The 67,703-nt window shown below is 40.1% G+C and overlaps 3 protein-coding genes and 1 pseudogene across 3 annotated transcripts; 3 read left to right on the forward strand and 1 right to left on the reverse strand.

Annotated features, from left to right (window-relative positions):
- The first annotated feature begins 18,077 nt into the window (after window positions 1-18,077).
- On the forward strand, window positions 18,078-19,019 carry LOC114212840 (olfactory receptor 1J4-like). Its single transcript, XM_028107854.1, has one exon. The coding sequence runs from the start codon at window positions 18,078-18,080 to the stop codon at window positions 19,017-19,019; it is 942 nt and encodes a 313-aa protein (XP_027963655.1).
- Window positions 19,020-28,659: 9,640 nt separating this feature from the next.
- On the forward strand, window positions 28,660-33,301 carry LOC114212842 (olfactory receptor 1J4-like; annotated as a pseudogene).
- Window positions 33,302-39,300: 5,999 nt separating this feature from the next.
- On the forward strand, window positions 39,301-40,256 carry LOC114212901 (olfactory receptor 1J21-like). Its single transcript, XM_028107922.2, is given in 2 exon segments — window positions 39,301-39,934; window positions 39,937-40,256. Coding segments are annotated over 2 exon segments (939 nt in total). The 5' UTR covers window positions 39,301-39,315.
- A 5,523-nt stretch (window positions 40,257-45,779) lies between these two features.
- Window positions 45,780-46,721, reverse strand: LOC114212839 (olfactory receptor 1J1-like). The gene has a single exon (XM_028107853.1). The coding sequence runs from the start codon at window positions 46,719-46,721 to the stop codon at window positions 45,780-45,782; it is 942 nt and encodes a 313-aa protein (XP_027963654.1).
- Window positions 46,722-67,703: the final 20,982 nt, after the last annotated feature.

Consider the following 67,703-nt stretch of genomic DNA (forward strand, 5'->3'; position numbering starts at 1 on the left):
CCCCCCATCCACCTACCCTCCAGCAAACCTGTTTGTTTCCTAACGTTAAGACTTGTCTCTTATGGTTTGTCTCCCTCTCTGTTTTCTTTCTTTTTTTTTTTTAAGGTTTTATTTATTTATTTGACAGAGAGAGACAGCAAGAGAGGGAACACAAGCAGGGGGAGTAGGAGAGGGAGAAGCAGGCTTCCTGCAGAGCAGGGAGCCCGTGCGGGGCTCGATACCAGGACGCTGGGATCATGACCTGAGCCGAAGGCAGATGCTTAACAACTGAGCCACCCAGGCACCCCACCTCTCTGTTTTCATCTTATTTTATTTTCCCTTCCTTTCCTCTAGGTTCATCCCTTTTGTCTCTTAAATTCCACATATGAGTGAAATCATATGATATTTGTCTTTTCTCTGACTGACTTATTTTGCTTAGCATTTCGGCTTCCTTTTCCATAATCTTTATGGGTCTTTTGATGAATTATATATCTTAATGTAGTCATTATATATTAAGATTATATATCTTAGGGGCGCCTGGGTGGCTCAGTACATTAAGCGTGTGCCTTTAGCTCAGGTCATGATCCTTGAGTCCCAGGATTGAGCTCCGCATCGGGCTCCCTGCTCAGCAGAGAGCCTGCTTCTCCCCCTGCCCCTCACCCTGCTCGTCCTCTCTCTCTCACTCATTCTCAAATAAATAAATAAAATCTTTAAAAAAATGTTGTATATCTTAATGTTGTCATATGTATTATATTTTTTTCCTATGTGGCTAACTTCATATCTGATTTAAGAAATTTTTATTTCCCAAAATAAACTGAAGATATTCCCCTAAGTTTTTATCTTAAAAAGATTCTTCTTTGGGATACCTGGGTGGCTCAGTCAGTTAAGCATCAGATTCTTGATATCAGTTCAGGTCATGATTTCTGTGCTGAGAGAGATTCTCTCTCTTCCTCTCCCTCTGCCCCTCCCACCCCGCTCATGTGCTCTCTTTCTTTCTCTCTCTCTCTTAAAAATAAAAAAGATTCTTGTTTTTCTTTTAATATGTGCATCTAAAGTCCAGTTGGGTTCACTTTTGGTGTATGTTTTAAGGTACAGACACAAAATTAATTTTCTTCTGTATGGGTAGCCAATAGGTAAATATTACAACAATTTATTAAAAAGTCCATCTTTCTCTGGTTGATCAAGTTTGCAACATAACAAACGTCTCTGTAGTCTATCTGGGTAAATCTGTTTTTAATTTTTTGTGCTAGGGCTCACTTATCACAGCACAGATAATCAAGATTCATTGTACAGCAGTTAGGCACAAGAATGTGGTAAAAATATTAGGTCAGGATAAATGGTCTACATAAACGCTGCATCTCAAAGGTAGATGGGGTAATTCCTATGTATAAAATTCATAAAATATTTTTAGGATATTTAAATAAAAGATACTATTATAAAATATTACTTTGATCTTTATCATTGCTCAAATGTATTGCCTTATTAAAGAGTACAATTTATAACTGACAGTACTAATTTTCCAAACAATAAATCATTTCCATGAAAATTGCGTGGTACTGAGGGGCACAGATTCTTTTAATTCTTGAGTCTGTAGTGAGTACAAAATACTCGTAGTCTTTAGTATAGTGCATTTTGTCACTTTACAGGTTTACCCTAATTAGGGCTTGTTTAAATGATGTTGCTAAAGTCAGAGAGTAATAGTTAAGAACGTAAATTAAAAATTAAAACAGGGGGCGGAGCAAGATGGCGGAGGAGTAGGAGACCTGGATGTTGTCTGGTCTTAGGAATTCAGCTGGATAGGGATCAAACCATTCTGAACACCTACGAACTCAACAGGAGATCAAAGAAAAGAATAGCAGCAATTCTCTGAACAGAAAAGCGACCACTTTCTCGAAGGTAGGACGTGTGGAGAAGTGAATCCGAGGCGATATTCGGGAGGATAGACGGTGGGGGAGGGGGCCTCCGTCGGCCGCTTCTGGCAAGTGCTAGAGCCGCAGAGCACAAAGTAGGAACTTTTGGGAAGTCGGATCCGCTGAAGGACGTCGCTCCAGTGGCTAAGCAGGGGGTGGAACCCTCGCGGGACAGTGTGGTCTCAGAACCCTCGGGGTCACAGAAAGACCGGGGGTGCCTGAGTGCGCCAGAGCTCCCAGGTATGGAAGCGGGGAAACCGGCTGCAGAGACGGAGCTGAGGCGCGGGCTCTCAGCTCCGGGTTGCCATAAACTGTGATCGGCGGCCCAGTCGGGCCACTGCTCCTCCAGCAGGGACCCAAAAAGCGGCAGAGCCGGGGAGACCCCCCTTCCTCCCCCGGGAGGAGCAGCGCGGGAGCACACCGCAGGGATCTGCTGGGTTTGGAGACTCCACACGGGGTCGGGTGCCAGAGATAGAAACTCTCGGTCACAGGCCGGGTGAGCACGGAGTGCGGCCGGAGACCGGGGAGACGGGAGTAACTGCTTTGCTCTGGGGGCACACTGAGGAGCGGGACCACGAGTTCTCAGCTCCTCTGGGCGGAGATTGGGAGGCCACCATTTTTGCCCTGGTCCTCCAAAGCTGTACCGAGAGCTTGCAGGGAACAAAAGCTCCCGAGAGCAAACCCGAGCAGATTGCGTAGCCCGGACCGACAGGGGCGGGGCAATTCCGCCTCCAGCAAAGACATTTGGGAACCACGGCAACAGGCCCCTCCCCCAGAAGATCAGCATGAACAGCCAGCCAAGACCAAGTTTACCGATCAATGAGAACGGCAGAACTCCAGCGCTAGGGGAATACTGCACATAGAATTCATGGCTTTTTTACCATGATTCATTAGTCTTTCAAAGTTAATTTTTAAACTTTTTTTTAATTTTTCTTTTTCCCTTTTTCAACCAACATCTTATCAATCCCTTTTTAAAAAATTTTTTTTTTATTTTTCATTTTTAGAGTCATATTCTATCCCTTCATAGTAGTTACCCTTATTTTTGGCAGATATATATATATATATAAAGTTGTTCTCTCTTTAAAATTTTGAGATACATTTTCTTCTAACAGATGAAAATATACCCTAAATCTCTAGTGTATGGCTTTGTTCTAGTCTCCTGCCTGATCACATTCTCTCCCTCCCGCTTTTTTTTTTCTTTCTTTCTTTCCTTTTTTTAAATCCTCTTCTTTCTTTTTTCAAACATCTTCTTATCAATTCCTTTTTTAAAATTTTTTATAATTTTCATCTTTACAGTCATATTCCATCCCTTCATTGTATCAACCCTTATTTTGTACATATATGTCTTTCTTTCTTTAAAATTTTAGGAGGCACTTTCTTCTAACACACTAAAATACACACCAAATCTAGTGTGTGACACTGATCTATGCACCAGCCTGATCATATTTGATCATATTCTGTTCTTTTTTTTGTTGTTCTGTTTTTGTTTGTTTTTATCTTATTTTTTCTCTTTCTTTTTTCTTTCTTTCCCTTTCTTTTCCCCTGGTTTCAGGTCTTTTCTGATTTGATTAGAGTATATTTTCTGGGGATGTTGTTAATCTGTTAGCATTTTGTTCTCTCATTCATCTATTCTCCTCTGGACAAAAATGACAAGACGAAAAAAATCACCTCAACAAAAAGAGCAAGAGGTAGTACCGTCTGCCAGGGACCTACTCAATACGGATATTAGTGCGATGTCGGACCTAGAGTTCAGAATCATGACTTTAAAGATACTAGCTGGGCTTGAAGAAGCGTGGAAGTTATTAGAGAAACCCTTTCTGGAGAAATAAAAGAACTAAAATCTAACCAAGTCTAAATCAAAAAGGCTATTGATGAGGTGCAATAAAAAATGGGGGCACTAACTGCTAGGATAAATGAGGCAGAAGAGAGAATCAGCGATATAGAAGACCAAATGATGGAAAATAAAGAGGCTGAGAAAAAGAGAGAGAAACAACTACAGGATCACGAGGGCAGAATTCGAGGGATAAGCGATACGATAAGATGAAACAACATTAGAATAATTGGGATCCCAGAAGAAGAAGAAAGAGAGAGGGGCAGAAGGTATATTGGAGCAAATAATAGCAGAGAACTTCCCTAATGTGGGGAAGGAAACAGGCATCAAAATCCAGGAGGCACAGAGAACCCCTCTCAAAATCAATAAAAATAGGTCAACACCCTGACATCTAAGAGTAAAACTTACAAGTCTCAGAGACAAAGAGAAAATCCTGAAAGCAGCTCTGGAGAAGAGATATGTAACCTACAATGGTAGAAACATTAGATTGGCAACAGACCTATCCACAGAGACCTGGCAGGCCGGAAAGGACTGGCATGATACCTTCAGAGCACTAAACGAGAAAAATATGCACCCAAGAATACTATATCCAGCTAGGCTGTCATTGAAAATAGAAGGAGAGATAAAAATCTTCCAGGACAAAAACAAACTAAAGGAATTTGTAAACACGAAACCAGCTCTACAAGAAATATTGAAAGGGGTCCTCTAAGCAAAGAGAGAGCCTAAAAGAGACATGGACCAGAAAGGAATACAGACAATATAGAGTAACAGTCACCTTACAGGCAATACAATGGCACTAAATTCATATCTTTCAATAGTGACCCTGAATGTAAATGGGCTAAATGCCCCAATCAAAAGACACAGGCTATCAGATTGGATTAAAAAACAAGACCCATCGATATGCTGTCTGCAAGAGACTCATTTTAGACCCAAAGACACCCCCACATTGAAAGTGAGGGGGTGGAAAACCATTTACCATACTAATGGACACCAAAAGAAAGCTGGGGTGGCAATCCTTCTATCAGACAAATTAGATTTTAAAACAAAGACTGTAATAAGAGATGAGGAAGGACAGTATATCCTACTTAAAGGGTCTATCCAACAAGAAGATCTAACAATTGTAAATATCTATGCCCCTAACATGGGAGCAGCCAATCATATAAGGCAATTAATAACAAAAGCGAAGAAACACATTGAAAAAAATACAATAATACTGGGGGACTTTAACGCCCCCCTGACAGAAATGGACAGATCATCTAAGCAAAAGATCAACAAGGAAATAAAGACTTTAAATGACACACTGGACCAAATGGCCTTCACAGACATATTCAGAACATTCCATCCCAAAGCAACGGAATACACATTCTTCTCTAGTGCCCATGGAACATTCTCCAGAATTGATCACATCCTAGATCACAAATCAGGTCTCAACTGGTACCAAAAGATTGGGGTTATTCCCTGCATATTTTCAGACCACAATGCTTTGAAACTAGAACTCAATCACAAGAGGAAAGTCGGAAAGAACTCAAATACATGGAGGCTAAAGAGCATCCTATTAAAGAATGAATGGGTCAACCAGGAAATTAAAGAAGAATTAAAAAAATTCATGGAAACCAATGAAAATGAAAACACAACTGTTCAAAATCTTTGGGATACAGCAAAGGCAGTCCTGAGAGGAAAGTATATAGCAATACAAGCCTTTCTCAAGAAACAAGAAAGGTCTCAAATACACAACCTAACTCTACACCTAAAAGAGCTAGAGAAAGAACAGCAAATAAAGCCTAAACCCAGCAGGAGAAGAGAAATAAAGATCAGAGCAGAAATCAATGAACTAGAAACCAAAAGAACAGTAGAACAGACCAACAAAACTAGGAGCTGGTTCTTTGAAAGAATTAACAAGATTGATAAACCCCTGGCCAGACTTATCAAAAAGAAAAGTGAAAGGACCCAAATCCACAAAATCATGAATGAAAGAGGAGAGATCACAACCAACACCAAAGAAATACAAACAATTCTAAGAACATATTATGAGCAACTCTATGCCAGCAAATTAGATAACCTGGAAGAAAGGGGTGCATTCCTAGAGATGTATCAACTACCAAAATTGAACCAGGAAGAAACAGAAAACCTGAAGAGACCTATAACCACTAAGGAAATTGAAGCAGTCATCAAAAATCTCCCAAAAACAAAAGCCCAGGGCCAGATGGCTTCCCAGGGGAATTCTACCAAACATTTAAAGAAGAATTAATACCTATTCTCCTGAAACTGTTCCAAAAAATAGAAACGGAAGGAAAACTTACAAACTCATTTTATGAGGCCAGCATTACCTTGATCCCCAAACCAGACAAAGACCCCATCAAAAAGGAGAATTACAGACCAATAACCTTGATGAACATGGATGCAAAAATTCTCACCAAAATGCTAGCCAATAGGATCCAACAGTACATTAAAAGGATTATTCACCACGACCAAGTGGGATTTATCCCTGGGCTGCAAGGCTGGTTCAACATCCGCAAATCAATCAACGTGATACAATACATTAACAAAAGAAAGAACAAGAATCATATGATCCTCTCAATAGATGCAGAAAAAGCATTTGACAAAGTACAGCATCCTTTCTTGATCAAAACTCTTCAGAGTAGAGGGATAGAGGGTACCTACCTCAATATCATAAAAGCCATCTATAAAAAACTTACAGTGAATATCATTCTCAATGGGGAAAAACTGAGAGCTTTCCCTCTAAGGTCAGGAACGCGGCAGGGATGTCCACTCTCACCACTGCTATTCAACATAGTATTAGAAGTCCTAGCCACAGCAATCAGACAACAAAAAGAAATCAAAGGCATCCGAATCGGCAAGGAGGAAGTCAAACTCTCACTCTTTGCAGATGATATGATACTGTATGTGGAAAACCCAAAAGACTCCACCCCAAAACTGCTAGAACTCATACAGGAATTCAGTCAAGTAGCAGGATATAAAATCAATGCACAGAAATCAGTGGCATTCCTATACACCAACAACAAGGCAGAAGAGAGAGAAATTAAGGAGTCGATCCCATTTACAATTGCACCCAAAACCATAAGATACCTAGGAATAAATCTAACCAAAGAGGCAAAGGATCTCTACTCAAAAAACTATAAAATATTCATGAAAAAAATTGAGGAAGACACAAAGAAAGGGAAAAACGTTCCATGCTCATGGATTGGAAGAACAAACATTGTGAAGTTGTCAATGCTACCTAGAGCAATCTACACATTCAATGCAATCCCCATCAAAATACCATCCACTTTTTTCAAAGAAATGGAACAAATCATCCTAAAATTTGTATGGAACCAGAAAAGACCCCAAATAGCCAGAGGAATGTTGAAAAAGAAAAGCAAAGCTGGCGGTATCACAATTCCGGACTTCCAGCTCTATCACAAAGCTGTCATCATCAAGACAGTATGGTACTGGCACAAAAACAGACACATAGATCAATGGAACAGAATCGAGAGCCCAGAAATGGACCCTCAACTCTATGGTCAACTCATCTTTGACAAAGCAGGAAAGAATGTCCAATGGCAAAAAGACAGTCTCTTCAACAAATGGTGTTGGGAAAATTGGACAGCCACATGCAGAAGAATGAAACTGGACCATTTCCTTATACCACACACAAAAATAGACTCCAAATGGTTGAAAGACCTAGATGTGAAACAGGAGCCCATCAAAATCCTAAAGGAGAACACAGGCAGCAACCTCTTCGACCTCAGCCACAGCAACTTCTTCCTAGAAACATCGCCGAAGGCAAGAGAAGGAAGGGCAAAAATGAACAATTGGGATTTCATCAAGATAAAAAGCTTTTGCACAGCTAAAGAAACAGTCAACAAAACCAAAAGACAACCGAGAGAATGGGAGAAAATATTTGCAAATGACATATCAGATAAAGGGCTAGTATCCGAAATGTATAAAGAACTTATCAAACTCAACACCCAAAGAATAAATAATCTAATCAAGAAACGGGCAGAAGACAGAGCAGACATTTTTCCAAAGAAGACATCCAAATGGCCAACAGACACATGAAAAAGTGCTCAACATCGCTCGGCATCAGGGAAATCCAAATCAAAACCTCAATGAGATACCACCTCACACCCGTCAGAATGGCTAAAATTAACAAGTCAGGGAACGACAGATGTTGGCGGGGATGTGGAGAAAGGGGAACCCTCCTACACAGTTGGTGGGAATGCGAGCTGGTGCAACCACTCTGGAAAACAGTATGGCGGTTCCTCAAACAGTTGAAAATAGAGCTACCATAGGATCCAGCAATTGCACTACTGGGTATTTACCCCAAAGATACAAATGTAGGGATCCGAAGGGGTACGTGCACCCCGATGTTTATAGCAGCAATGTCCACAATAGCCAAACTGTGGAAAGAGCCAAGATGTCCATCGACAGATGAATGAATAAAGAAGAAGTGGTATATATACAGAATGGAATATTATGCAGTCATTAAAAGGAATGAGATCTTGCCATTTGCAACGAAGTGGATGGAACTGGAGGGTGTTATGCTGAGTGAATAAGTCAATCAGAGAAAGACATGTATCATATGACCTCACTGATATGAGGAATTCTTAATCTCAGGAAACAAACTGAGGGTTGCTGGACTGGTGGGGTGTGGGAGGGAGAGGGTGGCTGGGTGATAGACATTAGAGAGGGTATGTGCTATGGTGAGTGCTGTGAATTGTGCAAGACTGTTGAATCACAGATCTGTACCTCTGAAACAAATAATGCAATATATGTTAAGAAAAAAAAAAGATAGCAGGAGGGGAAGAATGAAGGGGGGGAAATCGGAAGTGGAGATGAACCATGAGAGATGATGGACTCTGAAAAACAAACTGAGGGTTCTAGAGGGGAGGGGGGTAGGGGGATGGGTTAGCCTGGTGATGGGTATTAAAGAGGGCCCGTTCTGCGTGGAGCACTGGGTATTATGCACAAAGAATGAATCACGGAATACTACATTAAAAACTAATGATGTAATGTATGGTGATTAACATAACAATAAAAAAGTAAAAAAATTAAAACATATAAATTGTAAAAAACATTTTAATTTTGAAAAGAATTGAATGCACTGTGATGAACTGAACCTTTTATTAAGAGCATCTTTAAATAGTCCCTAAAATTCAGAATAATGTTATCAGTCAAATCTAGAAGGAGAAAAAAATCCATCCTTTCTCCATTCCACTGTAATATTGTCTTTGTTATGGATCAAGTGACTGAATATAAGTTATCTTGACTCTTTTTTCTTCTTGAATTTCCATTTGATTTTTAGATTTTGCTTGACAATTACAAAACAAAACTATTAATGCTTTATTTATAATGCTATTGAAAACATAAAACAGCTTAGAACTGACATTTTAAAAATATTGAATCTCTAATCTGGGACCATATGTATATATCTTCAATTACTTTTGTCTTCTTATTTTCTTTCAACACATTTTGTAGTTTTAAGATAGAGGACTTACACGTCTTTCATTCACCTTTTCCCTAGATATTTTATATTTGTGTGCAATTTAAAAATGTAATAATTTAAATTTCATATTCAATTTCTTCTACAATATAGAAACATAGTTGACTTTTCTAAGTCAAAGTCAATATATAACTGTACTGAATTCACTATTCTTATAATCTGTATATTGTGGGCTGCCTGGGGGTCTCAGTCGTTAACCGTCTGCCTTCAGCTCAGGTCATGATCCCAGGGTCCTGGGATTGAGCCCCACATCAGGCTCCCTGCTCCGTGGGAGGCCTGCTTCTCCCTCTCCCACTCCCCCTGTTTGTGTTCCCTCTCTCGCTGTGTCTCTCTCTGTCAAATAATAAATAAAATCTTTAAAAAAATAAAAAAATAATAATTTGTATATTGTTTTGGATATTTTAGGTAAGCCACAAAATTATCAGTGAATAGTAATTGAAGTCTACCCTCTTAATATTTATACTCTCTAACTCATTGTACTGGTTAAAGCTTCTGGTATAATCTTTTCTTTTCGCAACTTTATATAATAAAATTCAGCTTAATGATTTTTTTTTATTTTTTTTTAAAGATTTTATTTATTTATTCATGAGAGACAGAGGGAGAGAGAGAGAGAGAAGGGGAGGGAGAAGCAGGCTCCCAAGGAGCAGGGAGCCGGATGCGGGACTCGATCCCAGGACCCTGGGATCATGACCTGAGCCGAAGGCAGACGCTTAACCATCTGAGCCACACAGGCGCCCTCAGCTCAATGATTTTTAATAAATTTAATGAGTTGTAACCTAGATGAAACTGATTAATTCCCAGAAACATACAACCTACAAAGATTGAATGATAAAAGAAATAGAAACTTTGAAGAGACCAATAACAAGGAGATTGAGGGGCACCTGGGTGGCTCAGTCAGTTAAGTGTCTACCTTTGGCTCGAGTCATGATCCCAGGGTCCTGGGATCTAGCCCGTTGGGCTCTCTACTCAGAAGGGAGTCTGCTTCTCCCTCTTCCTCTGCCTGCTGCTCCCCCTGCTTGTGCTCTCTCTCTCTATGCCTGTCAAATAAATAAATAAAATCTTTTAAAAAAATAAGGAGATTGAATCAGTGATCATAAACCTCCCAGTAAAGAAGAGCCCAGGACTAGATGGTCTCACTGGTGAATTCTATCAAATATTTAAAGAAAAATTAGCACCAACTCTTCTTAAAATCTTCCAAAAATTAAGAGGGAACACTTCAAAACTCATTTTAGGAGGCCAGCATTACCCTGGTACCAAAGCCAGCCAAAACCACTGCATGAAAAGAAATCTAAAAGCCAGTATCTTCTGCACAGTGAAGGAAACAATCAACAAAACTAAAAGGCAACCCACAGAATGGGAGGAGGTATTTACAAATGACATATCTGATAAAGGGTTAGTATCCAAAATATATAAACAACTTATACAACTCAACACCCCCAAACAAATAACCAATTAAAAAATGGGCAGAAGACATGAACCAACATTTCTCTAAAGAAGACATCCAGATGGCCAGTAGGCACGTGAAAAGATACACATCACTCACCCTCAGGAAAATGCAAATCAAAACTACAATGAGATATCATCCTACACCTGTCAGAATGACTAATATCAAAAACACAAGAAACAAGGGTTAAGGATATGGAGATAAAGGGACCCTCATGCACTATAGGTGGGAATGCAAATGGGGTCCAGCCACTGTGGAAAGCAGTATGGAGGTTCCTTAAAAAGTTTAAAATAGAACTACCCTATGATCCAGTAATCACACTACTCGGTATCTACCCCCCCCAAAAAAAAACACTAATTCAAAGGGATACAAGCATGCCTATGTTTAAAGCAGCATTATTTATAATAGCCAAATTATAGAAAGAGCCCGTGTCCATTGATAGATAAATAGATAAAGAAGAGGTCATACACACACACACACACACACACACACACACACACACACACACACACACTGGAATATTATTCAGCCATAGAAAGAATGAAATCTTGCCATTTGCAATGTCATGGGTGGAGCTAGAGAGTATAATGCTAAGGAAATAAATCAATCAGAGAAAGACAAATACCATATGATTTCACTCATATGTGGAATTTAAGAAACAAAACAAATGAGCAAAGGAAAAAAAAGAGAGAGAGAGAGAAACCAAGAAAAAGAGTCTTAACTATAGAGAACAAACTGATGGTTATCAGATGGGAGGTGGGTGGGGAATGGCTGAAATGTGTGATGAGGATTAAGGAGCACACTTGTCGTGACGAGCACTGGGTGATGTATAGAATTGTTGAATCACTATATCATATACCTGAAACTACTATAATACTGTATATTAACTATACTGGAATTAAAATAAAAAATAAAGACAATATCTTGATGAACATAGATGCAAAAATCCTGAACAAAATCCCAAATTCAACAGCTCATTAAAAGGATCATACGCCATGTCCAAGTGGGATTTATCCCTGGGATGCAAAGATGGTTCAATATATGCAAATCAATTAATGCAATATACCACATTAACAGAATAGAGAAGAAAAACCACAAATTATTTCAATTGTTGTAGGAAAAACATTTGGCAAAATTCAACATCCTTTCATGATAAAAACGCTCAACAAACTAGGAATAGAAGGAATTCACTTCAACATAACTATATGTTGGCTAATTGAACATAAAAAATAAAATTTAATTTAAAAAATAAAGTTTTTAAAAATTAATTAGTTAATTTATTTGAGAGAGAGAACAAGTGGGGGGAAGGGGCAGATGGAGAGGGAGGAGCAGACTCCCTGCTGAGCAAGGAAACCCAATGTGGGGCTCAATCCCAGGACTCCAGGATCAGGACCTAAGCGGAAGGCAGATGCTTAACCAACTGAGCCACCCAGGCGCCCCTCAACATAATAAAGTTTATATATAAGCCCACAGCTAATATCATACTTAACAGTGAAAAGCTGAAAGATTTTCTTCTAAGATCACTAACAAGACAGGAATGCCCATTCTGGCCACTGCTATTTAACATAGTACTAGAAGACCTAGTCAGAGCAATTAGAGGTGATGTTTGTAACTATAGAGGTGTGTTAGTTAACTCAAAGGAGAACAAAGTGGGAGGTATTTCACTCCCTGATTTAAAAACTAACTGTAAAGCAACAATCATCAAGAAAGTGTAGCACTGGCATAATGATAGACATATAGAACAATGCAACAGAATTGAGGGACCAGAAATAAATCTCAAAGGGAACAAACCTTACTTTTGTGATCAACTGGTTTCTGAAATGGGTGTAAAGGCAGTTCAAGGCAATTCAATGGGGGAGGGATGATCTTTCCAACAAATGGAGCTAAAGAAATCAGATATCTTCAATGCAAAACCTTCAACTTAGATCCTTACTTCATACCACACACAAAAGATAACTCAAAATGGGTCATATACCAAATTATTAAGAACTATAAGGCATTTAGAAAAAAATAGGAGAAAATATGTGTTTCCTTGGGTTAGGCAAAGATTGCTTAGATGATCCATAAAAGAAAAAATAAGAAATTGGATTTCATCAAAGTTCAAAACTTCTGCTCCAAGAGAGACACCATTAAGAAAATGAAAAGAAAGATACAGATTATGAGAAAATATTTGAAAATTATATGTATTTATATAAGGGTCTAGTCTCCACCTGGAATAGATAGAAAACTCCATACACAAATATCCCATGCTGTAACACATGTGCTGTCAAGACAGGAAGAAGAGCAGTGCATATACAGTGAGACATGGCCATCAGAGAACAGGTTTTGAGTAAATAAAGAGTTCACCTGGCTTCCATGCTGTACAGGGTACAAGACAGCTCTAGGCCAACTCCTCCCTGCCTTCTCCTCAAATTTACCCTCCTCCTTGGCCCTGGCATCCTGGTACTGCTGGTACTCAGACACCAGGTCATTCATGCTGCTCTTGGCCTCGGTGAGCTCCATTTCATCCATGCCCTCACCTGTGTACCAGTGCAGGAAGGCCTTGCACCTGAACATGACCATGAACTGCTCCGAAACAGGCATTTGAACAGCTCCTGGATGGTGGTGCTGCTGCCCATGAAGGTGGCAGACATTTTTGGCTCCTGGGACTGAATGTCACAGACAGCTACTTGCACATTGTTGGGATCCACATTCACTCTTTTCCATGTGGACATCTAGTTTCTTTCTTTTTTTAAATTTTTTTTAAAGATTTTATTTATTTGACAGAGAAAGACACAGCGAGAGAGGGAACACAAGCAGGGGGAGTGGGAGAGGGAGAAACAGGCTTCCCACGGAGCAGGGAGCCCAATGTGGGCCTTGATCCCAGGACCCTGGGATCATGACCTGAGCCGAAGGCAGACGCTTAATGACTGAGCCACCCAGGTGCCCCGGATATCCAGTTTCTCAACACCATTTATTGAAGACTATCCTTTACTCATTGTGTATACACTTGGTTCCCTTGTTAAGACTTAGCTGATGGCCTATGCATGGTTTTATCTCTGGGTTCTATATTCTGTTCCATGGTCTATACATTTTCATGCCAATAATATATTGCATTGATTACTAAGATCTGTATTATAGTTTGAAGTCCAAAAGTGTGATGCCTTGGGGTGCCTGGGTGTCTCAGTTGGTTAAGTGTCTGCCTTCAGCTCAGGTCATGATCCCACAGTCCTGGGATCAAGGCCCCTGTTGGGCTCCCTGTGAGTAGGGAGGCTGCTTCTCCCTCTCCTCCCTGCTCGTGGTCTTTCTTGCTGTCTCTGTCTCTCTCAAATAAATAAATAAAATCATTTTTAAAAAAGGTGTGATGCCTCTTTGTTCAATTTTTTCAAGATTGCTTTGGCTTTTGTGGGTCTTTTGTGGTTCTCTAAGAATGGAAAGAATGGTGGTAGTGAAATATGTACTCTAATACAGTTTGGGGGGTCAGTGGTGGGGGAGTCTACAAGGCGAGTACTACTCTATCTGGGCCTTTCTATGATCTATGTAGAGACAGATTCCATTGCTGGGTTCTTCAGGTGAAGGGTGTTCATGGCCTCTCCAGTTTCTCATGACCAGGCAGAGGGGAGGCCAACATGTCACTGACATTAGGGACACTTTCTCCTGGGACCCTTGTGGTTCAGCCCCTTTTGGCCCCTGCACGAGATCCATCTCAAGAGGGAGGCAAGAAATTGGGCAATTAGTTCTGTTGACTTCTTCTCTAACCAGAAGCTTGGGGTTGTGTTCCTCTGGGTCTTTGTCTTACTGGTAATTGTGAATCTTCCTGCTCATTGTTCGAGTGCTTGTGAACAGGCACGGAAGGTGCTAAAGACCCTCAGGCCTTGGAAGCATAAGAGAGGAATATTCAGGTAGCAGCCTGGACCAGCAAGAACTGCCATAGATCAGAGCAAGGTGGGGAACCATCACTAGACCTAGATCCGTGCATTTATGTGAGGACTAGGAGACAGTGTATTTACGTTGCTTGTTTTTAGAGGCTGACTTGCACACTGACCTCTATGATGCCGTTAGCCACATGTGGCCATAAAATTAAAATTAATTAAAGTTAATTGAAATAAAAATTTTAGTTCCTTAGTTGCAGTAGCTCTATTTCAAGTCCTCAGTAGTCACGTGGGGCTAGTGCTGCTATAGGTGGACAGTGTAGATATAGAGCATTTCCATCACTGTAGAAAATCCTATTGTATAGTGCTGATAATAGATCATGGAAAGCTAGAAATCTCCGCCAATGCATATACGTGTGCTTGTGTGTGTTTGTGTGGGTGTGTGTATGTTGCTTCTTTTTAGGTTAATTGTATGTTGTGTTAGACTACATGTGATTCTTACTGTGTGTAGTGAGGTTTTGTGTGTGTGGTTTGTGAGTTGCCCAGATGACTGGATGTGGTGTTTGCATGATTTTTAAACAGCTTTCCTGAGGTGTAATTGATAGAAAAAAACTACAAAATTAATGTATGCAATTTAATGAGTTTGGACATATGCATATACATTTGAAGCTATCACCACAATCAAGGTACATATCCATCAACTCCAAAAATTTCCTTGTGTCCCTGTTTTTTCCTGGATAAAAACACTTAAAATGAGATCTACTTTTTAAATGAATTTTTAAGTGCACAACAAAGTACTGTGGACTACAGGCACTATGCTGTAGGGCAGGCCTCTAGAACTAATTCATTTAAGTACTGAAACTGTATCATTTGAATAACAGCTATACCTTTTCCCCTCCTCCCCCTGGTAGCTACTACTTATTCTGTTTCTATGAGTTTGACTCTTTTAGATACCTCATAAAAGTGGAATCATATAATATTTGTCCTTCTGGAAGTGGCTTATTTCACTTAGCATAATGTGCTCCAGTTTCATCCATGTTGTCACAAACGGAAGGATTTCCTTCTTTTCTAAGGCAGAATAATATTCTGTTGTATGTATATACCACATTTTCTTTACCCACTCTTCTGTTGATGGACATTTGGGTTGTTCCCAAAACTTCACTATTGTGAATAGTACAGCAATGAGCATGGCAGTGCTTTTGATATCCCTTTGAGATCTTTATTTCAATCCTTTCTAAAGGTATATACCCAGAAGTGGGATGCAAGATCATGTGGTAGTTCTATTTTCAATATTTTGGGGAAACTCCATACTGTTTTCCATAGCAGCTGACCACTTTATATTCCCACCAACAGCATTAGAAGGGTTCCTTCTGCATGTTTTTTTTTTTAAGTTTTGTGTGACAAAATGTTTCATTTTAAAGATGAATGTAAGTTCTATAGTTTCAACTGGAGATGAGTACAGATAAGAGAGGGCCAAAGTACAGCACCTTGGTTTCTGTGTTACTCTGCATGTCTGTTTTTGTGTGTGTGATGTGTATGCACTTGACTGGGGGAAAGAGCCCTGCAGCCTGACTCCTCTCTTGTCTCAGCTATAGACATAACTGGAAGCTCCAAGGAAAGTCCTCTTTATGCAAAGTTGATGGAAATTTGTCCATGTGGTTTGAAGGCTACTGAACTTCTCCGGGGCCCCCAATTTTCTTCATGATTCCAGGGTCTTGGGATCAAGTCCCACATTGGGCTCCCTGCTCAGCAGGGAGCCGGCTTCTCCCTCTCCTTCTGCCTGCCACTCCCCCTGCTTGTGCTCTCTCTTTCTCTCTGTGTCAAATAAAGAAATAAAATATTTAAAAAAAAAAGATTTGTAAAAAGATTTATTTATTTATTTTGGAGAGACAGACAGAGAGAGAGAATGAATGCAAGCTGGGGGAGAGGCAGAGGGAGAGGGAGAGAGGATCCCAAGCACACTCCTTGCTGAGCTCAGAGCGTGACACAGGGCTCCATCCCAGGACCCTGATATCATGACTTGAGCTGAAACCAAGAGTCGGATGCTTAACTGAGTGTGCCATCCAGGTGCTCCAAAGATTTTATTTTTAAGTAATGTATATACCACCCTTACCAGCATAGGGCTTGAACTCAAAACCCTGAGATCAAGAGTGGCATGTTCCACTGACTGAGCCAGCCAGGCACCCCTTGAGACAGTAATTTATTAACTCTTATTGATATATTTTCTAACTTAAAACATTTTTATTGTGGTGAAATATATAACATAAAATTTGACATTTAAGTAATTTTTAAGTGTACAGTTCCATGACATTAAGTACATTCACACCATCACCACCATCTACTTCCAGAACTTTTATTATCTTCCCAAGCTGAAACTGTATACATTGAACAATAACTTCTCATTTCCCTTCCCTCTAACTGCTGGCCACCACCATTCTACTTTTTGTATCTATGAATTTGACTATTCTAGGATCTCATGTAAGTGGAATCATACAGTATTTATGATTTGGTGACTGGCTTATTTTACTCAGCATAATGTCTTCAAGGTTCATCCACATTGTAGCATGTGTCAGGATTTCCTTCTTTCCATTCCACTGTATGTATATACCACATTTTGTTTATCCATTCATTTGTCAAAGGACACAGGTTTTTTCCATCTTTTGGTTGTTATGAATAATGCTGCTTTTAACATGGGTGTAAAAATATCTGTTTAAGAACCTGATTTCAATTATCTGGATATATACCCAGAAGTGGAACTTCTGGGTTATATGGTAACTCTATGTTTAATTTTTTGAGGAACTGCCATAGTGTTTTTCATTGTGACTGCACCATTTTACATTCCCACCAGGGATGCACAAGTGTTCCAATTTCTTCACATCCTCACCAACACTTGTTTCCTTCCTTCCTTCCTTCCTTCCTTCCTTCCTTCCTTCCTTCCTTCCTTCCTTCTCTTTTTTTTGGGTAATAGTCATTCTAATGGTGTGAAGGGAGTTTATGTTTGAGGACTTATTCTGTACATGTAATGTTTCTTTAATCTTCTCAGTGCTATAAGTGGCAAGCATGCATATGTGTGTGAGAAAGACAGGCAGGCAGGCAGGCAGACAGAGAGGGCAAGCAACAATCAGGATAAGCAAGAACCAGACACAAGCTCATAAGCAGTCTGGCTGCAGAGGCATGCTCTTCATCAGGACTGTGAGGTTGTTCACTGGAATGTGGACTCCCCAGAGGAAGCAACTATGTCTTATCTATGAATTTCTCCCTAGTGCCTACCACAGTGTCTCTATACATGTAAAAAAACAACACCAAAAAAGAATGAGCTGTTCCTGATTCCCACTGAAGAGTTTGAGGTCACATTCTTTCTCCAAGTGACTGTGTTGGGGTACAAACAAATCTCATTGCATCCCTCCCACCAGACTGGATGAGTGCAAGGCAATCCTTGTCTGCACGCTGACATAGTCACTTGGAGAAATATGTGACCACACAGTAATTGCTATGCTTAGTATTTCTAAGTGCCTGATGTTTCCCATTTCTATTTATTCCCCCAGGAGAGAAAAGCAGCATGAGTCTGGAGAACCAGAGCAGCGTGTCCCAGTTCCTCCTCCTGGGGCTCCCGATCCAGCCAGAGCAGCAGGGCGTGTTCTTCACCCTGTTCCTGGGCGTGTACCTGACCACGGTGCTGGGGAACCTGCTCATCATCCTGCTCATCAGGCTGGACTCTCGCCTCCACACCCCCATGTACTTCTTCCTCAGCCACTTGGCCTTCACTGACGTTTCCTTTTCATCTGTCACTGTCCCAGAGATGCTGAGGAATATGCAGACTAAGCACTTACACATTTCCTATCCAGGATGTATTTCACAGATGTATTTTTATATACTCTTTGGTTGTGTTGATAATCTCCTTCTTGCAGTGATGGCATATGACAGGTATGTGGCCATTTGTCACCCTCTACACTACACCACCATCATGAAGGAGGATCTGTGTGTGTTGCTGGTGGCTGGATCCTGGATTCTCTCCTGTGGCAGTGCCCTCTTGCACACCCTCCTCCTGACTCAGGTGTCTTTCTGTGATGACAACATCATTCCCCACTTTTTCTGTAGCCTCCCCATCCTGCTCAAGCTGTCCTGCTCCAATACCTCTCTTAATGAGCTGGTCATATTTACTGCAGGGGCTGCGGTTGTCATTTTTCCATTGAGTGGTATCCTGTTCTCTTATGGCCGCATTGGGGCCTCTATTCTGAAGGTTCCCTCTACCAAAGGTATCTGCAAAGCCCTGTCCACCTGTGGCTCCCACCTTTCTGTGGTTTCTCTATTCTATGGAACAATTATGGCACTGTACTTTTCCTCCTCATCAAGCAACTCTAATGACAAAGATATGATTGCCTCACTGATGTATACAGTGGTCACCCCTGTGTTGAACCCCTTCATCTACAGCCTAAAGAACAGAGACATGAAATTGGCTCTGGGGATTCTTTTCAGAAACAATATCCTTTTCACCAAGTGAGAATCACCTAATTGTGTTATTTCACCCACTGACCTTGTCAGAGATGCTTTCTTGAAAAATTGTGTGTTCACTACCATGTCTCCTGCATCCTCCCAGCTGCCCTTTAAATGGGCAGTTATGTTATAGGACCTGACCCATTTCAATTTGGTCATCCCTAGCTTTTAATTATAACCCACAGTTTCTATCTATTGAAGTAAATGAGATATAAATCAGCTCCTTATTTCCTGTTTCTTGTCCATTATTTTTCAAAGCTACAAATATTCAGTAAAGTTTCTAATGTTAAGTTTTAGAAAGTCCAGAATGCCTACCTTCTTAATGCAGTAGCTAGATAATAAAGTGTTTTTGATGGCTTGCTAAAACTTAAATAAACTTAAATTTGATTTTGCCTATGACAAGAAATTAATAGGGGAGCACAGCAGAGTCCATCAAGTTATCTAATTTCTCCATTCTGGGAAGATTGTAATCTGCTTTAAGTTGGATTTTTGTAGTGAGAATAGCTTCTATCTGCCTGATTAATTTTAATTTGGGGAAATGAGTATTGTCTTGTTCCCAAACTGAGAATTTCTACCTCTAAGAAGGAAAAGATAAATACGTGAATTCATAACTCATGCACACAAAAATATTTACCATGACTATAAACTAGGCAATTTTCCAAGCTCTGCACATGCAAGTTAAAAAAGGAAAAGACCCCCAAACTGATCCCCATGTAGAGTTTACATTCCAGCATTCCTTTTTTTTTTAAAGATTATTTAGGCAACGTGATGCCCCCCACTTTGTTTTTCTTTTTCATCATTCTCTTGGTGATTTGGGGTCTTTTCTGGTTCCACACAAATTTCAGGATTGTTTGTTCCAGCTCTTTGAAAAATGCCAATGGTATTTTAATAGGGATGGCATTAAAAGTGTAAATTGCTCTCTGCAGGATAGACATTTTAACAATGTTTATTCTTTCAATCCATGAGCATGGAATGTTTTTCCATCTTTTTGTGTCTTCCTCAATTTCTTTCATAAGTGTTCTGTAGTTTCTAGAGTATAGATCCTTTACCTCTTTGGTTAGGTTTATTCCTAGGTATCTTACAGTTTTTGTTGCTATTGTGAATGGAATTGATTCCTTAATTTCTCTTTCTACAGTTACAATGTTAGTGTATAGAAAAGCAACTGATTTCTGTGCATTGATTTTATATCCTGCCACATTGCTGAACTGCTGTATGAGTTCTAGTAATTTGGGGGTAGAGTCTTTTGGGTTTTCCACATCAAGTCTCATGTCATCTGTGAAGAGAGAGAGTTTGACTTCTTTGCCAATTTGGATGCCTTTTATTTCTTTTTGTTGTCTGATTGCTGAGGCTAGGACTTCTAGCACTATGTTGAACAACAGTGGTGAAAGTGGGCATCCCTGTCGTATTCCTGACCTTAAGGAAAAAGCTCTCAGCTTTTCCCCATTGATAATGATATTCACTGTGGGCTTTTCATAGACGGTTTTTATGATATTGAGGAATGCTCCATCTATCCCTATACTCTGAAGAATTTTAATCAGGAAAGGATGCTGTATTTTGTCAAATGCTTTTTCTGCATCAATTGAGAGGATCATATGATTCTTTTCTTTTATTAATGTGCTCTATCATGCTGATTGATTTGCAAATGTTGAACCACCCTTGCATCCCAGGAATAAATCCCACTTGGTCGTGGTGAATAATCCTTTTAATGTACTGTTGGATCCTATTAGCTAGGATCTTGTTGAGTACTTTGGCATCCATGTTCATCAGGGATATTGGTCTCTAATTCTCCTTTTTGATGGGGTTCTTTGCCTGGTTTTGGGATCAGGGTAATGCTGGCCTCATAGAAGGAATTTGGAAGTTTTCCTTCTGTTTCTATTTTTTGAAACAGCTTCAAAAAACAGGTATTACTTCTTCTTGAAATGTTTGGTAGAATTCCCCTGGGAAGCCATCTGTCCCTGGACTTTTGTTTTTTGGGAGGTTTTTGATTATTGCTTCAATTTCGTTACTGGTTATTGGTCTATTCAGATTATCTATTGAAACTGGACCATTCCCTTATACTATACACAAAGATAAACTCAAAATGGATGAAAGGACTCAATGTGAGACAGGAATACATCAAAATCCTAGAGGGGAACATATGCAGTAACCTCTGTGGCATCGGCCACAGTAACTTCTTTCAAGACACATTTCCAAAGGCAAGGGAAACAAAAGAAAAAATGAACTTCTGGGACTTCATCAAGATAAAAAGCTCCTGGGGGCGCCTGGGTGGCTCAGTCATTAAGCGTCTGCCTTCGGCTCAGGTTCATGATCCCAGGGTCCTGGGATCGAGCCCCACATTGGGCTTCCTGCTTGGCAGAAGCCTGCTTCTCCCTCTCCCACTCCCCCTGCTTGTGTTCCCTCTCTCGCTGTGTCTTTCTCTGTCAAATAAATAAAATCTTTAAAAAAATAAATAAATAAAAAGCTTCTGCACAGCAAAGGAAACAGTCAACAAAACAAAGAAGCAACCCACGGAATGGGAGAAGATATTTGCAAATGACATTACAGATAAAGGGCTGATATCCAAGATCTATAAAGAACTTCACAAGCTCAACACTCAAAAAACAAATAACCCAGTCAAAAAAATGGGCAGAAGACATGAACAGACACATCTCCAAAGAAGACCTACAAATGGCTAACGGACATGAAAAAACGCTCAACATCATTAGCCATCAGTGAAATACAAATCAAAACCACAATGAGATACCACCTTACACCAGTCAGAATGGCAAAAATTAACAAAATAGGAACAACAAATGTTGAAGTTGTGGAGAAAGGGGAACACTCTTACACTGTTGGTGGGAATGCAAGCTGGTACAGCCACTCTGGAAAACAGTATGGAGGTTCCTCAAGATGTTAAAAATAGAGCTACCCTAGGACCCAGCAATTGCACTACTAGGTATTTACCCCAAAGATACAGATGTAGTGAAAAGAAGGGCCACGTGCACCCCAATGTTCGTAGCAGGGATGTCCCCAGTAGCCCAACTGTGGAAGGAGCTGAGATGCCCTTCAACAGATGAATGGATAAAGAAGATGTGGTACAGTGTGTGGGGGAGAAGATGGCAGAGGAGTAGGGGACCCTATTCCAATCGGTCCCTGGAACTGAGCTGGATATCTCCCAGAGCACTCTGAACACCCACAAAATCAGCCTGAGATGTAAGAAGATATATCTGGATCTCTACAGATAGAATATCGCAGGTGGTTGGTTTCGAGGTATGAAGCAGGGAGCCCTGATTCTGTGGGCAGATATCGGAAGATAAACAGAAGGGGGAGGGAGCCCTTGGGATCCTGCACCAGGGGTGAGTGAAAGCCTCCTGTGCTGGGGACAGGGCACAGACTCTCAGACCAGTAGCAGCGGGGAAAGGACTTTAGGGCAGCCCGCTTGACAGAAACCCAGAGCGGCGGGCCATGCTTGCGAACTGGGGGAAGCTGGTGGTTTTAAAAGCACAAAGGGCAGAGATGTGCCCCATGACCTGACCTGGAGGGGAGGACTGGGCGCCCTGCTGAGGGCCACACAACCCAGGAAGCTGCAGTTTATAGCAGCACAGATGGAAACGGAAATAGTGTGGCCTGGAGAGCTCACTGAAGAACAGACTGCGATCTCTCTGCTCTGAGGCAGAGGGTTGGAAACGATCTTTTCTGCTCTGACTCTCAGGAGAGACACGGAAAGCCACCAGGGAAAGCCACCAGAGAACAAAAGCCCCCCAAAACTGGTTTTCACTGAGCCCATACCCCCCCAACAGGGGGTAGAGCAACTCTGTCCAAACAGGGTTGCCTGAGTAACAGCGCAGCAGGTCCCCCCCCCATCCCCCCGCCAGAAGACAGGCTGGGAGAACAAGAGGCCGACAACCCTAAGGTCGGTGCATCTTGCTTGGGCTGTGGCCAATAATCTGGACTCTGTACATTCCCTCAACCACCCCTTAACAGAATGACTAGGAGGAGGAACTCCCAAAATAGGAAAGACTCAGAGACTGTGACTTCTGCCGCAAATTTACAAAAGGATACAGATATAACCAAGATGTCAGAAATGGACTTCAGGGTAACAGTTAAGAAGACGATAGCTAGAATGGAGAAATTGATTAATGGCAACATAGAGTCTCTAAGGGAAGAAATGAAAGCTGAATTGGCAGAATTTAAAAATGCGATCAAAGATCCAATCTAATCTAGATAATCTAACAGCTAGGGTAAGCGAGGCAGAAGAACAAATTAGTGATCTAGAAGACCAATTGATAGAAAAGAAGGAAAAAGAGGAGGCCAGGGAGAAAAAACTCAAAATCCATAAAAAGAGAATTAGAGAAATAAGTGACACCATGAAACGTTCCAATGTCAGATTATTGGGATCCCTGAAGGGGTGGAGAGAGAGAGAGGACTAGAAGATATATTTGAGCAAGTCGTAGCTGAGAACTTCCCTAATCTGGGGAATGAAACAAACATTTGTGTTCTAGAGGCAGATTAAGGAAAACAGGCCAATGCCCTGGCATGTAATAGTAAAACTCGCAAATCTTAGAACCAAGGAAACCATCTTAAGGGCAGTTAGGGGGAAGAGATCCTTACGTACAGAGGGAGGAACATCAGAATAATGTCAGACCTATCCACAGAGACCTGGCAAGCCAGAAAGGCCTGGCAAGACATTCAGGGTACTAAATGAGAAGAACATGCAGCCAAAAATACTTTATCCAGCAAGGCTGTCATTTAGAATGGATGGACAGATGCAGAGCTTCCAAGATCGACAGAAACTGAAAGAATATGTGAACACTAAGCCAGCCCTGCAAGAAATATTAAGGGGGGTTCTATAAAAAGAGACAGCCCCTAAGAGTGATATAGAACAGAAATTTGCAGAGACAATCTATAGAAACAAGGACTTCACAGGCAACATGATGACAATAAATTCATATCTTTCAATAATCACTCCCAACGTGAATGGCCTAAATGCTCCCATAAAATGGGACAGAGTGCAGATTGGATAAAAAGACAGGACCCATCCATATGCTGTCTATAAGAGACTCATTTTGAACCTAAAGATACATCCAGACGGAAAGTGAAGGGATGGAGATCCATCTTCCATGCCAGCGGACCTCAAAAGAAAGCTGGGGTAGCAATTCTTATATCAGACAAATTAGATTTTAAGCTAAAGACTGTAGTTAGAGACACAGAAGGACACTATATCATTCTTAAAGGGTCTATCCAACAAGATCTAACAATTGTAAATATCTATGCCCCCAACATGGGAGCAGCCATCTACATAAGCCAACTGTTAACCAAAATAAAGAGTCATATTGATAACAATACGTTAATTGTAGGAGACCTCAATACTCCACTCTCAGCAACAGACAGATCATTTGAGCAGCAAATCAACAAAGAAACAAGAGCTTTGAATGACACACTGGACCAGATGTACCTCATAGATATATACAGAACATTCCAACCCAGAACAACAGAATACTCATTTTTCTCGAGCGCACATGGAACTTTCTCCAGAATAGACCACATACTGGGTCACAAATCAGGTCTCAACCGATACCAAAATTTTAAGATTATTCCCTGCATATTCTCAGACCACAATGCTTTAAAACTGGAACTCAATCACAAGAAAAAATTTGGAAGAAATTCAAACACTTGGTAGCTAAAAGACCACTCTGCTCAAGAATGTTTGGGTCAACCAGGAAATCAAAGAAGAACTTAAAAAATTCATGGAAACCAATGAGAATGAAAACACATTAGTCCAAAACCTTTGGGATACTGCAAAGGTGGTCCTAAGGGGGAAATACATAGCCATCCAAGCCTCACTCAAAAAAAAAAAAAATAGAAAAATCCCGAATTCACCAACTAACTTTACACCTTAAAGAACTAGAGAAAAAGCAAAAAACGATGCCTAAGCCATACATTAGAAGAGAAATAATTAAGATTAGAGCAGAGATCAATGAATTAGAAACCAGAAACACAGATTAGATCAACGAAACTAGAAGTTGGTTCTTTGAAAGTATTAATAAGATCAATAAACTGACTTATCCAAAAGAAAAGAGAAAGGACCCAAATTAATGAAAGTATGAATGAAAGGGGAAAGATCACGACTAACACCAAGGAAATAGAAACAATATTAGAAATTATTGTCAACAACTATATGCCAATAAACTGAGCAATCTGGACAAGATGAATGCCTTCCTGGAAACCTATAAACTGCCAAGACTGAAACAGGAAGAAATTGACAACCTGAATAGGCCAATAACCAGTAACGAGATTGAAGCAGTGATCAAAAACCTCCCAAGAAACAAAGAGTCCAGGGCCTGATGGATTCTCTGGGGAATTCTACCAAACATTCAAAGAAGAAATAATACCTATTCTCCTGAAGCTGTTTCAAAAAATCGAAACAGAAGGAAAGCTTCCAGACTCATTCTATGAGGCCAGCATTACCTTAATCCCCAAACCAGGCAAAGACCCCATCAAAAAGGAGAGTTTCAGAGCAATATCCCTGATGAATATGGATTCCAAAATCCTCAACAAAATCCTAGCTAATAGGATCTAACAATACATTAAAAGGATCATCCACCACGGACCAAGTGGGATTTATCCCCGGGATGCGAGGGTGGTTCAACATTCGCAAATCAATCAGTGTGATAGAACACATTAATAAGAGGAGAGAGAAGAACCATATGGTCCTCTCAATTGATGCAGAAAAAGCATTTGACAAAATACAGCATCCTTTCCTGACTAAAACTCTTCAGAGTATAGGGATAGAGGGAACATTCCCCAAGTTCATAAAATCCATCTATGAAAAACCCACAGCGAGTATCATCCTCAACTGGGAAAAGCTGAGAGCCTTTCCCTTAACACGTCAAGGATGCCCACTCTTGCCACCATTGTTCAACATAGTACTAGAAGTCCTAGCAATAGCAATCAGCCAACAAAAAGAAATAAAATGTATTCAAATTGGCAAAGAAGAACTCAAACATAATTAGTTTTTGATGTAGTGCTCAACAATTCATTAGTTGCGTAAAACACCCAATGCTCCTGTTTTGTACTAGTCTCAGCCTCAATACCCAATGTTGTGGTTGAAATGGCCGTTGTGGTTTTTGTTTTGATTGAAAGATGGCTTTCAGCAGCAACCATCAGGAATCTTTGAAAAATAGAGCTTTACTACTTACAAAGACCTGGAAATCACATAGCACATGTGGGGCCACACAGTGAGGTCATAGGTAGTGAAAAAGAGCACATGCCTGGGGTTCTACTTTTACTGTGGTTAAGAGTGGGGGTCTAGAGTTTTGAGGGCCTGCTCCTTATTGGTGAATTTAAAACATAAGAGCAGAAATTTAAAATACAAAGAAAAGACAAGTTGCCCACGTGGTCTATTATAGAAATCAACCAAGATGTTTTTTTTTTAAATAGAGAACTTATGGTCCTTCATTTTCCAAAAATATAGGTACTGAATAGCCATATTTCTTACACAACTAAAGACATATCTCTGTATGTTATTTTTTTCCTATTTCTCTCATTCATGCCCTTCAAAACAAAACAAAACAAACATGAAATCAAAGAAACCTCTGTGGGGAGAGGAGGCGTAGTTGTTTATCTGGTCGTGTAGTTGGCAATGTAGTTATTCAAGACAGCCTATGCTTCTTTGAAATTGATGCCTCAACAAAGCTTAAGTCAGGCACTTGCATTACAACAAACAAACAAAACACAGAAAACAAACAACTGTCAGGGCTTATATTCCAGCCCCTCTACTTCCCATGGAAAGAGTAAATTCTCTCTCTAGTGAAAAGATTTTCAGAAAATCTACTCTTGAGAGCAGTTTACTATGCATTATCTATGTGACACTGTGCAAGTGATTTCCCTACTCGTTAATAAAATGAAAGAAAAAAAAACCTCCCTGTCTTCTCTATTTCCCAGGCACAAAATAAACATTGATGGACTGAGTGAAACTGAAGAAATATCAAAGTATTTTACAAACTAAAGGGCTGTCGGAATCATTGGCCACAGTTATCTGAGCAGGACCCCTTCAAATCCTGAAATAATATTTTTTAAGATTCTGGGTGTTATATACAACTAATGAATCATTGAACACTACATCAAAAACTAATGATGTACTATACAGTGGCTAACTGAACATAAAAAAAAAATCCTGGCTCTTTTGTCTAATTGAAGAGAGGGAGAAACAGCAGGGTTATAGAAGCAGAGATTCTAATAAATTAAAAAAAAACACACACATGAGAGAGAATTGTGACTATAGCAGTTACTATGTGATCATGCTGGTTTTTCAACCCTCCTGAGTATGTGTGTAGTGAAGTTATGATAACACATACCTTGTAGGACTGTGAAAAAAATTTAATAAGACAATCGTGCAAAAACAGATTTGTCTGACACAGTGTTCATTAAGTATCAATTATTCTCAGCGTAAAGATCTAGGAAGATACTAGGAAATAGTGATGGTAAATCAGGTAACTGTGAATTCCAACAGACACCTCCAGTCCTTCAGTATTTCCCAGATCCCAGATCCCAGGTCTCAGGTCTCAGACACCTTCCTGCCCATGAATACCGAGACCTGAGCCAGCTTCAAGCACCAGACACAGAGGGAGAGAGATGGAGAACTGAAGTGAGATTTATTTCTTGGCAAAAAAGATGAACATGCACTAAGTCAAGTTCCAGCAGGAAATTTACCCCCAGTGATAGGAAATGAACTCAGGAACTCCTCTGAGAGTGTGAGCACTCAGACAGGTTAACCCAAGTTTTAGATCAGCTACTTGGTCCTTCGTGCTGACCATCTCATTCTGTTGTTTCATAAAATCCTTGAATTTGATCCTGGTTTTATTTGGATACTTATCCTGTTATAAAAATAATCACTAAAACTTTGTGTGTTTATTGTATGCAGGACTGTACTTGGATACTAATGTGTATGGAATTAGAATTCTCTTATTAACTTCTACAAATGTGTGATATTGGTATCTTTACATAACAGAAGCATCACATGAGGCCAAGACAGATTTAGCTCCACAAGTCATACAGCTAGCAAGTGGTGGAACCGGAATCTCAACAGGAACCCTCTGAATGTAGACCCATACCTTCAGTCTGTCCTCTGTCAGGTGTTCTCTCAAGGGTCAGCATCCTGGGGGAAGATGGCTCGGGTGTCCCATTTATTCTTATATTTCTAGTTAGTAGTACCATGCCAGGAACATAGTTGGTTAAAAACAAATAAGAATGATTTTGCTCTTGGGGCACCTGCGTGGCTCGGTTGGTTAAGCATCTGACTCTTGATTTCAGCTTAGATCATGATCTCAGGGTTGTAGGATGGAGCCCTGTGTCAGGTTCCACGCTGGATGTGGAGCCTGCTTGAGATTCTATCTCCCTCTCTCTCTGACCCTCTCTCTCTATCCCTCCCCTCCCTCCCCCTCTCTAAAAAAAATGATTTTTTCTGGTTTCCACTAAAAGGAATCATGTTGGGCATTGAGGGTCGGTCTTGTGCTTTGGCGACACTAGGGGATGACAGAAAGTCAGGCAGGTTTTTTGTTGTTGTTGTTTTTTTAGGACAAAATAAGAAACCCCATTGTGTCTATTAACAACTTCCAAAGTCTCTGACATTTCCCTATTCCTTCACTGCCAGTACACAAAAGAGGAGCATGAGGCTGGAGAACCAGAGCAGCGTGTCCCAGTTCCTCCTCCTGGGGCTCCCCATCCAGCCAGAGCATCAGGGTGTTCTTTGCCCTGTTCCTGGGCATGTACCTGGCCACGGTGCTAGGGAAGCTGCTCATCACCCTGCTCATGAGGCTGGATTCTCGCCTCCACACCCTCATGTACTTCTTCCTCAGCCACTTGGCCCTCCCTGATGTTTCCTTTTCATCTGTCACCATCCCTAAGATGCTGATAAACATGCATACTTGGGATCAATCCATCCCCTATGCAGGGTGTGTGACACAGATGTATTTTTTCATATTTTTTGGCTGTATTGATAATCTCCTTCTTGCAGTGATGGCATTTGACAGGTATGTGGCCATCTGCCATCCTCTATACTACACTACCATCATGCAAGAAAACTATGTATCTCACTAGTGGCTGTGTCCTGGTTATTCTCGTGTAGCAGTGCAATGTCTCACACTCTCAGCCTGGCCCGGCTGTCCTTCTGCGCTGGTAACACTATCCCACATTTCTTTTTTTTTTTTAATTTTTTATTGTTATGTTAATCACCATACATTACATCATTAGTTCTTGATGTAGTGTTCCATGATTCATTGTTTGTGCATAACACCCAGTGCTCCACACAGACTGTGCCCTCTTTAATATCCATCACCAGGCTAACCCATCCCCCCACCCCCCTCCCCTCTAGAACCCTCAGTTTGTTTTTCAGAGTCCATCGTCTCTCATGGTTCATCTCCCCCTCCGACTTACTCCCCTTCGTTCTTCCCCTCCTGCTATCTTCTTCTTTTTCTTTTTTCTTAACATATGTTGCATTATTTGTTTCAGAAGTACAGATCTGTGATTCAACAGTCTTGCACAATTCACAGCGCTCACCATAGCACATACCCTCCCCAATGTCTATCACCCAGCGACCACATCCCTCCCACCCCTCACCACTCCAGCAACACTCAGTTTGTTTCCTGAGATTAAGAATTCCTCATATCAGTGAGGTCATATGATACATGTCTTTCTCTGAATGACTTATTTCACTCAGCATAACACCCTCCAGTTCCATCCACAACGTTGCAAATGGCAAGATCTCATTCCTTTTGATGGCTGCATAAGATTCCATTGTGTATATATACCACTTCTTCTTTATCCATTCATCTGTCGATGGACATCTTGGCTCTTTCCACAGTTTGGCTATTGTGGATATTGCTGCTATAAACATTGGGGTAGACGTACCCCTTCGGATCCCTACATTTGTATCTTTGGAGTAAATACCCAGTAATGCAATTGCTGGATCATATGGTAGCTCTATTTTCAACTGTTTGAGGAAGCTCCATACTGTTTTCCAGAGGGGTTGCACCAGCTTGCATTCCCACCAACAGTGTAGGAGGGTTCCCCTTTCTCTGCATCCTCGCCAACATCTGTCGTTTCCTGACTTGTTAATTTTAGCCATTCTGACGGGTGTGAGGTGGTATCTCATTGAGGTTTTGATTTGGATTTCCCTGATGCTGAGTGATGTTGAGCACTTTTTCATGTGTCTGTTGGCCATTTGGATGTCTTCTTTGGAAAAATGTCTGTTCATGTCTTCTGCCCATTTCTGGATTGGATCATTTGTTCTTTGGGTGTTGAGTTGGATAAGTGCTTTATAGATTTTGGATATTAGCCCTTTATCTGATATGTCATTTGCAAATATTTTCTCCCATTCTGTCGGTTGTCTTTTGGTTTTGTGGACTGTTTCTTTTGCTGTGCAAAAGCTTTTTATCTTGATGAAATCCCAATTGTTCATTTTTGCCCTGGCTTCCCTTGCCTTTGGCAATGTTTCTCGGAAGAAGTTGCTGCGGTTGAGGTCAAAGAGGTTGCTGCCTGTGTTCTCCTTTAGGATTTGGATGGACTCCTGTCTCACGTTTAGGTCTTTCAACCATTTGGAGTCTATTTTTGTGTGTGGTGTAAGGAAATGGTCCAGTTTCATTCTTCTGCATGTGGCTGTCCCATTTTCCCAACACCATTTGTTGAAGAGACTGTCTTTTTGCCATTGGACATTCTTTCCTGCTTTGTCAAAGATGAGTTGACCATAGAGTTGAGGGTCCATTTCTGGGCTCTCGATTCTGTTCCATTGATCGATGTGTCTGTTTTTGTGCCAGTACCATACTGTCTTGATGATGACAGCTTTGTAATAGAGCTGGAAGTCCGGAATTGTGATGCCGCCAGCTTTGCTTTTCCTTTTCAAGATTCCCCTGGCTATTCGGGGTCTCTTCTGGTTCCATACAAATTTTAGGATGATTTGTTCCATTTCTTTGAAAAAAGTGAATGGTATTTTGATGGGGATTGCTTTGAATGTGTAGATTGCTCTAGGTAGCATTGACATCTTCACAATGTTTGTTCTTCCAGTCCATGAGCATGGAACGTTTTTCCCTTTCTTTGTGTCTTCCTCAATTTCTTTCATGAGTATTTTATAGTTGTCTGAGTACAGATCCTTTGCCTCTTTGGTTAGATTTATTCCTAGGTATCTTATGGTTTTGGGCGCAATTGTAAATGGGATCGACTCCTTGATTTTTCTCTCTTCTGTCTTGTTGTTGGTGTATAGGAATGCCACTGATTTCTGTGCATTGATTTTATATCCTGCTACTTTACTGAATTCCTTTATGAGTTCTAGCAGTTTTGGGGTGGAGTCTTTTGGGTTTTCCACATACAGTATCATATCATCTGCAGAGAGTGAGAGTTTGACTTCCTCTTTGCCGATCTGGATGCCTTTGATTTCTTTTTGTTGTCTGATTGCTGTGGCTAGGACTTCTAATACTATGTTGAATAGCAATGGTGATAGTGGACATCCCTGCCGCGTTCCTGACCTTAGGGGAAAAGCTCTCAGCTTTTCCCCATTGAGAATGATATTCGCTGTAGGTTTTTCACAGATGGCTTTATGATATTGAGGTAGGTACCCTCTATCCCTCTACACTGAAGAGTTTTGATCAAGGAAGGATGCTGTAGTTTGTCAAATGCTTTTTCTGCATCTATTGAGAGGATCATATGATTCTTGTTCTTTCTTTTGTTAATGTATTGTATCACGTTGATTGATTTGTGGATGTTGAACCAACCTTGCAGCCCAGGGATAAATCCCACTTGGTCATGGTGAATAGTCCTTTTAATGTACTGTTGGATCCTATTGGCTACTATTTTGGTGAGAATTTTTGCATCCATGTTCATCAAGGATATTGGTCTGTAATTCTCCTTTTTGATGGGGTCTTTGTCTGGTTTGGGGATCAAGGTAATGGTGGCCTCATAAAATGAGTTTGGAAGTTTTCCTTCCGTTTCTATTTTTTGGAACAGTTTCGGGAGAATAGGTATTAATTCTTCTTTAAATGTCTGGTAGAATTCCCCTGGGAAGCCATCTGGCCCTGGGCTTTTGTTTGTTGGGAGATTTTTGATGACTGCCTCAATTTCCTTAGTGGTTATAGGTCTGTTCAGGTTTTCTATTTCTTCCTGGTTCAATTTTGGTAGTTGATACATCTCTAGGAATGCACCTATTTCTTCCAGGTTATCTAATTTGCTGGCATAGAGTTGCTCATAATATGTTCTTAGAATTGTTTGTATTTCTTTGGTGTTGGTTGTGATCTCTCCTCTTTCATTCATGATTTTGTTGATTTGGGTCATTTCTCTTTTCTTTTGATAAGTCTGGCCAGGGGTTTATCAATCTTGTTAATTCTTTCAAAGAACCAGCTCCTAGTTTCGTTGGTCTGTTCTACTGTTCTTTTGGTTTCTATTCCATTGATTTCTGCTCTGAACTTTATTATTTCTCTTCTCCTGCTGGGTTTAGGCTTTATTTGCTGTTCTTTCTCCAACTCTTTTAGGTGTAGAGTTAGGTTGTGTATTTGAGACCTTTCTTGTTTCTTGAGAAGGCTTGTATTGCTATATACTTTCCTCTCAGGACTGCCTTTGCTGTATGCCAAAGATTTTGAACAGTTGTGTTTTCATTTTCTTTGGTTTCCATGAATTTTTTAAATTCTTCTTTAATTTCCTGGTTGACCCATTCATTCTTCAGTAGGATGCTCTTTAGCCTCCATGTATTTGAGTTCTTTCCGACTTTCCTCTTGTGATTGAGTTCTAGTTTCAAAGCACTGTGGTCTGAAAATATGCAGGGAATAATCCCAATCTTTTGGTACCAGTTGAGACCTGATTTGTGACCTAGGATGTGATCAATTCTGGAGAATGTTCCATGGGCACTATCCCAGATTTCTTTTGTGATCTTGCTGCTCTGCTCAAATTGTCCTGCTCTGACACTTCCATCATTGAGCTGGTCATCCTCACTGTGGGGCACTGGGAATCATCATACCACTGACTGGCATCCTGGTCTCTTACGTCCATATTGGGGTCTCCATCCTGAGCGTTCCCTCTACCAAGGAATCTGTAAAGCCTTGTCCATCTGTGGCTCCCACCTCTCTGTGGAATTTCTATTCTATGGGACAATTATGGTTCTGTACATTTTCCCATCATCAAACAACTCCAATGACAAAGACATAATTGCTTCAGTGATGTACACAGTGGTCATCCCCATGCTGAACCCGTTTATCCAGCCTGAGGAACAGGGACATGAAAGGGGCTCTGGGGAGACTTTTCAGGAGGGAAATCTTTTTCTCCAAGTGAAAATCAACTCACCTGCTCGGTTCTTAGTTCACCAAATGGCACTGTTAGACATTCCTCTTTGGAATACTATGCAGAGGACCATCCTTGTTGCTCGCACCCACCCCACTTTCCTGTTTCCAGGTGACTGCCTTAACAGTTCTTCCTGCTTGCTCTTCCAAAACCCAGTGAGTTCATTTAAACTTCCAGTCACAGACACATCAAGAGATATTTGCTGTAACCATCTGTGTACTGTGAACCAACTTCTTTTTCGCTTTATTTTATGCCTCTTTATGTTTCCGTAAGCCTTGGGTTTTGGCACATACAGAAGCACCATTATCTCAATTGTCTTCAAAGCACCAAACTTATAAATCAGGAGTGGGAATTATCCTTAACAATTACAGTATTGTCTTATATTCATGAATACACACAAAAAATCCATGCTTTCCTCTTTAAGGAAAAAGACATTTGACTGCAAATTTATTTATTTGGATCTGTCAGGCATTTTTAAAAGCTGTATCTTCTCATTCTTTACATTTCTGATGCCTGTGTTGGAGAATTTTGGAAATGTCAAATGTGATGTGGTTTGGAAAGGTCAAGTCTTTATGTAGACCTCATATGAATTTGTATCAGATGTTTATGAATCTTAGTGGTGTAGATAATTAGAATACTTTTAAATAGTTGTATAAAAATTAATGATAATTCATATTTTAGCAATTTGCTCCTTAGTTTCACTCTCAATTCTGAAAACATTTTTTCTTTCTTTTTTTATTATGTTATGTTACCATACAGTACATTTTTTTTCTAGAGTTACAAAATCTCAATTTAGCTACAAAGCTTAAGATAGGGAACTTCAGAATGCTGGTTTACCAAATGGAGTAGCTGACTAGTTAAATGCTTCTTACAGTTTTCCCAAATCTAAACATAATACAAAACTTCTGGCAGATGATTCTAATGTGCAGCCGAGGTTGAGAACACTTGGATTAAGTGATTCAGGGCAACACATGTAACTGAATCAACTGAAAATAAACAACTACACCTATGCTGAGAACTGTTATAGGTAACTGATATGATATAACCCAGGAGGAAAATCCTGCCAAAATTTTCCAACACAGATTAAAGAACCTCTTCTTAAAAGCCTTGTAGATAATGAAACGTGGACCAACTACAAAGTATCATTCCTTCATGACACATTGGAATAGAGCAGATATCACTCTGATCTCCCATCCTTTAGATTGTGATTGGGTGGAAAAAGCTTACTCTTCTGAAGGAAGATGCTCTGAGAAAATGAAGATGAAGGAAAACAGTCTTTCCATGTTAAATTTTGTTGTGAGATAGACTTGTGTGGAAAGTCTTCCCTGGTGTGAAGATTGTTTCAATTAAGATAATGAGGGAAAGGTCTCAATGGAAATATCTCTGTTGTCCAAGAGGACTCCTGCTTATTTCTTATTTCTTTGCTTTCACTTACAGTTTTATTGGGATGTAATTGACATACAGTTTTTAAGGATTCACCTTAATGTATTATGATGTATATGTGTGAAGCCATCACCACAATCAATATAACCAACATATCCATCACCCTTAAAAGTCACCCTGAAAAGTTTCCTCATATGCTTTTGTAAGGCTGCCCTGCTTTCCCTTATTCTTGATAATAGTAATGGGTGCCTTTTCTCTCTTTTTTTTCTTAATCAGTCTGGTTTATCACTTTTATACTTTTTTCTCAAATAACCGACTTTTGGTGTTACTGCTATTATATTTTTTCTGTTTTTTTTATTTCACTGATTTCTGCTTTTCTTTTTATTGTTTCCTACTATACTTACTATATTTCCCTACTTTGAGTTTAATTTGCTCTTCTCTTTCTAGTTTCTTTCTTTTTCTTTTCTTTTTTTTTCTTTTTACAGACTTTATCTATTTATTTGACAGAGAGAGAGAGTTAGCGAGAGCAGGAACATAAGCAGGGGGAGTGGGAGAGGGAGAAGCAGGCTTCCCGCAGAGCAGGGAGCACAATGCGGGGCTCGATTCCAGGACCCTGGGATCATGACCAGAGCTGAAGGCAGATGCTTAACGACTGAGCTACCCAGGCGCTCCTCTTTCTAGTTTCTTAAGGTGAAATTTTAGGTGACTGATAGGAAACCTTCATTTTTTTTTCTAATACAGGCATTTAGTGCTATAAATTTCCCTCTAAGCTATCCTGTTGGTTTGTCTTACAAATTTTAATATGTCCTGTTCTCATTTTGAAAGTATTGTCAGTTGGAAGTATTTTCTAAGTTTCCTTTGATTTTTTTCCTTGACCTATGGCTTATTTTTTAAATTTATTTTTAATTTTTTAATTATGTTCAGTTAGCCAACATATAATACATCTTTAGTTTTTGATGTAGTGTTCCATGATTCATTGTTTGCATATAACACCCAGTGCTCCATTCAACACGTGCCCTCTTTAATACCCATCCCCAGGCTAACCCATCCCCCCACCCCCCTCCCCTCTAGAACCCTCAGTTTGTTTCTCAGAGTCCATAGTCTCTCATGGTTCGTCTCTCCCTCCAATTCCCCCCCCTTCATTTTTCCCTTCCTACTAGCTTCTTCTTCTTCTTCTTTTTTTTTTTTTTAACATATAATGTATTATTTGTTTCAGAGGTACAGGGTCTGTGATTCAACAGTCTTATACAATTCACAGCACTCACCATAGCACATACCCTCCCCAATGTCCATCACCCAGCCACCCCATCCCTCCCACCCCCACCACTCCAGCAACCCTCAGTTTGTTTCCTGAGATTAAGAATTCCTCATATCAGTGAGATCATATGATACGTAAGTCAATCAGAGAAAGACATGTATCAGATTGATTTTTAATGCGAAACAGAACAAATAATAACACTCACGAATATTCATATATCTTCACCTCGAATAACAAGCACATGATATTTTCTACCTGGCTTCAAAGTGGAGCTGGAGATGTGTGAAATAAACTTGGAATTAGTTTTGTAAGAGAGGTACTAAGAAGTTAGTGGAAAACATTTCTTGAATGGTTATTCTACGGTACATTATGCCCAAGAGAATACTGACTCCACAGGTTTTGGGCAGGAGATCAAGATTTATAGAAAGTGCATTCCATTCCTCAAGGTCTAGTTTAGGTGATAGGATATAAAAAGTCCCTTGATCTTTTGTGCTGGGAGTGAAGTAGAGTATTTCTGGTGTTCTTGGAATAACATGGAATTCAGAAAGAAGAGACTCTGGCTAATACACTCAAGCACCAGTTTGGTTTGTTAAAGACTCCGAATTTGAGAAGGCAAAAAGCTTTGTGAATCACCAAGTTCCTAGTAGCTGCTTTGTGCTTATTATCATCATTCCTCCAAGGTGAACTCTCCTATTCCTCCTAGCAATAGTTCTTCCCTCATGGGAACCAAAGGCAATGAAGCAATTATATCTTGTTTGTCTCTAGCTTGGAGCTGGTGGTGGGGAGATCTCCCCTCCCACACCCCTTGGGTCCTCTCCATTATTTGTAAAGCTACAACCCATGCCCATTGCTCAGGGGTTGTGAACAAGTGTATATCACCATATATATTTAATTTCGTTTTGAACTGATAATTCTTCTCCCCATTGCAATGCATCTTTGAGACCCTCAGAGACTCCACTTGCTTCGTTGTATTCTGTGTCTTCTAAAGAGAAAAGAAAGAACCTTCCCACACCTTCTGACTGATGGTATATGTGCTCATCAATTAAGAGACAATGTCAGAGCAGGAGTAGAATTTATATTCAGTAGCACAATTGCGTATGCGTGTGTGTGTGTCCAGTGTGTGCTACTGATCCCCAACATGGCTCTACCCCCCTCACACCAGAGTATAATAGACAGCTCCATGTAGAATAATTTATCTCTGAGGATTCTCTATCTAATTTTTCAGAGGATAGTGAGAAATATGTATCTCCTGCTTATATTTCATTCCCCCATTGAGTCTTACTGGTTTTTTCCTCCAAATTTTATCCCAGTTAACTCATCTCCTCTGCCATGATTCAGGTGTAAGTAGGTGTTATTTTGTACCTGAACTATGCCAATAGCCTCCTGTTAGATTCTTGCTGACACTCTTGCCTTGCTATAATCTGTTCTTTATGCAGTAGCCAGCATACTATTTAAAATTTTTCTTTCACTCTTTACTTAAACTTTTCCATGGGTGTTCTGTTGCTCTGAGGATAGAATCAAAACCTTTGGTTATACAGAAAAAGATTTATATAATATGGCTCCTTAGATAATTCTCCAACTCCATAACTTTCCCATGCTGACCATGCTCCTGAATTTTCTCTGTTCCTCAAACACCATAGTCCTGTCCTCTCCAAATATTTAACTAGAATGTCCATTTTGTAATCTTCACATGAAAAGCTCTTATAATTCAGGGATCCTTTTAAAGAACCCATAAAAACAGGTTTCCTCACCACCTTAGCCTCTTTTAATTCAACAGTATCTATTAAAATGGTGAAAAAACTAACGATGTACTATATGTTGGCTAACTGAACATAACAACTAAAAAATGGTGAAAAAATATATATCCTCCAAATCCATTTCTGTGAATTTCTGTTACAGATATGTATGCTAATATGAAAATGGCATATGAACAATATTATTAATAAAACATTGTTGGAAATAGAAAAATATTAGAAACAACTTAAATATCCAGCCGACAGCTAGTTAGCACTTTCATTGTGAAAAACTGATTTATTATTAACATGGTAATGGCTAGAAACACTGAATGTGTGATTCATCTCAGGTAACATATTAAATTAACAGGATTTTTAATGTAGTGGGCTGAAGAATGTAGAAATTTTAGAGATAATTTCAGTCACATTGGGAGAACTGGTACATAATGTAAACTTCAGTTAAGCCCCAAGATGAATGTGGGTCCTATGGTGAGACACTTGCTTAGCTCTCAGAGAAAAAGACCTTTAGATTGAGTAAGTCTTTAGATAGTATGTGAATTCTATTTTTTAGCAGACAGACCATCATGTTCCCTTTCCCTATCATTTTGTGAGTGTTCACATGGGCAGGTCTAAGACTAACTGACCTGAAGAAGAAAGAGAGAGAAATGATAGTGTTAGCAAATGATAAGAAGTGTTAGAATATGGCAAGAAAAAATCGGTTAGGAATCACTGGCCTAAAACCTAGGTTAGGAACTGTGACAAAGAAGGTTATTTGGTAACCTATGTTGGATAAACACTTACAAAAAGTTTATCCTTTGGCAGATCCAGGATATGACTGGAAAAGCCAAAGTATTTCCTGGCATTCTGAGAACTGGCATAAAAGCAATCTGGTTAGAACTCAGGGAATAGGTGAGACTTTGGAAGAGAAATGGACTCCTAACTCCCCACATTGCATGAAAATTTCTTTAGCAAAAATGATGACAGAAACAGGAACAGGAAAGAATTTTTTAAAGAAAGGACTGATGGCTATATTATAAGGTATGTCACTAGATCTATGTTACCAACAAAGATTCTTGTCCTAAATGACCTTGCCTTGAAGAGGTTACATATGATGTTTCCACCAAGCCTCCAGATCTTGATTTCAGGAGATCCACAGCAGCCCTTGGGGTTGTCTTGTCTTGACCCAATCCATGGAGATAAAATATTAGCCAAAGCACATATGAGAGGCATGGGGAAGGTTAAGAAAGGCCAAAAGACCAATTGGAGAGCCTCTACTTGCCTTTCCAGTAACTGTTTACTGACTTAGACTTGCACCCTAATTTCTTAATCTCAAATTTCTATCATGAACTCCTGGAATCCTCAAGTTTGAGCCTGATCTGGTCTGATTATCATTCTGATGTTTGAAGTTTCCTCTAAAAGAGATCGTGTTGGTTTCTAGGTGGATACATAATATCCTGATGTCAGACCATCACTAGCCCATTAGTGGAGCAAAAAGCATGAGCTATTCAGGTTAAAATTCATGTACTGACTAATTCAAAACCATGTTTCCATAATGTGATAGTCACAATGATTTCTCATTCTTTCACATATCCATCTTTTTCCCCCCATCTCCAGCAAAAGAGAAGAAGAGCATGAAGAGGGATAATCAGAGCAGTGTGTCTGAGTTCCTCCTCCTGGGCCTCCCCATCTGGCCAGAGGAGCAGGGCATATACTATACTCTTTGCCTTATCATATACCTGCCCACGGTGCTGGGGAACCTGCGCATCATCCTGCTCATCAGGCTGGACTCTCGCCTCCACACCCCCATGGACTTCTTCCTCAGCCACTTGGCCTTCACTGACATCTCTTTCTCATCAGTCACAGCTCCAAAGATGCTCATGAATATGCAGACACAGAGTCAATCCATCTCACATGGTGGATGCATTTCCCAGGTGTATTTCTTCTTATTTTGGGGGGATCTTGACAGCTTCCTTCTCACATCAATGGCCTATGACAGGTACGTGGCCATCTGTCACCCCCTCCACTATACCACCATCATGAGTCAGAGCCTGTGTTTCCTGCTAGTAATTGTGTCCTGGATCCTACCCTGTGCTAGTGCCCTTTTGCATACCCTCCTCCTGGCTCGTCTCTCTTTCTGTGGAGACAACACTCTCCCCCACTTCTTCTGTGACCTTTCTGCCTTGCTTAAGCTCTCCAGCTCAGATACCACAGTCAATGATCTGGTTATCATCACTGTAGGGGGGGTCGTCATTACCTGCCATTCATATACATCCTGGTCTCTTATGGCTGCATCGGGGCTACTATCCTGAGGGTGCCCTCGACCAAAGGAATCTGCAAAGCTTTGTCAACTTGTGGCTCTCACCTCTCTGTTGTGTCTCTGTACTATGGGGCAGTTATTGGACTGTACTTCTTCCCCTCATCCAATAACTCCAATGACAAGGATGTCATTGTGGCCATATTTTACACTCTGGTCACTCCCATGCTAAATCCCTTTATCTACAGTCTGAGGAATCGGGACATGAAAGGAGCTCTGGGACATCTACTCAGTAGAGGAATATTTTCACCATGTTGAGCACTGTTTTCCCTACTAATTAGACATAAGACCTGTTCCATCCTGCACATGCAATGTGAGCATCCTTTCCTCTTTGAGTAGCTGATTTTTAGTGAATCTTGTGGCACTCTTCAGTTCTGTTTCAGCTTGGACTTAGTTTTCTTCTCTGATTAGTTTCCTTGTTCATTTTAGAGTCATAGGAAAAAACATACCTGCACGACCATCTTTTCTTAAAGGAAGAACATCAGGAAACCTAGACCTGAAGTGAACTTAGGCAGTACTTCAGTGTAGTTTAATCCAAATATATCTGAATTTTTTTTAAAGATTTTATTTATTTATTTGAGAGAGAGAATGAGATAGAGGGAGAGAGCATGAGAGGGGGGAGGGTCAGAGGGAGAAGCAGACTCCCTGCTGAGCAGGGAGCCCGATACGGGACTCGATCCCGGGACTCCAGGATCATGACCTGAGCCGAAGGCAGTCACTTAACCAACTGAGCCACCCAGGCGCCCCCAAATATATCTGAATTTTTTTAAAAAGCACATCTCTGTCCCACATACATAAATATAGTGTCCTATGTTTTCATCTGAAATGTTCACTTTGCTTTCAGTCCTTGAGAAATTACCTCTACTCAAGGCAGATATAACTAAGTAATTTCACAGCTAGAAGCTTATAATTGTGACAAATATTTCCATATTCATTACTTCATTTAATCCTGGTAATTGATATAAAGGAGGAAATTCATATTAAGAGATGCTTAGTAAGTAGCCCAGTGACACAAAACTAGCAATGTTTAGTAGAGGTGGTACTTAAAATGCTGTATGTGTGAAGTCAAATCCTGAGTTCTTTAAATCACTTGAATATTTTTCAAACTTGAGTAATATTTTTACCCATTTTACTGGAAATTTTATTTAAACTTTAAAAAATATGGAGATAGCATACAAAAAGCATATATGGCATATATATGGCTTAAATTTATATGTATATATACATGGTATGTTATATATATGAATATGTGTGTATGTGTTTATACACATGTGACATATAATCACACTTTAAGGAATAATATTAAAAGAAATGTTCATTTAACAATCTCTAGGCTTAAGTAGTAAGACGTTCTAGTGAACTAACAATATTGTTGAAGTCCCTTGTCTCCTCTGCAACTGTATCTTCCTCTCCTGTTGCAAGTGCCCAATAATTTTTATGTAGATACCCATTAAGTGTGTGTATATGTATTCATACGTATATGTCCTAATGTTCATACTGTTTTGTTAGAGTACTGGGGCTATGGATTATTATTACTTTCTTCTTTATATTTTTCAGTATTGTTTGATTTTTTGATGGTATGTATTAGTTTTATAACTGTAGGCGGGGTGGTCATTACCCGGCCATTCATATGCATCCTGGTCTCTTATGGCCACATTGGGGCCACTATCCTGAGGGTCCCCTTGGCCAATTAATTAAAATATTCTTTTAATTTTGACTCTTTAACTTCCAAAAAAGAAAAAAGAAAGTACCCAATGTTTTTAATATTTCAATATTCTCTTACTTTTATTTAAAGCTTTAACACATCTGTAGTGCTCCTTCAATTTAGCTTGCTCTAGAACTGCATATAAGTGAAATAAATAGTCTAGGTGTGAGGTCAAATCCTGAGTTCTTTAAATCACTTGAATATTTTTCAAGGTTTTGCCTTTGTTGTCTGATATCATCCTTGTTAAATTCATCCATATTTTATTACATTCCACTGTGAAACTATCACACACTTGTTTGTTCTAGTTTTATGGCTATTTTGTTTGTTTTCAGCATTCTGCTATTAAGAGAAATGATGCTACAAACACTCTTATACATCATCTAGCACATTATGCAAGAGATTCTATAAATTATATACCCAGAAGAATTACTGGATTGTAGGCATGTGATGTTCCACTCAACTATCACAACTAAACTCTTCTATAAAGTAGTTGTATCAAGAAGCCAGGCTGAAAAGGCTACATACTGTATGATTCCAACTATATGACACTCTGGAGATGGCAAACTATAGAGCCAACAAAAGATCAGTGATTACCAGGGTTCAGGGCTTGATGAAGAGAAAGGTAAATACATAGAGCAAAGGGGATTTTTAGGGCAGTGAAACTATTCTGTATGATGCTATAACAGTGGAAATACATCATTATACATTTATCAAAAACACAAAAAACTATACAACACAAAGAGTGAACTCTAGTGTAAACTATGGACTTTAGTTAATAATACATTAATGTTGGTTCAATCATTACAGAAGTTCCAAACTGATGCAAGATGCTAATAACAGGGCAAACTGGGCAGGGGTGGGAATGAAGCATATAGTAACTTTATGCTTACTTTTTCTGTAAACCTAAAACTGCTCTAAGAAATAAAGCCTATTAATTTTTTAAAGTTATTAAATTTAAATTTCCATTTCTTGAGTATGAGAGTTCCTATTACTTTACTTTTTCAACAACAACAGATTTCTTAATTTTTGCGACTCCAGTGAAGAGAAAATGGTATCTCGTTGTGGTTTTACTTTCAATTTCTCTGACTATTTATGAAGTAGAGCATCTTAACCTATGCTTACTGGATATTTGTGACAGAGATGGCTGGCTATCCACGAAAAATTCATGACCTTCTTCTCAAGTGTGAAGTTGTCAGTGGGAGACTGCTGCCACATTCCCTGCTAATCTAAGTGCTAATCTATGTGGCACATTCTGGCCAGAATTTTAAAGAAACATCTGTGTTTTCTCCCCTATTGTCTGACAGAAAATTAACTGCTGCCCTGAGAGATAACTGAACCTGGTTCTCAAATTACTGCATAGTGAAATGCCATCAACCTGCTAGAAGACCCACATTGGACCTATTACAGCAGCCATCATTATCCTTATCGGTACAAAATTTCTTTTGTGTAATACATGATAATGTATTTTCCCTGCTTTTCTATTGGATTGTTTCTCTTCTATTTATTGCATTGTCAGACGGACTTCATATAATCTGGAAATTAATCCTTTGTCAGTTGTGTATGTTGCAAATGTCTTCCATTATTGGAAGCTTGTTAGCTTTTTAAATTATCTATCAATGTCTTAATTTTAATGTGATTAAAGTCATTAATACATTATTTTATGATTTGTGTCCTTGACTTTAAGTGCTTCCTTGAGAAAGTCACCTTGAAAATGGCAATCACTCTATTTTATAGACAATGAGGAAGGGATTTGGCATCAGGAAAAGTGCGGAGGCTGTGGAATGATAGATTCAGATTTCGTGTCAGAGGGAACATCTTGAATTTACATAAATAGTAAAAATACCCCAGTGGAACCCCCTCTAGAACCATCTACTGCAGATAATTCAGTGTTAGGTGGGTCCACCCTTACTCTTGTTCAAAGGATAAAGTTGTTCAGCAAAATAACCTACAAGACTGATAATGGTTCTATAGTGTCGGTGTCAGAGTAAATGTCCTTCAAACTCAAATATATTACCATCATTCAACACACACACACTTTATGACTGACAGCTAATATGTAAGGCATTGTTCAAAGTATGGGGGACGTTTGTGACCTTGGGGAAAAAAAGAAGCCAGTTGAGTTTCTAGAGGGAAACCCGTACCCCTGACCTAATTAATACTGTGCAATAATAAGCTGAGCTACATGTCATCAGAATAGAAAAACAGAATATCAATAGTATCTGCTTTGATGACAATTCAACAGGATCCAGTTTTTACAGCACTTTAGAGATTTCCATCCCCCACTGAGGCTTTGTACTGGCACTGGCTAGTAAATCATGTGATTCTCAAGGTGGTTTAAACCAAGTATGTCTGGATTTTTAAAAACAAAACAAAACAAAAAAACCACTTCCCTGTCTCAGAGACTCCCAGGCTGCCTTCCCACACAACCCCTGTGATATAGCTAAAGTATATTTCTTCCTGGGATTGCTTCCCCTCAGAGCCCCTGGTTTTGTGGTGGTACATTCCCTACAGATCTCTTACTCTCTCTGAGTTTCCTAGACTTGCTCATGGTCTTCTTGGGGAGAACTGAACATGGCTTCCCACCAGTTCTCTCTCTCACATAACCCACCTATAGTCCATAGGAACCTTTTTTTTTTAATTGAAATATAGTTGACATATTATGTTACATTAGTTTCAGGTGTACAGCATAGTGATTCCACACATAGGAAACATTTTTGCTTTTATTGCCCCACCATGAAAAGAAGTGAAGGAATTTCTCAAGCATAATTCTATTCCATAATTCCAATTCCCCCTCCCCCTCCCCATTTCATCTTTCCTATTGCTCTTGTTCTCATCAAAGTAAGAGATATGTATTAAATTCTCTAAATGGTTTTTTGAAGCTTCTCCCACTAAGCTTGAAGTGAGGAGGAAAGCACCTCCTTGTCTGTTGAGAGGATTTGGCGTTCACCGTGTAGCTTTCTCAAAAAAAGTCCCCACCACTTTATGAGAACCTCTCATAGCTAGCTCTTAGCACTTTTTAGACCCATGTCTACATTGAGAGGCTCATGAGTTATGAGTATTGGGCATTTCCTATAAACATCTACATTTTGTGACTTACAACTCACTTTGGCATCTGGTGTCTATCAAATCTTGGTACCTCAGTCGAAACTTCCAGTTTAACATCCTGAACGTGCTGTTCCCTCTTCCTGTGATCACCAGAACAAGATAGAACTTTATGTGTCTGATTAATTCTGATTTGTTAAGGTAAAGCAGCACCTTCTCTGGGGGAGTCTTTCATATCCTCTGCCACTAGACTGAGCTAATTATTCCTCCCAAGGACACAGTGTTCCATATAAACAGTTATATTCCTTGCAGACAGCAAGATTCAAATCTTCTTTCACTAACTCTGATGTTAAGATTTTTTTGAGCATGAGTTTTGCCAAAATATTTATTTGAGTATGAGTTTTCTCAAAATATCTCTTAGGGTTGTTGTCAGAATTAAATTAGATGATTTTAATGCAGCTTAGACCAGTACCTGAGACAACTGAGGTGACATTTATTTTGTTGCTGAATATCTGTGCATGTTTGGGAAGAAAGAGCATGTGGGTTGTATTCCTGAAGGACAAGAAAGCAGTGTGTTAATTATTATGTAAGGAAAGTAAAACTTACTATATTCTTCTTGGAAGTTCTAGAAGGGCTCAGAGTCCCTGAATACCTGGATGTCTGAGTGAAGAAGGAGACATATCATCAAAATGGAAAATTCCTTAGAAATGTATGCATGAAAGACCAAATATATTTTATAACAATCCAAAAATTTGGGGAAAGCTCAGCCCCAATGGCTTCCATTTGATGATACCAGCCAAAGTGATACAGCACCTTCAAAGTATTTTCTGATCCCATTATCCAAGAAAAGAGCAAATTAAGTCCTATAAGGCATGTCCCATTTTACTAGTCTCCCTAACAGGTGCAAGGATAATGTCAGCAAAGTATTTCTGTGTGACACTGTGGAAAGAAGACAAGTAAGCTTTAGGTACAATAATTTGTATTTACATGTAATTGAGGAAATAAGATCATATGGATATTTTAAAATAAAACTATCAGTTGAAAGAATATGTTTTCTTACTCAAGAGTTTTCTCAAGGCCACTTTCATGTCTTTATTTCTCAGGCTATAAATGAAGGGGTTCAACATGGGAGTGAACACTGTGTACATCAATGAAGCAATTATGTTCTTGATGTTGGTGTTGTTGGATGAGGGAAGAAAATATAGACCAATAATTGCCCCATAGTAGAGAGTCACCACTGAGAGATGTGATCCACAAGTGGACAAGGCTTTGCAGATGCCCTTGGTAGAAGGAACCTGGAGGATGGTGGTCCCAATATGGCCATAAGAAACCACAATGCATAAGAATGGAAGCATAATGGCTGTTAATCCTGCAGTAAAGATCACCAATTGGTTGAGGGAAGTGTCTGAGCAGGACAATTCGAGCAGGGCAGCAAGGTCACAGAAGAAGTGGGGGATGGTGTGGTCAGCACAGAAGGACAGCCGAGCTAGGAGGAGAGTATGCAAAAGAGCACAAGCACAAGCAATGACCCAGGACCCAACCACCAGCGTGACACAAATGCTCTGACTCATGATGATGGTATAATGCAAAGGGTGGCAGACGGCCACATACCTGTCATAGGCCATTGAAGTGATCAGGAAACTGTCTAAATCAGCAAAGAGTATGAAAAAATATGTTTGTGAAATGCACCCTGCATAAGGAATGGATTTGTACTTAGTATGCATGTTCATGAGCATCTTTGGGACAGTGACAGATGAGAACACAATATCAGAGAAGGCCAAGTGGCTGAGGAAGAAGTACATGGGGGTGTGGAGGCGAGAGTCCAGCCTGATGAGCAGGATGATGAGCAGGTTCCCCAGCACCGTGGTCAGGTACATGCCCAGGAACAGGGCGAAGAACATACCCTGCTGCTCTGGCCAGATGGGGAGCCCCAGGAGGAGGAACTGGGACATGCTGCTCTGGTTCTCCCTCCTCATGCTGGTATATCAGCTGAAGGGTACCAGTGAGAAAACTGAAAGGAAAATGTGGAATATTTCTGGATAAAAAAGTGATCACTGTGGCATAGTATAACAAAGAGGTTCTTTTGATTTAGGAATGTCTTCATTCATATTTTCTTACATTTGAGGCATATTTTGCTGGATAAATGTAGAAAATATGTATATTTAGGATATGTAACCACTTTCTCAATCGGTGCCAGTCTCTGCAAATTATAATACAGACAGTTAATGTTTATTGAATGTGGTCCTTGTGCACTATTCAAATAGCTCATGTATAGTAACTGATTCAACAGTCTTAAGTATATGAGTGAGGGAGGTACCATTGTTATTTCCACTTTTCAGATGGGCTAGCTGAGGCAGACATTCTCAAAGTCACTGAGGTAAGAAAAGGACTGGCTGGGATTTGGACTCCAGACTTTGTTCTCTGGAAGCAGAATAAATTACTTGACATCAGAAATCTCATTGCCCATGGGGCACCTGGGAAACTCAGTTGGTTAAGCATCTGACTCTTGATTTTCGCTCAGGTCATGATCTCAGGGTCATGAGATTGAGCCACACTCAGTGTGGAGTCTGCTTGAGATTCTCTCTCCCTCTTCCTCTCCCCGCCTCCCTGCTCAAGATCTCTCTCTCTCTAAAATAAGTAAATAAAATCTTAAAAAAAGAAATCTCATTGCCCTTCATAATTTTGTGTGTAGTGATCTGTTTAATTCTTCATCCTCTGCTTCTTGACACATTCCGTGATTACTGCTGATTTGTTCATTGGCTGTAGACCCAGAATCTATCATAGATAATTAATGAATATACAATATAAATTTGTTCTAATAAAATATGTCACATTCAGTTAAATTCATCACAGTATCCTCTTAAGAAACTTACACCAGGCCTGTTCAAGACCTAGGTTTCATCCTAATAATCCTGGGGTCCCATGTTATTTAGTTGCCACATGGTATCACACTCAAAGAAGTATGATCTAAAAGCCAAATGTAATTTTTAAAAGGAATTCTAATCTTTTCAGTGTCTCTAAAGTAGCCTGTAAGAGATTTATTTCCTAACCTAAATCAATATTTATCAAAATATCTATGTGTTTTTTTTTTAAAGAGAAGGCAGGGATTCACTACAACATATCAAAGCTTATTGTAAAGGTATATTGATTACAACAAAATGTATCTTTACAAAGATAAACTAATACAACAATGGAGGAAAACAGAGAGCCTAGAAACAGATGTGTTTATGATGAGGACTTGGCCTCACCATTGCTTTGTCAACTGGATCTGGAAGGCAACCATGTACCACCAGACTTGGATCCCCCACCCCCAAATGAGTGAAAGGAAGAGTGTAATCATGAACCATTTTAATCTAGTAGTTGAAAATTCATGTTGGATATCAGATAAAGGGCTGGTATCCAGAATCTATAAGGAACTTATCCAACTCAACACCCAAAGAACAAATAATCCAATCAAGAAATGGGCAGAAGATATGAACAGACATTTTTCCAAAGAAGACATCCAAATGGCCAACAGGCACATGAAAAAGTGCTCAACATCGCTCGGCATCAGGGAAATCCAAATCAAAACCTCAATGAGATACCACCTCACACCCGTCAGAATGGCTAAAATTAACAAGTCAGGAAACGACAGATGTTGGCGGGGATGTGGAGAAAGGGGAACCCTCCTACACTGTTGGTGGGAATGCAAGCTGGTGCAACCCCTCTGGAAAACAGTATGGAGGTTCCTCAAGCAGTTGAAAATAGAGCTACCCTATGACCCAGCAATTGCACTACTGGGTATTTACCCCAAAGATACAAATGTAAGGATCCGAAGGGGTACGTGCACCCCAATGTTTATAGCAGCAATGTCCACAATAGCCAAACTTGGAAAGAGCCAAGATGTCCATCGACAGATGAATGGATAAAGAAGTGGTATATATCTACAATGGAATATTATGCAGCCATCAAAAGGAATGAGATCTTGCCATTTGCGACGACGTGGATGGAACTGGAGGGTGTTATGCTGAGTGAAATAAGTCAATCAGAGAAAGACATGTATCATATGACCTCACTGATATGAGGAATTCTTAATCTCAGGAAACAAACTGAGTGTTGCTGGAGTGGTGGGGGGGTGAGAGGGATGGGGTCGCTGGGTGGTAGACATTGGGTAGGGTATGTGCTATGGTGAGCGCTGTGAATTGTGTAAGACTGTTGAATCACAGATCTGTACTTCTGAAACAAATAATGCAACATATGTTAAGAAAAAAGAAAAAGAAGAAGATAGCAGGAGGGGAAGAATGAAGGGGAGTAAGTCGGAGGGGGAGACGAACCATGAGAGACGATGGACTCTGAAAAACAAACTGAGGGTTCTAGAGGGGAGGAGGGTAGAGGGATGGGTTAGCCTGGTGATGGGTATTAAAGAGGGCACATTCTGCATGGAGCACTGGGTGTTATGCACAAACAATGAATCATGGAACACTACATCAAAAACTAATGATGTAATATATGGTGATTAACATAACAATAAAAAAATTTTAAGAAAAGAAAATTCATGTTGGACAATAACTTTCAAAGGCAACAGCAAAGGGAGCCAACTCACTCACTGTAATGTCTGGAACCAGATATCAAATCAGAATATTTATGAATGGTTTTCTATTAGGTATCCCAGAAATAGGTGAAAGGGAGTTTTCTACTTAGTCCTAGAAGCAGAAGCCTCTAGGCTTTCTGCACAGATTCCAGCACTTTGGACCCAACCTTGACCCCAACATCTTCATGGACTGTGGAAAATGAATGACAGAACACTCTAATTTACTTGAGATTCTTCAAATGATCTGGGTCAGTTTTTCTTGGGGGAACATGCAGAACTATGCCTATGTAGTGTGATTTCCAGAACAACATTGACACTTCCACATCCCCACCCAAAATACCACACTCAATAGGCTGCTGGTACTTGAAATTCATTCAGCAAGAAAAAAAAAGGCTTTAAGTTCCCAACTAAAGTAAATATTCCTGGAAGAGAAATTCCCATGGCCAACCCTCTCACTGAGATGGGATGGCTGGGAGCCATTCATATTTGGGGACCAGGTTTGGATGGCAGAACAAGGGCACTGACCTCCTCAGACAAAGTGAGGACAGGAGAAGGTTGGGGATTACAGGCAGAATGAAGGTAGAGCTTGCAGACAAAGAACAAATTCACCATCTTTGCTGTTGGGCTGCTGTAAGGCTAAAAACAGTCACATTGTTAATAAAATCTGAGTTAGCACCTAATTTGTGCCAAGTGCTTTTCAAATACTGTTCATTTCCTTTCCCAGCCTTTCAACATAGACATCCAGATCCTCATTTTAGAGAGAACACTGGAACTCAGTGATGAAACTTGCCCAATGTTAGATAGCACTAGTATCTGATAAATTTAGTATTTGATCCCAGGTCTATCTGTCTTCAAAGATTGTTTTGTTCCCACTATATTACATGCCTTCATTAATTATACCTTCAAGTAAGACAGAACTTGTTGCCTGAGAGGACTCAAGAATTTTAGGAGGTATACTATGTGTTGGCTAATTGAATTTAAATTAAAAAAAGAAAAGAAAAGAAAAGAACTTTAGGAAGTAAATCAGGAAGTTTGAGGATTAATGAAAACCTGTGCCTTCAAGATATGTGCCTAGAAGGTAATAATAATCATGATAACAATAACATTATAATAAAAATCATTCATTAATCACATATTTATTGTGTGAATAATATGGTCCAGCTGCTGTGACATGTACTTTATATCATCTCAGCCTAACAAGGACCACAAAAAAGGCATTTTTTTCATTTAACCAGTTGGAAACTAGGGCTTGGAGAGTATGAGTAATTTGCCTAAAATCATTCAGCATGAAAATTATGGACAGATCATTCAATCCCAGATCTATCTGATTTCAAACCTATGTTCCTAACCACCATGCTATACTGCCTCAGAGCATGGCTTGATGGAAAAGAGACATCGGATGTGTGCTCCTCATTAAAGAGAAGAAGATGGGATCTGTAATTTCCCCCAAGCATTTGGGTGGTTGCATGGCTTCAGTCCTCCTTAATCAAATGATCAAAAGCAAATACAGAGGCTAGGATATCAGCTATAGGATCTACAAAGATAGCTTCTCATAACAGAAAATTGTAGGTAGGCATATTTATAACTTTTTGCAAAAACAATGCAGATTATATTATTATTATTTTTTAACCTGGGAAGTTTTTCTCATAGTGTGAATGCATGCCATATATTCAGCAAAACTGTAAAAGAGATAACATTTTCCTACAAGGAAAGTACCAACCTTCAAGGAATTATAATTATTATGCTCACCTAAGTTATTTGAGATGATACAACAAAATTATAAAAGTGCTTGGCAAAAGTATAATCATATGCAAGATTTCTGTAGCAGATCATTCACACACACACACACACACACACACACACACACACACACACACACACACACACACACACTTACTGCTAAGTGAAGTCTATAAGCACTATTCTTACCGAATCAGTAATGATAAATTCAAGGACTGTCAGCTCCAGGATGGGAAATAATTTTTCATTTTCTCTCCAAACTATTGAGATCTGGGACAGGGAAAAAAGTCAGAAGCTCAACCCTCAAATGAAGAGGAGGTACACTCTCTTTTTCACCAGATCCAAGACAATGACAAAGGTATCAATTTTTATCAGCTAGGTTGGGAAACAGGGGACCAAGGCCACAAATTTCTGGTGTTGGACAATTTGGAAATAATTACTGCATTTCCCTTAACCATTCCCAGTGGAGATGTGTCTTTGCCATATACGATAGTCAACTCCTTTGGGAATATAAATGAGGACTCGTTTGCAGATTCACTTACTTGTAAAGGATTTTCACACGGGGGGCGCCTGGGTGGCTCAGTCGTTAAGCATCTGCCTTCGGCTCAGGTCATGATCCCAGCGTCCTGGGATCAAGGCCCACATTGGGCTCCCTGCTCCATGGGAAGCCTGCTTCTCTCTCTCCCCACTCCCCCTGCCTGTATTCATTCCCTCTCTCACTGTGTCTCTCTCTGTCAAATAAATAAATAAATAAATAAATAAATAAATAAATAAATAAAAAAGAATTTTCACACCATTAAACTCATTTAACCCTCCCAGTAATTCCTGAGGTATATAGCATTTTCCCCATTTTATTGTATTTGAGAGTGCTCAAAAAAAATGCCAAATGAGGACTGAAACCCAAACACAGTAACTTCAAACCTAAAGCCTAATACCACTGCACCATGATGCCTATCTCATAATAACAGACTGTATCATACGAACATCCTTCTCACATTTAATCTGAAACTAGGAAGAGAGCTGCTACTAGTCCCTGGGAAATAAAAACATTTATCGAAGAATAGTTGGGCTTCTGTTTCTCAAAAATAGAGGGATTTTTTTCTTCCTTCAGAAACACCTGAATGTGTGCAGGATTTTTGTTTATGTATTTATTTCATCAGTCATGACACATAATGATAGTTGGCACACACTCAGGGCTCAATATATATTCTTTTTTTTTCAATATATATTCTTTAACCATGAGTGTGAGAAGCCTTCAGAAACCTACTCCATTCAGATTGGCAAAATTAGAGAAGAGACACAGAATCAAGTGGAGGAGACAGCATTTTCATTCATTATTTTTTTCAATAATTCATTCATTTACTCAAACTGTTGTGTAACTTCTATGTGGCAAGAATTTTATGAGGTATAGTGAGTAAAGATTTCAAAACACAGTTGTTATTGCTGTTGTTTTTTCTCTGCAAGAACTCCCAATCTAGGAGGCGGGACAAAAGGAACAATGTGTCAAATGCTGTAGTGAGGGTGGCTGCTGACTGCCATAGGAGCACAGAGAAGGGGTATCAGACCCAAAATTAAGGGATCCAGTAAGGTAGGCTTTAGGAAGTTACAAGTCAGCAGAGACCCAAGACAATTCAAACAAGAAAAAGTGACACGGACAGCATAGAAACAGAGCATTGCGAAGGGAGAAAAAAAAAAAAACAGAGGAATAGAGAAGACCTGGAGAAAAGGAAGGATGACAAATTTGGGAAACTATTATCAGGAAAATCAGATTGGCTGAAATGTATGCTTCAACAGGGGAAGAGGTTCAGATGAGGCCAAAGAAATTAGCAGGAATGAATCATGCAGAACCTTGGAAGACATGATGAACAATCTATACTTTATCCAAAGCAAAGGGAGAGCCATAGAAGGATTTGATCAGAAGATTGACAGTGTCATATTAAAAACTATCACAATAGGTGAAGAATGGATCATGAGCATTTGTTAGCAGCAGCTGGAGGGGATGTTGGAAGGGCAGGGATGGAGTGATGGGATGCCAGGCGAGAAGCAAAGAGACTTGTTAGGAAGTGGCCACAGCTGGTTAGGTAGGAGGTTATAAAGTCTGTCTAAGAGACAATGGAGTTGGAGAGAACTATATGGATTCAAGTCTCCTTCAGAGTCAGAATCTAAAGGATGTGGTCATTTTGATATGAATTTATTTTGGTAGACTATAGAAAATGAAGGCATTTAAAATCTCTCTAAATGTGTGGCTTGGACAGCAGTTTGTATGGCTGAGCTATTTACTGAGATAGGAGACACAGAAATAAAAACAGACTTGGAAAGGTTTTTTTTTTTTAAGATTTTATTTATTTATTTATTTGAGAGCAAGTGAGTGAGAGCACAAGCTGGGGAAGGGGCAGAAGAAGCTGAAGAAGCAGACTCCCCACTGAGCAGAGAGCCCAATGTGGGACTTGATCCCAGGACCCTGTTTTAATGACCTGAGCTGAAGGCAGACACTTAACTGACTGAGCCACCCAGGTGCCCCAGACCTGAGAAGTTTTTAACAACTTAGTGTGAAGTACTATGGGTCATCCATAAGAAAGTCAGGGGGCAGGTGGATATATTTTGGAGAGAGAAATTCATGGACCATCAGTATAAAAGAGGATGAGGTTGCCTAAAAAGAAATGAGATGAATAAGAAAAGCTGAGAAAAAAGTTCAAGATTAGAGAGGCAAGAAGGAGTGGGGGAGAAGGGAGAGAGGGAAAAGAAAAGCGAGGGAAGGGAAGAGAACAGGGCTGAATACAGGCCATAAGGAACACTGACGGTCAAGGAAATGACAAAGAAAGAGTGTCCCCAAAAGACATCAAACAACAGAGACATAAAAGGAAAAAATGTGGGATCACTGAAGCTAAGGGAAGAGAAGGGTAAGTGTTGAAAACCACCCATTGAATTGAGGAATAAGAAGGATTTTGGTGATGTAATATGTCAGTGAGTGCAGGGTGCAGAATCTAGATTACAGTGGACTGTAGAATAAATGAAAATGTGAAGTCCAGAAGGTGGCTAGTTGCACTGGTCCAACAGTGAAGCTTTGCTAGATATGTAGTTTGGAAGGCCACTGAGGTGAAGCCTTGGGCAAATTGGTAAGAGAGTGATAAAACACGAGATCAATCCTGGAGAGGTAACAGAATGAAGAAAAAAGAAATCTGGGAGAAAAAGAACAGGATCAGAGACTGGATAATTTATGAGGCCAATGATTTTGCGTAATGGGTGGAGGGGAAAGAAAGCAAAGGATTGAATATTCAAATTTAATATTTTATGGGTAAAGTAATTCCAAGTCTTCCTAATATGGCCATGGGAAGAGATGGCTAAAGTACAAGAGAGGTCAAGTTCATTGAAAATGAGATCAAAGAATATACGAGCCAGGTTGTTGAGTGGTTCATTCATGCAAATGCTGAAGGCACCCAGTTGATAGTTAATTTGTAGAGGTGAAATAAACCGATCCAGGTGCCAAAATCTGTCACAAAACAGGAGTCACTGGAGTTTGGTAGTCGGTGGTGTAGGCTTTGACATATAACAGTTTCTACTCTTTGCCCAATACTTTTTCAAGTACTTTGAAAAAGCTTTCTTTAGAATTAGATTAGAAAGATATCTAATTACAGTATAATATAAAAAGATAAGGAGTTACAGCCTAGTTTCAATCTATAAGGAAAGGGTAAGGCAACTATGGTACACACTCATTGGAAGTAATATTACATAGTCATACCAATGATATTTATGAAAAACTTAGGATATAACTTTGAAAGAACATAATAGAAAATTGTATATAAGCATGCTTATAACTCTATATGAAAATGCAGATTGTCATATTTTTATTCTTTTTTTTTGAGAGAGAGAGAGAGCATGCATGCGCAAGCAGAGGGGCAGAGGGAGAGGGAGAGAAAGAATCTTAAGCAGGCTCCATGACGAGCATGGAGCCATTTGTGGTGCTTGATTTCATGACCCTGAGATCATGACCTGAGCCAAAATCAAGAGTCAGATGCTTAACTGACTGAGCCACCCAGGTGCCCCAGATTATCATATTTTTAAAACCTGGAAGGATGTGCTCTGAAATGTTAACAGAAGCTACATTTTATAGGGAATAGAGGCATTTATATATTTTAAAAATATTTCTCTGCCATAATATTTATATAATCATACATTTATTTTATAAGCAATGAAAATTTTAGTCTTGTGAACCGTTGCTGAATTTCATGGTCCAGGAAGAAAGGTATAAGGGTTGACAAACTTTGAGAAGAGAAAGGCAGTTGCCCCTAATAGGCATCATTGCTGTGTCAGATTGCTCTTTTCCCCAACCCCATTCATTACACAGGCTCTGAAAATCAAGGCATAAAACCCTCAAAGGACAAGTTCCTGCAGCCTCAGGGAATAGTCCCTCTCCTAAAAATAACCTGCAGCCAACAAGGAAATGCTTATTGCCACTAGCAAATAGTTTATATCCCATTCCTTAATGGGGCCTCTGCCTTTCTAAATACATGTGCAGAGAGAGAAGAAAGCACGATCTTTGTTGAATTTATCCCTGAATTTTTATTCCTTAGGACTGGGCACATAGAGATCCACTTTCTTTCTTTCTTTCTTCCTTCCTCCCCCCCTCCCTCCCACCCTCCCTCCCTTCTTTCTTTTTCTTTCTTTCTTTCTTCCTTTCTTTCTTCCTTCCTTCCTTCCTTCCTTCCTTCCTTCCTTCCTTCCTTCCTTCCTTCCTTCCTTCCTTCCTTTCTTTCTTTCTTTCTTTCTTTCTTTCTTTCTTTCTTTCTTTCTTTCTTTCTTTCTCTTTCTTTCTTTCTTTCTTTCTTTCTTTCTTTCTTTCTTTCTTTCTTTCTTTTTTTCTTTCTTTCCTTTCTTCTTTCTTTCTTTTTCTTTCTCTCTCTCTCTCTCTTTCTTTCTTTCTTTCTTTCTTTTCCTTCTTTCTTTCTTCCTTCCTTCCTTTCTTCCTTCCTTTCTTTCTTCCTTCCTTTCTTCCTTCCTTTCTTCCTTTCTCCTTCCTTCCTTCCTCCCTCTCTCTCTCTTTCTTTCTTTCTTTTAGTTTGATGTGGTGTTCCATGATCCATTGTTTTCATATAACACCCAGTGCTCCATGCAGTACATGCCCTTCTTAATACTCATCACCAGGCTAACCAATCCCCCCTCCCCCCTTCCCTCTAAAACCCTGTTTGTTTCTCAGAGTCCATAGTCTCTCATGGTTCATCTCTCCCTCCGATTCTCCCCCCTCACTTTCCCCTTCCTTCTCCTAGTGTCCTCCATGCTATTCCTTACGTTCCACAAATAAGTGAAACCATATGATAATTGACTTTCTCTGCTTGACTTATTTCACTTAGCATAATCTCCTCCAGTCCCATCCATGTTGATGTAAAAGTTGGGTATTCATCCTTTCTGATGGCTGAGTAATATTCCACTGTATATATGGACCACATCTTCTTTATCCATTCATCTGTTGAAGGGCATCTCAGCTCTTCCCACAGTTTGGCTATTGTGGACATTGCTGCTATGAACATTGGGGTGCATATGGCCCTTCTTTTCACTACATCTGTGTCTTTGGGGTAAATACCCAGTAGTGAAATTGCTGGGTCATAGGGTAGCTCTATTTTTAAATTTTTGAGGCACCTCCACACTGTTTTCCAAAGTGGCTCTACCAACTTGCATTCTCACCAACAGTGTAAGAGGGTTCTCCTTTCTCCACAATCTCTCCAACATTTGTTGTTTCTTTCTCTGTCCATTTTTGCCATTCTAACTGGTGTAAGATGGTTTTGATTTGAATTTCCCTGATGGCTAATGATGATGAACATTTTTTCATGTGTCCATTAGCCATTTGTATGTCTTCTTCAGAGAAGTGTCTTTTCATATCTTCTGCCCATTTTTTGACTTGATTATTTGTTTTTTGGGTGTTGAGTTTGAGAAGTTCTTTATAGATCTTAGATACCAGCCCTTTAGATCCACTTTAAAAATGCTTACTGAATCATAGTGAAGATAAGAATGTGGTTTTCTAACAGTCTATAATAGAAAATCACTATTACATTATAAAAGATTGTTTCACTTGGATTCCTCTGGAAGCCAACTCTGAAACAAGAATTAAGGACAAATAGTTTATTGGGGATCAAAGGAGACAGAAATAGGAGGGTGAGAAAGTAAGACAGCAGAACTAGGCTATAAACAAAGGACATCTCTTAATAAAATTATCACCTGGGCAAATGAAGCTAATTCCATTGCAAAAACACTAGACTCCAATACACCTCAGATTTTTCCACCCTAGAGGAGAATGAGCTAGGCTATTTGTGCACCAACTCCTGTCTGTATTTAGCTGGGGCATCTGGGATGTGGTTGTGGAGAACAGAGAGTGTTGATCTTCTGGCACTTCCAGCCTGCTCCATTTATAGACAGCCCGGGTTCCTGGGGCCAGAGAAAGACCTCAAAGAAATAAAAATACTGATAGTTGAAGTTCTAGCCAGAGTGCACTAAGATGGGATGATAAATGGTTATGAGTGGGGACTGTACATTCACCTCCTACACTGTTCAGATCCACTCCTGTCTTGTTACAGATGTTTCAAGATGGTGGCCATAGGTACGAACAGAGGGAGAGACATCAACACAACATAGATGATGTGAGGATCCAGGCCACCTGTTTCTGAAATTTACTCTTGTTTCCTAACGCAAAATTTGCTGTTGTATCTACCTGACCTTATGACTTTTTGTGCCTGGCAGTACTCAGCTCCAGTCACATGATGGCCCATGGTTAGGCACTCCATCTCTACTAAAGCCCAAGAGCTTGCCAGCAACCCCTGGCTCCAGAAACACCGCACTGTAACTCTTCTAGTGGAGTTCGCCAAGGGCTCCATGTGGTGCCATTAACTACCGTGGATACCTCCAGCAAGCACCATGGGTTCTGCCAACACAGATGATCCAATTAGTAGGCTCCCTTGCACCACAGCCTGAATCAGCTGCAGAGCCCTTTATTGCTCTAGATCCCATTTGAAGCTGTCAGTCTATCAAGTCATTTAAAAAATCAATTAAAGCAGTTTTCCAGGTGTGGTATGTTCTGTCTCCAAAATCTAAAGAGGCCTACAAGGTGCTGTGAAATGTGCAATAACTTGTCCCTTGCTTTCCAGCTAGAATTTTGTCTTCCATCCACCCAAGTGTAAGCTCCTTTGTTGCCTTCTATGCCATGCTACCTGCCACAGGTCTCTCTTCTGTCTGTAGCATATCAGATTTCCATCTAAGGGGTCTCCATTTTGACTCCCTGTATTTCAATCTGTCCAAATCCACCTCACATAGCTTTGTCTGTGCCTTGCAGTCTACTCCTGTTGGTACCCATTGCTATATAGCTTCCTGTACCAGTATCTGAGCTCCCTACATCCTGTGTTCAAGTATTGCTGTCTGTTCAATCTACTGACTTGCCTCACCATAGATTCTCCCTCCCCAGTGGACCAGGTGTCCGCTCTGTCCCTCCCGGTGAGTTCAGTGCCTAGCCAAGCTAGCTTATGGCACACTTTGAGTTTGCTAAGCTGCTACTCAACAATATTCTGGTCATTTTTTCTCTGGCTTTTACCTAGAATGCTGTTGGTTGTCAACAATACTGAGTTAACAGTCTCCTGAGTCCCTTTGTTCTGGGGTACATGAAGTTGTGGCAGTAATACAGGGTCATCAGAGCTAGAAAAAAAGCTTGCCCAGCTATAAGCTTTGCTTTTATCTACCACCTCCTAAACCCAGATATCAAAAAGGCCAAAATAGTAGAGGGGAGAGGGGTGGAAGGGTAGGGTGGCTGGGTGATGAACACTGGGGAGGGTATGTGTTGTGGTGAATGCTGTGTGTTGTGTGAGACTGATGAATCACAAACGTGTACCCTGAAAAAATAATACATTATATGTTAATTTTAAAAAGGCCAAAATAAACCCTCAAAGATTATTAACTCAAGGTATAAATACTCCTCTTTTTGTCATATCTATCTCATTCCAAAGAATGACTAATGCCACAGTAAATGATCATTTTCTTCAAAGGGCAGTTTCAAAGAACCTGAAGTTTTATTATTTTTTTTAATTCTTAAATTATGTTCAGTTAGCCAACATATAGTATGTCATTAGTTTTTGATGTAGTGCTCAACAATTCAGAAGCTTTTTTAAAAATTTTTTTATTGTTATGTTAATCACCATATATTACATCACTAGTTTTTGATGTAGTGTTCCATGATTCATTGTTTGTGCATAACACCCAGTGCTCCACGCAGAACGTGCCCTCTTTAATACCCATCACCAGGCTAACCCATCCCCCTACCCTCCTCCCCTCTAAAACCCTCAGTTTGTTTTTCAGAGTCCATCGTCTCTGATGGTTCGTCTCCCTCTCTGACTTACTCCCCTTCATTCTTCCCCTCCTGCTATCTTCTTTTTCTTTTTTCTTAACATATGTTGCATTATTTGTTTCAGAAGTACACATCTGTGATTCAACGGTCTTGCAAAATACACAGCACTCACCATAGCACATACCCTACCCAATGTCTACCACCCAGCGACCCCATCCCTCCCACCCACAACCACTCCAGCAACCCTGTTTGTTTCCTGAGATTAAGAATTCCTCATATCAGTGAGGTCATATGATACATGTCTTTCTCTGATTGACTTATTTCACTCAGCATAACATCCTCCAATACCATCCACGACGTTGCAAATGGCAAGATCTCATTCCTTTTGATGGCTGCATAAGATTCCATTGTGTATATATACCATTTCTTCTTTAACCATTCATCTGTCGATGGACATCTTGGCTCTTTCCACAGTTTGGCTATTGTCGACATTGCTGCTATAAACATTGGGGTGCACGTTACCCTTCGGATCCCTACATTTGTATCTTTGGGGTAAATACCCAGTAGTGCAATTACTGGATCGTATGGTAGCTTTATTTTCAACTGTTTGAGGAACCTCCATACTGTTTTCCAGAGGGGTTGCACCAGCTTGCATTCCCACCAACAGTGCAGGAGGGTTCCCCTTTCTCCACATCCCCGCCAACATCTGTCGTTCCCTGACTTGTTAATTTTAGCCATTCTGACTGGTGTGAGGTGGTATCTCATTGAGGTTTTGATTTGGATTTCCCTGATGCCAAGTGATGTTGAGCACTTTTTTATGTGTCTGTTGGCCATTTGGATATCTTCTTTGGAAAAATGTCTGCTCATGTCTTCTGCCCATTTCTTGATTGGATCATTTGTTCTTTGGGTATTGAGTTGGATAAGTTCTTTATAGATTTTGGATACTAGCCCTTTATCTGATATGTCATTTGCAAATATTTTCTCCCATTCTGTCGGTTGTCTTTTGGTTTTGTGGACTGTTTCTTTTGCTGTGCAAAAGCTTTTTATCTTGATGAAATCCCAATAGTTCCTTTTTGCCCTTCCTTCCCTTGCCTTTGGCGATGTTTCTAGGAAGAAGTTGCTGCAGCTGAGGTCGAAGAGGTTGCTGCCTGTGTTCTCCTTTAGGATTTTGATGGACTCCTGTCTCACGTTTAGGTCTTTCAACCATTTGGAGTCTATTTTTGTGTGTGGTGTAAGGAAATGGTCCAGTTTCATTCTTCTCCATGTGGCTGTCCCATTTTCCCAACACCATTTGTTGAAAAGACTGTCTTTTTGCCATTGGACATTCTTTCCTGCTTTGTCAAAGATGAGTTGACCATAGAGTTGAGGGTCCATTTCTGGGCTCTCGATTCTGTTCCATTGATCGATGTGTCTGTTTTTGTGCCAGTACCATACTGTCTTGATGATGACAGCTTTGTAATAGAGCTGGAAGTCCGGAATTGTGATGCCGCCAGCTTTGCTTTTCCTTTTCAAGATTCCTCTGGCTAGTCGGGGTCTCTTCTGGTTCCATACAAATTTTAGGATGATTTGTTCCATTTCTTTGAAAAAAGTGGATGGTATTTTGATGGGGATTGCATTGAATGTGTAGATTGCTCTGGGTAGCATTGACATCTTCACAATGTTTGTTCTTCCAGTCCATGAGCATGGAACGTTTTTCCCTTTCTTTGTGTCTTCCTCAATTTCTTTCATGAGTATTTTATAGTTGTCTGAGTACAGATCCTTTGCCTCTTTGGTTAAATTTATTCCTAGGTATCTTATGGTTTTGGGCGCAATTGTAAATGGGATCGACTCCTTGATTTTTCTCTCTTCTGTCTTGTTGTTGGTGAATAGGAATGCCACTGATTTCTGCGCATTGATTTTATATCCTGCTACTTTACTGAATTCTTGTATGAGTTCTAGCAGTTTTGGGGTGGAGTCTTTTGGGTTTTCCACATACAGTATCATATCATCTGCAGAGAGTGAGAGTTTGACTTCCTCTTTGCCAATTTGGATGCCTTTGATTTCTTTTTGTTGTCTGATTGCTGTGGCTAGGACTTCTAATACTATGTTGAATAGCAGTGGTGAGAGTGGATATCCCTGCTGCGTTCCTGACCTTAGGGGAAAAGTTCTCAGCTTTTCCCCATTGAGAATGATATTCGCTGTAGGTTTTTCACAGATGGCTTTATGATATGAGGTAGGTACCCTCTATCCCTCTACTCTGAAGAATTTTGATCAAGAAAGGATGCTGTACTTTGTCAAATGCTTTTTCTGCATCTATTGAGAGGATCATATGATTCTTGTTCTTTCTTTTGTTAATGTATTGTATCACGTTGATTGATTTGTGGATGTTGAATCATCCTTGCAGCCCAGGGATAAATCCCACTTGGTCATGGTGAATAATCCTTTTAATGTACTGTTGGATCCTATTGGCTAGTATTTTGGTGAGAATTTTTACATCCATGTTCATCAAGGATATTGGTCTGTAATTCTCGTTTTTGATGGGGTCTTTGGTATTGGGATCAAGGTAATGCTGGCCTCATAAAATGAGTTTGGAAATTTTCCTTCCGTTTCTATTTTTTGGAACAGTTTCAGGAGAATAGGTATTAATTCTTCTTTAAATGTCTGATAGAATTCCCCTGGGAAGCCATCTGGCCCTGGGCTTTTGTTTTTGGGAGATTTTTGATGACTGCTTCAATTTCCTTGGTGGTTATAGGTCTGTTCAGGTTTTCTATTTCTTCCCGGTTCAATTTTGGTAGTTGATACATCTCTAGGAATGCACCCCTTTTTTCCAGGTTATCTAATTTGCTGGCATAAAGTTGCTCATAATATGTTCTTAGAATTGTTTGTATTTCTTTGGCGTTGGTTGTGATCTCTCCTCTTTCATTCATGATTTTGTGGATTTGGGTCATTTCTCTTTTCTCTTTGATCAGTCTGGCCAGGGGTTTATCAATCTTGTTAATTCTTTCAAAAACCAGCTCCTAGCTTCGTTGATCTGTTCTACTGTTCTTTTGGTTTCTAGTTCATTGATTTCTGCTCTGATCTTTATGATTTCTCTTCTCCTGCTGGGTTTAGGCTTTATTTGCTGTTCTTTCTCCAGCTCCTTTAGGTGTAGGGTTAGGTTATGTATTTGAGACCTTTCTTGTTTCTTGAGAAAGGCTTGTATTACTATATAGTTTCCTCTCAGGACTGCCTTTGCTGTATGCCAAAGATTTTGAACAGTTGTGTTTTCATTTTCATTGGTTTCCATGAATTTTTTAAATTCTTCTTTAATTTCCTGGTTGACCCATTCATTCTTTAGTAGGATGCTCTTTAGCCTCCATGTATTTGAGTTCTTTCCGACTTTCCTCTTGTGATTGAGTTCTAGTTTCAAAGCATTGTGGTCTGAAAATATGCAGGGAATAATCTCAATCTTTTGGTACTGGTTGAGGACTTTCCTCTTGTGATTGAGTTCTAGTTTCAAAGCATTGTGGTCTGAAAATATGCAGGGAATAATCTCAATCTTTTGGTACTGGTTGAGACCTGATTTGTGACGTAGGATGTGATCAATTCTGGAGAATGTTCCATGGGCACTAGAGAAGAATGTGTATTCCGTTGCTTTGGGATGGAATGTTCTGAATATGTCTGTGAAGGCCATTTGGTCCAGTGTGTCATTTAAAGTCTTTATTTCCTTGTTGATCTTTTGCTTAGATGATCTGTCCATTTCAGTCAGGGGGGTGTTAAAGTCCCCCACTATTATTGTATTGTTGTCAATGTGTTTCTTCGCTTTTCTTATTAATTGCCTTATATAATTGGCTGCTCCCATGTTCGGGGCAATTTACAATTGTTAGATCTTCTTGTTGGATAGACCCTTTTAAGTAGGATATAGTGTACTTCCTCATCTCTTATTACAGTCTTTGTTTTAAAATCTAATTTGTCTGATATAAGAATTGCCACCCCAGCTTTCTTTTGGTGTCCATTAGCATGGTAAATGGTTTTCCACCCCCTCACTTTCAATCTGGGTGTGTCTTTGGGTCTAAAATGAGTCTCTTGCAGATAGCATATCGATGGGTCTTGTTTTTTAATCCAATCTGATAGCCTGTGTCTTTTGATTGGGGCATTGAGCCCATTTACATTCAGGGTCACTATTGAAAGGAATGAATTTAGTGCCATTGTATTGCCTGTAAGGTGACTGTTACTGTATGTTGTCTGTGTTCCTTTCTGATCTATGCTGCTTTTAGGCTCTCTCTTTGCTTAGAGGATCCCTTTCAATATTTCTTGGAGGGCTGGTTTCGTGTTTGCAAATTCCTTTAGTTTTTGTTTGTCCTGGAAGCTTTTTATCTCTCCTTCTATTTTCAATGACAGCCTAGCTGGATATAGTATTCTTGGCTGCATATTTTTCTCCTTTAGTGCTCTGAAGATATCTTGCCAGTCCTTTCTGGCCTGCCAGGTCTCTGTGGATAGGTCTGTTGCCAATCTAATATTTCTACCATTGTAGGTTACATATCTCTTCTCCCGAGCTGCTTTCAGGATTTTCTCTTTGTCTCTGAGACTTGTAAGTTTTACTGTTAGATGTCGGGGTGTTGACCTATTTTTATTGATTTTGAGAGGGGTTCTCTGTGCCTCCTGGATTTTGATGCCTGTTTCCTTCCTCACATTAGGGAAGTTCTCTGCTATTATTTGCTCCAATATACCTTCTGCCCTTCTCTCTCTTTCTTCTTCTTCTGGGATCCCAATTATTCTAATGTTGTTTCGTCTTATCGTATCGCTTATCTCTCGAATTCTGCCCTCGTGATCCTGTAGTTGTTTCTCTCTCTTTTTCTCAGCCTCTTTATTTTCCATCATTTGGTCTTCTATATCGCTGATTCTCTCTTTTGCCTCACATATCCTAGCAGTTAGTGCCCCCATTTTTGATTGCACCTCATCAATAGCCTTTTTGATTTCGACTTGGTTAGATTTTAGTTCTTTTATTTCTCCAGAAAGGGTTTCTCTAATAACTTCCACGCTTTTTTTAAGCCCAGCTAGTATCTTTAAAGTCATGATTCTGAATCTAGGTCCGACATCGTACTAATGTCCGCATTGAGTAGGTCCCTGGCTGACGGTACTACCTCTTGTTCTTTTTGCTGAGGTGATTTTTTTTGTCTTGTCATTTTGTCCAGAGGAGAATAGATGAATGAGAGAACAAAATGCTAACAGGTTAACAACGTCCCCAGCAAATATACTGTATACAAATCAGAAAAGACCTGAAACCAGGGGAAAAGAAAGGGAAAGAAAGAAAAAAGAAAGAGAAAAAAAAGATAAAAACAAAAACAGAACAATACAAAAAAAGCAGAATATGATCAAATATGATCAGGCTAGTGCATAGATCAGTGCCACGCACTAGATTTTGGGCGTATTTTGGTCTGTTAGAAAAACGTGCCTCCTAAAATTTTAAAGGAAGAAAGACATATATATGTCTTTCACAAAATAAGAGTTGATACAATGAAGGGATAGAAGATGACTGTAAAGATGAAAATTATAAAAGATTTTATAAAAGGAATTGATAAGTTGTTTGAAAAAAGAAAGAAGATTTAAAAAAAAAAAGAAAAAAGGGAGAGAATGTCACCACGGAGGAGAGTAGAACAAAGCCATACACTAGTGATTTAGGGTATATTTTGATCTGTTAGAAGAAACTGTATCTCCAAATTTTAAAGCGAGAGCAACTTATATATGTATATGCCAAAAATAAGGGTAACTACTATGAAGGGATAAAATATGACTCTAAAAATGAAAAATAAAAATTTTTTTTTTTTAAAAAGGGATTGATAAGATGTTGGTTGAAAAAGGGAAAAAGAAAAATTAAAAAAAAACAGTTAAAAAATTAACTTTGATGAACTAATGCATCATGGTAAAAAAAAAAAAGCCATGAATTCTATGTGCAGTATTCCCCTACCGCTGGAGTTCTCCCGTTCTCCTTGATCGGTAAACTTGGTCTTGGCTTGCTGGCTGTTCGTGCTGATCTTCTGGGGGAGGGGCCTGTTGCCATGGTTTCCAAATGTCTTTGGCTGAGGCTGAATTGCCCCGCCCTTGTCAGTCTGGGCTAAGCAAGCTGCTCGGGTTTGGTCTCAGGAGCTTTTGTTCCCTGTATGCTCTTGGTACAGGTTTGGAGGACAAGGGCGAAAATGGTGGCCTCCCAATCTCTACCTGCAGGAGCTGAGAACTCAGGGCCCTGCTCCTCAGTGCGCCCCCAGCGAAAAGCAGTCACTCCCGTCTCCCTGGTCTCCGGCCGCACTCCGCGCTCACCCGGCCTGTGACCGAGCGTTTGTATCTCTGGCACCCGACCCCGTGTGGAGTCTCCAAACCCAGCAGATCCCTGCGGTGTGCTCCCACGCCGCTCCTCCCGGGGGAGGAAGGGGAGTCTCCCCGGCTCTGCCGCTTGTTGGGTCCCTGCTGGAGGAGCAGTGGCCCGAGTGGGCCGCGCATCACAGTTTATGGCAACCCCGAGCTGAGAGCCCGCGGCTCGGCTCTGTCTCTGCAGCCGGCTTCCCTGCTCCGATACCTGGGAGCTCTGCTGCACTCAGGCACCCCCGGTCTTTCTGTGACCCCAAGGGTCCTGAGACCACACTGTCCCACGAGGGTTCCACCCCCCGCTTAGCCACTGGAGCGACGTCCCTCAGCGGAGCTGGCTTCTAAAAGTTCCGATTTTGTGCTCCGTGGCTCTAGCACTTGCCAGAAGTGGCCGACGGAGGCCCCCTCCCCCGCCGTCTATCCTCCCGAATATCGCCTGGGATTCACTTCTCCGCACGTCCTACCTTCCAGTAAGTGGTCGCTTCTCTGTTCAGAGAGTTGTTGCTACTCTCCTCTTCGATCTCCTGTTGAGTTTGTAGGTGTTCAGAATGGTTTGATCCCTATTCAGCTGAATTCCTGAGACCAGACGAAATCTAGGTCTCCTACACCTCCGCCATCTTGCTCCGCCCCCCCCCAACAATTCAGAAGCTTTTAAACTTTGAGTCCATTTTTCTGGATTGTGTATCAACATTTTTTCCGATTTGCAAGTTTGTTTTCTTTGTGGGTTATTTTTTCCTCCCTCCCTCCCTCCCTTCTTTTCTTTCTTCCTTGAAAACCATTTTTATTTGATGTAACCAAACCTAAGTTTGTCAAGAAAGTACTAAAACCTTGCCCCAAAAAGGTCCTGACTGTTGAATCACAGATCTGTACTTCTGAAACAAATAACGCAACATATTTTAAGAAAAATGAAAAAGAAGAAGATAGCAGTAGAGGAAGAATGAAGGGGAGTAAGTCAGAGGGGGAGACGAACCATGAGAGATGATGGACTCTGAAAAACAAACTGAGGGTTCTAGAGGGGAGGAGCGTAGGGGGATGGGTTAGCCTGGTGATGGGTATTAAGGAGGGCACATTCTGCATGGAGCACTGGGTGTTATGAACAAACAATGAATCATGGAACAGTACACCAAAACAAATGATGTAATATATGGTGATTAACATAACAATAAAAAAATTAAAAAAAAAAAAAGGTCCTGTCTCTTCCCACTTTGCATTTTATAATAATCACCAAAGAGAAGAAAGCCATTTTCTTTCGGTTACCTCGTGGATAGACTCCAACAAGAACCTTTTGTGTAGGAGATAGTTCTACCCAAATTCTCAGAGGCCATCCAGTCATTGGCTTTCTGTTTGGATCTGGTTGGATCCAGTAATTTCTCTTTTTTTAACCTCTCTGGAGTTTACTTTATGTCGAAATGTGATTAAAGTAGAGCCTAGAACAGAAGGGAGACTGAAGATGCCTTGAGAGCCTTTCCCTGTGGGCTCATTCTCCAAGTTTCCCAGCACTAATATACCTGCCACAGCATATCTTTCCTAGGGGAATCAAGGGGAAAATCAGGCCAGTAATCTAAGTCTGCTGGGTGTTTTGAACTGGAAATTATAACATCTGCTTCCTACCCCCTAGGGTTCTCTCCTTGGCTAGTTATACTCCTCAATTCATAGATTTGGGGCTGGTACATAGGAGTGAGAGTCTGAATGCGGAACTTTTCTTGTTGGTGCCCAAGAAATATCTAGGACCTTGGAAGCTGATATTTAGATCCCCTAAAAAGAATCTCAGGACACATTTACCGACCAAACATTGGATCATAAATGCAGGTAACGTCAGTATTGAGATGGAATGGGTATTTTCCTCAGCACATATGGGTTTATATATGGGGATGGAAGAGGAAGAATGAGAAAGCTGATTCTGACATGGAGGAGAAGAGAGAATTAAAATGAGAGAGGGCAGGGAGGCACGGAGAAGGAGTAGAGACATGGAGTGACAAGAACAGAGAGAGAATGGGAAGTGGGAGA

This window comes from Eumetopias jubatus, unplaced genomic scaffold, assembly GCF_037043125.1.
Source record: "Eumetopias jubatus isolate StellerSeaLion01/CBP00866 unplaced genomic scaffold, mEumJub1_p1.0 scaffold_15, whole genome shotgun sequence".
Classification (NCBI taxonomy): Eukaryota; Metazoa; Chordata; class Mammalia; order Carnivora; family Otariidae; genus Eumetopias; species Eumetopias jubatus.

Bases quoted from the DNA above. Each gene is read 5' to 3' on its own strand.
- LOC114212839 (XM_028107853.1), bottom strand. From the start codon at position 46,721: ATGAGGAGGGAGAACCAGAGCAGCATGTCCCAGTTCCTCCTCCTGGGG.
- LOC114212840 (XM_028107854.1), top strand. From the start codon at position 18,078: ATGAGTCTGGAGAACCAGAGCAGCGTGTCCCAGTTCCTCCTCCTGGGG.